Source organism: Oncorhynchus tshawytscha, linkage group LG06, assembly GCF_018296145.1.
Source record: "Oncorhynchus tshawytscha isolate Ot180627B linkage group LG06, Otsh_v2.0, whole genome shotgun sequence".
Classification (NCBI taxonomy): Eukaryota; Metazoa; Chordata; class Actinopteri; order Salmoniformes; family Salmonidae; genus Oncorhynchus; species Oncorhynchus tshawytscha.
This window is the reverse complement of record NC_056434.1, coordinates 19,290,105-19,362,193: the sequence shown is the minus strand read 5'-3', so window position 1 is coordinate 19,362,193 and position 72,089 is coordinate 19,290,105. Positions and strand designations below refer to the sequence as shown.

At 42.1% G+C, this 72,089-nt stretch overlaps 1 protein-coding gene and 1 pseudogene across 1 annotated transcript; one reads left to right on the top strand and one right to left on the bottom strand.

Annotated features, from left to right (window-relative positions):
- The first annotated feature begins 16,865 nt into the window (after nucleotides 1-16,865).
- On the top strand, nucleotides 16,866-58,967 carry LOC112252212 (neurturin). Its single transcript, XM_024423250.2, has 3 exons — nucleotides 16,866-17,979; nucleotides 48,441-48,702; nucleotides 55,203-58,967. The coding sequence occupies exons 2-3, from the start codon at nucleotides 48,462-48,464 to the stop codon at nucleotides 55,619-55,621; spliced, it is 660 nt and encodes a 219-aa protein (XP_024279018.1). The 5' UTR covers nucleotides 16,866-17,979; nucleotides 48,441-48,461; the 3' UTR covers nucleotides 55,622-58,967.
- A 4,495-nt stretch (nucleotides 58,968-63,462) lies between these two features.
- LOC112253276 lies at nucleotides 63,463-67,556 on the bottom strand (annotated as a pseudogene).
- Between the last annotated feature and the right edge of the window lie 4,533 nt (nucleotides 67,557-72,089).

Here is a 72,089-nt window from a genome sequence, read left to right as displayed (position 1 = left end):
ATTTAAGTAAAGGACAGCCATTGTCATCGACAATTTACTAGCAACATAGGTAGATAGCCAGGAGTTGTGGTGGTAGCTAGCTAGCTAACATTTCATAACAAGGCAAAATATGAATCCAGCTAAGGTTGTTTCTTCACTTCTGTGAAGTTGTTATATCTATTGTATGAGTTAGCTAGCTAGATGATTTGTCATGACACACTGGAAAGGTGACACTGACAGCTGTGAGATTTACTCAGATTCCAAATTTGCATTCATTTTGACATGACAAGTTAAATATTAATCCAGTTAAAACTGCTATAGATGCAGCTGTATAAGCTAGCTACTGTGGCAATCGTTTGCTTTGATATCCAGGGGAAAAACTTGTATCTTGTTATAAACATGCCTAACCATAGCTACCAATAATGTATTTGTTTATTCATTAAAATCAGCCAATGATAAAGCCTCACATAGCTAGCAGATATTGCCTAAATTGACTCAATTGCAATGATGCTTGATTAGTCTAATTGCTTGAATACTTACTAATTTCCCAATAACCATTATTTAACCAGTATTTTTGTAGGCTGACTGTATTAGCCTAGTTTACATTAGGTTTGTTATGTATTGCTTATTGTTCTTGACTTTGCCGTGGATGGGAGAGATTAGTATGTCAGGTGAGACTCCAGTCCCTCTCACAGGTGTGTTGTAAGGCAGAAGTAGAAAGTGCATTGTCTTGGATGCTCTCTCTTACCTGTCCTTACCTTTTACCTCTGTAGTACCAGCTAGTCCAAAACAAACATTACCTGCTTAGTGTACACTACAGTCAAGACGGTAGTGGTAAAACACAAAGAGTCAGACACACTTTTATTTGTGTCTTAATTGCAAAAAATGTAACAAAAAATAAAAATCCATTGTTTAAATGTCCGGTTGCTGCAGGATTTGTTTTCCTGCTGTAGCAAACTAGCTCAAATTAAGATCCTGTGCTGTGTCATTGTTGTGTGTGTGTGTTTGTTTCACATTTGTCATTAATAAACATGTTTCTAATATAATCTATATTTCACACAATTCTTTGAATGACTTTTTATTTATTTAACCTTTATTTAACTAGGCAAGTCAGTTAAGAACAAATTCCTATTTACGGCCTACCAAAATGCAAAAGGCCTCCTGCAGGGACCGGGTCTGGGATTAAAAATAAAATAAAAATATAGGGTAAAAGACACATCATGACGAGACAACACAACACTACTTGAAGAGAGACCTTAGACAACAACATAGCAAGGCAGCAAACACATGACAACACAGCATGGTAGCAACATGACAACAACATGGTAGCAACACAACAGGGTAGCAGCACAAGACATGATATAAACATTGTTGGGCACAGACAACAGCACAAATGGCAAGAAGGTAGATACCACTCCATCACGCAAAGCAGCCACAACTGTCAGCAAGAGTGTTCATGATTGAGTCTTTCAATGATAAAATCATTCTTTGAATGAGTGTTTGTTGCAGCTCATTCCAGCCGCTCGCTGCAGCGAACTGAAAAGACGAGCGACCCAGGGATGTGTGTGCTTTGGGGACCTTTAACAGAATGTGACTGGTAGAATGGGTGTTGTATGTGGAGGATGAGGGCTGCAGTAGATATCTCAGATAGGGGGGAGTGAAGCCTAAGAGGGTTTTTATAAGTAAGCATCAACCGGTGGGTCTTGCGACGAGTATACAGAGATGACCAGTTTACAGAGGAGTATAGAGTGCAGTGATGTGTCCTATATGGAGAATTGGTGGCAAATATGATGGCCAAATGGTAAAGAACATCTAGCCGCTCAAGAGCACCCTTACCTGCCGATCTATAAATGATGTCTTCGTAATCTAGCATGGGTAGGATGGTCATCTGAATCAGAGTTAGTTTGGCAGCTGGGGTGAAAGAGGAGCAATTACAATAGAGGATTTAACTTTAGCCTGCAGCTTTGATATGTGCTGAGAGAAGGACAGTGTACCGTCTGGCCATACTGCCAAGTACTTGTATGAGGTGACTACCTCAAGCTCTAAACCCTCAGAGGTAGTAATCACACCTGTGGGGAGAGGGGCATTCTTCTTACCAAACCACATGACCTTTGTTTTGGCAGTGTTCAGAACAAGATTGAGGGTAGAGAAAGCTTGTTAGACACTGAGAAAGCTTTGTTGTAGAGCTTTTAACACAAAATCCAGAGAGGGACAGTTGAGTATAAGATTGTATCATCTCCATATAAATGGATGAGAGAGCCTCCTACTGCCTGAGCAATGTTGTTGATGTAAATTGAGAAGAGCGTGGGGCCTATGGTCGAGCCTTGAGGTACTCCCTTGGTGACAGACAGTGGCTGAGACAGCAGATGTTCTGACTTTATACACTGCACTCTTTGAGAGAGGTAGTTAGCAAACCAGGCCAAAGACCCCTCAGAGACACCAATACTCTTTAGCAGGCCCACAAGAATGGAATCGTCTACCGTATCAAAAGCTTTGGCCAAGTCAATAAAAATAGCAGCACAACATTGCTTAGAATTAAGGGCAATGGTGACATCATTGAGGACCTTTAAAGGGGGAGATCAAGCTGATCCTAACTGTTGTAGGCCTATTTCTATTTTGCCCTGTTTATCAAATGTTTGGAAAAACTTGTCAAGCATCAACTGACTGCCTTTCTTGATGTCTATAGTATTCTCTCTGGTATATAATCTGGTTTCCACTCAGGTTATGGATGTTTCACTGCAACCTTAAATATATGACGAACCGTGGATGCCTTCCAAGCAATGGGAACCTCTCCAGAAAGGAGAGACAGGTTAAAAAGGTCAGAGATATTCTTGAGGTGAAGTAACTCCGCAAGATCATGGTCGACCCAGGGCTGAACCTGTTTTTTAATTCTTGTTTTATTTATGGTTGTGTGTTTGTTAACAATACCACTGAAAATATTTAAAAAAGAAGGTCCAAGCGTCTTCGACAGAGGGGATCAAAGCAGATTCTTTAGCATTTTACAGAGGCCAGTTCATGAAGGAAGGCTTGCTCATTAAAGTTTTTTATCAAGTGTCTATGACAAATCCGGACAGGTCATTTCAAAACTTATTTGTAGGTCAATATTATTTGTAGGTCAATATTTCAATATAAGTTTTACGGTCTCCCAACCAATTGTGCTATTATGTGGGGGTTTTTCGCGATATTTGTAAATGATTTTATACATAATGTTTCTGCAACCGTATCTTACAGAAGAAAATAGTTTCTGGATATCAGGACAATGATCACTCACCTCGGATTAGACAAATATTTCTTCAACAACAACAACAAGTAGGACTCACACGATATTCTCCAAACAGCCCACAGGGCAGACATCCCAATTATTCGCAAAAGGAAGCAACGCAGAGGACGAAGAGCCGGATGCCTCGTCCAGACCCGCAGAAGGCAACTAGGAAAGCTGCCGTTACCGTCAATATTACTCGCCAACGTGCAATCATTGGACAATAAACTGGTACGATCATGAATATCCTACCAACGGGACATCAAAAACTGTAATATCCTATGCTTCACGGAATCGTGGCTGAATGACGACATGGATATTCAGCTAGGGATGATTGAAGGCACCGATACAGCACACTCCAGTGTGGTTGAGATTGCATCGTCTGTGGACCTATTTGGGCGGTAAGCTGCACCGGCACGGTCTGTGCATATTTGTAAACAACAGCTGGTGCACGAAGTCTCTAGATTTTGCAGGCCACACTACTTGCCTGGAGAGTTCTCAGCTATACTTTTCATGGCTGTTTATTTACCACCACAGACAGATGCTGGCACAAAGACCACACTCAGTCAGCTGTATAAGGAAATAAGCAAACAGGAAACCACTCACCCAGAGGCGACGCTCCTAGTGGCCGGAGACTTTAATGCAGGGAAACTTAAATCAGTTCTACCAAATCTCTATCAACATGTTAAATGTGCAACCAGAGGGAAAAAATTCTAGATCACTTGCACTCCACACACAGAGACGCGTACAAAGCTCTCTCTTGCCCTCCATTTGGTAAATCCGACCACAACTCTATCCTCCTGATTCCTGCTTACAAGCCAAAATTAAAGCAAGAAGCACCAGTGACTCGGTCTATAAAAAAACAGTCAGATGAAGCAGATGCTAAACTACAGGACTGCTTTGCTATCACAGACTGGAACATGTTCCGGGATTCTTCCGATGACATTGAGGAATACATCACATCAGTCAATGGCTTTATCAATAAGTGCATCGAGGACATCGTCCCCACAGTGACTGTACGTACATACCCCAAACAGAAGCCATGGATTACAGGCAACATTCGCACTGAGCTAAAGGGTAGTGCTGCCGCTTTCAAGGTGTGTGACTCTAACCCGGGAGGTTACAAGAAATCCCGCTATGCCCTGCGACGAACCATCGAACCATCAGGCAAAGCGTCAATACAGGGCTAAGATTGAATCATACCACACCAGCTCCGACGCTCGTCGGATGTGGCAGGGCTTGCAAACTATTACAGACTACAAAGGGAAGCACAGCCGCGAGCTGCCCAGTGACACGAGTCTACCAGACGAGCTAAATCACTTCTATGCTCGCTTCGAGGCAAGCAACACTGAGGCATGCATGAGAGCATCAGCTGTTCCGGACGACTGTGTGATCACGCTCTCCGTAGCCGACGTGAGTAAGACCTTTAAACAGGTCAACATTCACAAGGCTGCGGGGCCAGACGTACAGTATTACCAGGACGTGTGCTCCGGGCATGTGCTGACCAACTGGCAGGTGTCTTCAATGACATTTTCAACATATCCCTGATTGAGTCTGTAATACCAACATGTTTCAAGCAGAAAACGGTTGACCTCTGTCATTGCCAACAAAGGGTATATAACAGAGTATTGAGATAAACTTTTGTTATTGACCAAATACTTATTTTCCACCATAATTTGCAAATCAATTCATTAAAAATCCTACAATGTGATTTTCTGGATTTTTTTTCTCATTTTGTCTGTCATAGTTGAAGTGTACCTATGATGAAAATTACAGGCCTCTCTCATCTTTTTAAGTGGAGAACTTGCACAATTGGTGGCTGACTAAATACTTTTTTGCCCCACTGTATATGCATAGTCACTTTAACAATACCTACATGTACATACTACCTCAATCAGCCTGACTAACCGGTGTCTGTATATAGCCTTGCTACTCTTTTTCAAATGTCTTTTTACTGTTGTTTTATTTCTTTACTTACAAACACACACACACACACACACACACACACACACACACACACACACACACACACACACACACACACACACACACACACACACACACACACACACACACACACACACACACACACACACACACACACACACACACCCCCCTTTTGTTTTTTTGCACCATTGGTTAGAGCCTGTAAGTAAGCATTTCACTGTAAGGTGAAACACCTGTTGTATTCGGCGCACGTGACAAATAAACTTTGATTTGATTTGATAACAAAAATACATGCCTCTCATAATAGTAAATTGTCAAATATGTGACAAATATGAAACAATAACTGATTCAAGATAATTGTATGAGCAAGGTAACAAGGTAACCTCATCAGAACAACACTTCTATATGTTCTAATTATGCTACCACAATCAACGTATTAACTCAAGTAACCTTAAATTCACCAATGTGAAAAATAACATCACTTTTGGAGACTAAAGATTTTATTTCTGACTGAGGCGGGATTCGATCTTGGGACCCCTGGGTCCACTTTTCCCCTTCCTCAAACACAGGAAGAAAATGTTTTAATTGTTTTTCAGCTGCTCATAAAAATAAATAATTACATATAAACACTTATATTATGAAGAGGAACCCTCCATTTTTCCCTTTTCTTTATTATTTTTCAAAAAAAATATTATTCCCTTATTTCTCTCTTCCCCCCTTAACATACTATTGTTCCCTAGCTTTGGCGCAAATGAAGGAAAAGAGGAAAAAAAGGGAAAAACTGACACAGCCCTAAAGGGCCCACGGTAATGAGTGGGCATTGCAAATGAGTTATTCTGAGTGAATGACACAACTGTATCCAAACATAGGAGAGGATCCACCTGAACAGAGGAAAAAACTCCTAGTTTCAGGAAGAAGATGAACAGGGGTGGAGTAGTGCTATATGGAATCTAGTGACGAGTTGCCACTTATCAAACCAATTAAGTATTTTGCATGGGGTGGAGTTAGCTGGCAGTAGACAGGTACTGGTGGCAGTAGACTTTGGCTCAGGAGGACATGCACTGGATGTGTTCTGGCCCTCCGTTCTTTTAATCAGAGGAAGCTGGAGAGCTCCATATTCATCCGTGTCTCCCTCTGCTCTCTCACGATGTGTCTGAGATGGAGAAAGGGAGAAAGGAGAAGAAAGAGAAAGACAGCGAGAAAGAGAATGTTCAATCTCAACACAAATGTCATTGTAGCTACTACTGGAGAGAGAGAGATGTACTGGTTGGTTACTGCAATAGAGATGAGGGTTGGTTATGGTGTGTTCCACTCACCGTCTGGGGCCGTCTGTTTTGTTATGTGCCTCACGAGGAACCATAGGAGCTGTATATCGTACTGGTCTCAATGGCAAACTCTGTCCTTGTTTTTTTTCATCACCTGAACAACCACAACAGTCACATTAAAACTCACAAGTGGTGAGCAGTATCTATATGCACTGGGATGTTTGGTATATTAGTGGTATGTTGAGGTTTGTATGAGGAGAAGTACCGTACGTGCATAATTTTTTGTATCGGTGGTCCTGGCTACAAGAACGCCAGGATAGTGGGTTCGATTCCCAGGACCACCAATACAAAAAATGTATGCACGCATGAAGTCGCTTTGGATAAAAGCATCTGCTAAATGGCGTATATTATTATATTATATTTTATAACAAAGAGACAAGGCTAACTCTTAACAAGTGTGAGAAGATACACATTCATCATCATGGGTGTCCTTTAAATTGAGTTGTAGTACTGGGAACTTCACTGTAGTACTGGGAACTTCACTTCACTTCACTGAATCTGTTGCAGATTCTCAGTTTAGATCAACATTGAGATAAGCCTTCATTGTATCTAGATGTAGTACCTTTATGATTTGTTTTCCACTAGATGAGCTGTGACAAAGATTACATCTGCTTCATGGTTGAGAGGTTGAAATGCTATGATTTCCTCTGTTTGATAAACCCTAATGGAAGTGTTGTCATGTTAATCTTGACATGTCTAAATGATATGCTACCATCACTAGTCATCAACTGTTGAGATTCTTATCCACTTCAGTGACATTTCCCAGTTCTCATGTGTGTACTGTATTTGGCATATAACAACACTTCCAAATGAATTTAATGAACAAAGAGCAGCCTTTCAAAACCCAGTTTGAAGTTAGAGTTGGATAAAAGCAGAGAAAAAGGGAACCAGCAAGAAAAATTCACCATGGTGTTGTTATAACACATACAGCTGAAGTCGGAAGTTTACATACGCTTAGGTTGGAGTCATTAAAACTTGTTTTTCAGCCACTCCAAAAATGTCTTGTTAACATACTATAGTTTTGGCAAGTCGGTTAGGACATCTACTTTGTGCATACACAAGTAATTTGTCCAACAATTGTTTACAGACAGATTATTTCACACAATTCCAGTGGGTCAGAAGTTTACATACTCTAGGTTGACTGTGCATTTAAACAGCTTGGAAAATTCCAGAAAATGATGTGATGGCTTTAGAAGCTTCTGATAGGCTAATTGACATCATTTGAGTGAATTGGAGGTGTACCTGTGGATTTATTTCAAGGCTTACCTTCAAACTCAGTACCTCTTTGCTTGACATCATGGGAAAATCAAAAGAAATCAGCCAAGACCTCAGAAAACAAATTGTAGACCTCCAAAAGTCTGGTTCATCCTTGGGAGCAATTTCCAAACGTCTGAAGGTACCGCGTTCATCAGTACAAACAAGTACAAGCAGCCATTTTACCGCTCAGGAAGGAGATGCATTCTGTCTCCTAGAGATGAACATACTTTGGTGTGAAAAGTGCAAATCAATCCCAGAACAACAAATCAAAATATACCGTGAAATGCTTCCTTACAAGCCCTTAACCAGCAATGAAGTTCAAGACATAGAGTTAAGAATTTTTTGGTCAAATAAACTAAAGTAAAAAATGTAATACAATAAGATTACATAACAAAAACGAGGCTATATACAGGGGTTACCAGTACCAAGTCAATGTGCGGGGGTATAGCTGAGTCAAGGTCATTTGTACATGTAGGTAGGGATAAAGTGACTATGCATAGATTATGAACTGTGAGTCATCAAATACCTACCAAAGAACAAGAGGATGACCTGTATTTTCTCTGCCTGTCAGGATTTGTGACAGCAGATCAGTAATTCTGCCCAGAGGAACAATCTGAAACATTGCATTTGGTATAACAATGTTCAGGTCTTACTAGAACTAAGGCCAGTGTACTGTAGTATACAGTGTTACTGCACTCCAAGTGTAGAGAACCACATGAGATCAGCCACACAGGAGTCTCCAATAACTGTGGTCACCATCACCACACATGTCAATCTGTCCAATGATCCTCAACAGCTACCAACTATCTGTAAGTTCAATGGCAGATGGGTTCAATCAATGTGCAGCTTGCGCAATGACATACCACCCCAAAATCACTGGCTGACTTTGTTTGAATTTATTTGAGCCATATGTGTATCTGAAAACATTTGCATTCTTTAAATAATTTGAGGTTTTATGTGGTGTACTTTATTGATTTTGTGATAGAAAGGATGTACTGAATGTTGAATGGTGGACCAGGTGATACATTTCTACCAGTTTCCCTTAAGGTGATTGTTTCTAATGAAACTATTTCTGGTTCAAGATACTGTTGGTGAATTTGTGTGGAAACGTCAACGAATGTTGAAAGCTTAATCTTCTGTAACCAGACCTTGATGCCACAGAGTTAACGAGAAGTTATGTTCCCTCATTAGTCTACCACATTAACCACACATGCCCAATTGGACTGGAAATGGGTGTCAGTGTTGGAAAACTCTGGGTAAGGGTTTGGAAAACTCAAGTTATGAAAACAAAATCAGGACATCTCATACAAGTTATTTGTTTTTGGTGTCACATGTGGTGCCACCGTTTGGACATGTTAATAGTTGCCAACCAGATATATATGTTTTCCTTTACTATAATGACTGGTCTAAAACAGTGTGCTTTAAACAATTAAGAGATGTCTGACATTCAAGCCAACACTTTGATTGCAAAAAAACCCCAGACTTCTCCTTTATGGACAGCAGATCCATGTGAAATGAGGCAAAATAAAATAATATAATTATCTTTTTTCCTCAAATAAGTAGTTTCAATGGAAAAGTGTTTTCTTGAATCTTATTTTCTTTGGTCTACTGCTGAGGTGCCAACCACAGTAGCTTTAATATCGGCACTTCTCTCTCTTTATGTAACACATCCCATGTTTTCTAATTCCCACAGCTGCTGGATCCAATTAGGTTATAGCTGCTTCTATAAGTGCCAGCTTGTTTCAACAAGGATTTCCCAGTTACTGGAGACAGAATATGATTGATTTGTACCATTGAAGAAATATGATGGATAGATACTACCAGTACTTTTATCACTACTGTTACACCAATCCCTGTACTACTACAGAAACAGCTTCTATAATAAAAAGACAGACCAACTGCATTTCAAACAGACAGCACTGAAGATTATGTTTCACAAGGGTAAAAGCAGGGCTAAAAGCACACAGGGCATGTCCTCATTTTTATCTCCAATCAGTGTACTCTGCCTGCTCCTGCTGAACAATTTCAAGTGGAGGTTGAGGTGACAATTGATGAGAGGGTGTCAAAGAACCGACACCTTCTACAGAGTCATCCCCATCCAGCAGCCAATCATATCACATACAGAGCCAGTCATCCACAACCATCAGCCAATCATTGTCCACCAACAGACCCTCTTCTGATCACACCCCACTTTATTGGTTCAACAATATGCACATCCACTGTACCCACTCAGCTTGAGTATTCTTCTATCTGGACACATTGTCCTACCTCTGCACCAAGTGAACAAGTGCAGGCATAGGGACTTTTTATTTTTAGTGCATAGCGCCCTACCTACTTTACCCAACTGTTTATTTTAGCTAAGATCAGAGGGAAGAGGGTGCTTACCTGGCGGCTTGTCTGACACTGCCAAATACAATACAAAGTAGAGTTATAAACCTTGGCTGTGAAATAAATTATTAAAACTGAAATGCAGTAGCTAAGGATTCCCTGAGGTGTAATCCTTCCTATTTTCCATCCCATGTGGCATTTTATGGGAAAATTAAACTTACATGTCCAACATACATAACATTGACAAAAGTAGGTGGATACCTGCTCGTTGAACAGCTCATTCCAAAATATAACAGCCTCCACTCTTCTGGGAAGGCTTTCCACTAGATGCTGGAACATTGCTGTGGGATTTGCTTCCATTCAGCCACAAGAGCATTAGTGAGGTCAGTCACAGATGTTTGGCGATTAAGCCAGGCTCTCAGTCGGCGTTCCAATTCATTCCAAAGGTGTTCGATGGGGTTGAGGTCAGGTCTCTGTGCAGGCCAGTCAAATTCTTCCACACCGATCTCAACAAACCATTTCTGGAACACGCTTTGTGCACAGGGGCATTGTCATGCTGAAACAGGAAAGGGCCTTCCCCAAACTGTTGCCACAATGTTGGAAGCAGAACATTGTCTACAATGTCATTGTATGCTGTAGCATTAACATTTCTCTTCACTGGAACTAAAGGGCCTAGACCGAACCATGAAAAACAGCCCCAGACCATTATTCTTCCTCCACCAAACTTTACAATTGGCACTATGCATTAGGGCAGGTAGCGTTCTCCTGGCATCCGCCAAACACAGATTTGTCCCCACACTGCCAGATGGGGAAGTGAGATTCATCACTCCAGAGAATGTGTTTCCACTGCTCCAGTCCGATGAAGGTGAGCATTATACCACTCCAGCATGTGTCTCGGCCACGGAAACCCATTTCATGAAGCTCCCAACGAACAATTATTGTGCTGATGTTGCTTCCAGGGGCAGTTTGGAACTCGGAGGTGAGTGTTGCAAATGAGGACAGACGATTTTTATGCTCTACACGCTTCAACACTTTGTGTTCCCTTTGTGTGAGCTTGTGTGGCCTACCACTTTGCGGCTGAGCCATTGTTGCTCCTAGACACTTCACAATAACACCACTCACAGTTGACTGGGGCAGCTCTAGAATGGCAGAACTTTGACGAACTGACTTGTTAGAAAGGTGGCATCCTATGACGGTGCCACGTTGAAAGTCACTGAGCTCTTATACACAGCCATTCTACTGCCAATATTTGTTAATTGAGATTGCATGGCTGTGTGCTCGACTTTAAATCCCTGTGACCAATGGGCCTTGCTGAAATAGCCAAATACACTAATTTGAAGGGGTGTCCACATACTTGTGGCCATGTAGTGTACTTGGAGACTTGATGTCTTTCATTTATTTATCTACTTATACATTTTTCTATGGGGTTGATCAGCTTTAATACTGCAGATAGATTGTAGCTTCCATCAATTTAATAGCCTGCATCATATCCAATCCCCATCAAAAAATGAAGTCGGAAGTTCACATACACTGGAGTCATTAAAACTCGTTTTTCAACCTCTCCACAAATTTCTTGTGAACAAACTATAGTTTTGGCAAGTTGGTTAGGACATCTACATTGTGCATGACACAAGTCATTTATCCAACAATTCTTTAGTCAGATTATTTCACTTTAATTCACTGTATCACAATTCCAGTGGGTCAGAGGTTGACTGTGCCTCCCCCTTTTTCCTCCAAACATAACAATGGTCATTACTGCCAAACGGTTTTATTTTTGTTTCATCAGACCAGAGGACATTTCTCCAAAAAGTACGATCTTTGTCCCCATGTGCAGTTGCAAACCGTAGTCTGGCTTTTTTATGGCAGTTTTGGAGCAGTGGCCTCTTCCTTGCTGAATGGGCTTTCAGGTTATAAGCTGATATAGGACTTGTTTTACTGTGGATATAGATACTTTTGTACCTGTTTCCTCCATCATCTTCACAAGGTCCTTTGCAGAATGCATCTCCTTCCTGAGCAGTATTACGGCGGCATGGTCCCATTGTGTTTATACTTGTGTACGGATGAACGTGGTACTTTCAGGCGTTTGGAAATTGCTCCCAGGGATGAACAGACTCGTGGAGGTCTACAATTTTTTGGGCTGATTTCTTTTGATTTTCCCATGATGTCATGCAAAGAGGCACTGAGTTTGAAGGTAGGCCTTGAAATATATCCACAGGTACTCCTCCAATTGACTCAAATCATGTAACGATCGTTGTTGGAAGGATTGGACCAAGGTTCATCATATTTATTAAAGTGAACCAGCAACAAAACAAATAAAGAATAACAAAATGAAACGTCCAGCATTGTCGGGCTCAAAAGCAACAATACAAAATCAAGATCCCAGAAACAACAGGTGGGAAAAGGCTGCCTAAATATGATCCTCAATTAGTTACAACGAATGACAACTGCCTCTGATTGGGAACCATACTAGGCCAAACTAGAAAAAAACTAGAATGCCCACCCTAGTCACACCCTGGCCTAACCAAATAGAGAAATAAAAGGATCTCTAAGGTCAGGGCATGACAAATCAGAAGCTTCTAAAGCCATGACATCATTTTCTGGAATTTTCCAAGCTGTTTAAAGGCACAGTCAATTTAGTGTATGTAAACTTCTGACTCACTGGAATTGTGATACAGTGAATTATAAGTGAAATAATCTGTCTGTAAACAATTGTTGAAAAAAGTACTTGTGTCATGCACAAAGTAGATGTCCTAACCGACTTGCCAAAACTATAGTTTGTTAACACTAAATTTATGGAGTGGTTGAAAAACTAGTTTTAATGACTCCAGCCTAAGTGTATGTTAACTTCCGACTTCAACTGTATATTTCACTGGTCATCCCCAAAGCCAACACCCCCTTTGGCCCCCTTTCCTTCCAGTTCTCTGCTGCCAATGACTGGAACGAATTGCAAAAATCACTGAAGTTGGAGACTTATATCTCCCTCACTAACTTTAAGCATCAGCTGTCAGAGAAGCTTACCGATCGCTGCAGCTGTACACAGCCCATCTGTAAATAGCCCATCCAACCAACCTCATCCCATATTTGTTTTTGTTTTTCTGCACACCAGTATTTCTACTTGCACATCCTTATCTGCACGTCTATCACTCCAGTGTTAATTGCTGAATTGTAATTACTTCGCCACTCTGGCCTATTTATTGTCTTACCCCCTTACTTAATTTGCACACACTGTGTACAGATTTTTCTATTGTGTTATTGACTGTACGCTTGTTTATCCCTTGTGTATCTCTGTGTTGTTGTTTGTCGCACTGCTTTGCTTTATCTTGGCCAGGTCGCAGTTGTAAGTTAGAACTTGTTCTCAACTGGCCTACCTGGTTAAATAAATTGTAATAATTATAATAATAAAACAATTATGATAATTTGTAAACTGTCATGGTCAAAACATATTGATGCAGTAGCAGCTAAGATGGGGAATACCTGACTCTATAGTGGAGGACTGGGGACCGTCGCCGGAAGCTCTGGACTGGGGACCGTCGCTATATAACTGTGAACCATCGGTATATAACAAAGGTATGAGAAACTTTTGTTATTGACCAAATACTTATTTTCCACCATAATTTGCAAATAAATTCATTAAAAATCTTACAATGTGATTTTCTGAATTTTTTTTCTTATTTTGTCTGTCATAGTTGAAGTGTACCTATGATGAAAATTACAAGCCTCTCTCATCTTTTTAAGTGGGAGAACTTGCACAATTGGTGGCTGACTAAGTACTTTTTTGCCCCACTGTATGTGGTAGTGGTGGAGTAGGGGCCTGATGGCACACAGTGTGTTGTGAAGTCTGTGAATGTATTGTAATGTTTAAAAATGGTATAAACTGCCTTAATTTTGCTGGACCCCAGGAAGAGTAGCTGCTGCCAAAGCAGCAAAGCAAATGGGGATCCATGACAAATACAAATACAAGTACAAATGCATCCGACGAGCATCGGAGCTGGCGTAGCACGATTCGATCTTAGTCCTGTTTTGGCGCTTTGCCTGTTTGATTGTTCGTCGGAAGGCATAGCGGGATTCCTAATAAGCTTCCGGGTTAGAGTCCCACTCCTTGAAAGTGGCAACTCTAGCCTTTAGCTCAGTGCAGATGTTGCCTGTAATCCATGGCTTCTGGTTGGGGCATGTATTTACGGTCACTGTGGGGACAACGTCGTCGATGCACTTATTGATAAAGCCAGTGACTGATGTGGTGTACTCCTCAATGCCGTCGGAAGAATCCCGGAACATATTCCAGTCTGTGATAGCAAAACAGTCCTGTAGTTTAGCATCTGCTTCATCTGACCACTTTTTTACAGACCGAGTCACTTGTGCTTCCTGCTTTCGGCAGGATGACGATGATAGAATTATTATTATGATAGAATTATGGTCAGATTTGCCAAATAGAGGGCGAGGGAGAGCTTTGTACGCGTCTCTGTGTGTGGAGTAAAGGTGGTCTAGAGTTTTTTTCCCCTCTGGTTGAACATTTAACTTGCTGATAGAAATTTGGTAAAATAGATTTAAGTTTCCCTGCATTAAAGTCCCCGGCCACTAGGAGTGCCGCCTCTGGATAAGCATTTTCCTGTTTGCTATTGACATAATACAGCTCAAAGAGTGCGGTCTTAGTGCCAGCATCAGTCTGTGGTGGTATGTAGACTGCTAAGAAAAATAGAGATGAAAACTCTCTAGGTAGATAGTGTGGTCTACAGCTTATCATGAGATACTCTACATCAGGCGAGCAAAACCTAGAGACTTCCTTAGACATTGTGCACCAGCTGTTGTTTACAAATATACATAAATGCTGCATTCCTCCAACAATTTTTGGACCAGCCACCAAAAACAAGCTACAGTACATACGGAAAGTATCAAAACAAATGATCGAATGAGCCGTTCTCTTTGAAGAAATAGCTTTTCAACTGTATACTTGAATATTTTTGTCATCAATCATTTGGTATAAGGAAAAGCTTGGAATAATCATCTTTGTTGGTTTTCAATGCTAGATGGGCTGTTTTTGACATTTGCTCTTACAACACGTTTACTTCCACATCCTTCCCAGCCAGGTGTCCATCATGCAGTGTACTACTTAGTATGCGAACACAATTGAAATCTAACTTTATGTGGGCCAAAGTGTCTTTAATACTGAAAGGTGCTTCTCAGAATAGTCTTACAGAGAAAGCATTTTTAGATACATTGTACATATAACAATATACAACATTGCCATTGCTGTTCATTGAAATGAGACCTATTCAGAATATTTTGATACCTCAATGCCTTTTCAGTGGACAATATGACCTACCCTAGAATCCATACAGTTGCCCCAGGTATGCACTGATTATATAAAAGCAGTTGTCATGAAGCAGCTATATGGGTGTACACACCGGACAGGAAACCACATGAATAGCACTCCTTCTCTCACATTCACTTTTCAGTTCCTGCCCTCACTGAAAACATTATTTACCAAGAGGAGAGTTGTTTTAGCAAACAAAGTGATCACTACTGCTGTCCATTCTTTTAGACCACACCCACCACCCTTCCTAAACATATCGTTGTATCTATTGGAAACCAAAAAGGAAAACAGTGCTTTGATTTTTCCCTTTAAGCGCTGTAATCCCAAACAAGTAGAGGTATTGTGAAAGTCATTGAACTCGTGCCAAAAGCTGCACCTAGAAATTTACCAAATGTCTCCCATTGGAGGGAAGCTTTCGACAAAACCTATCATTGATTGTTTTCAAATCCACATGTCCATAAACTAAGAAAATTTCTCTCCGCGGCAGGAATGTGTTTATGTAAATACTGCTGAAGGTCAAATATGATGTTTGTCAACATGGTCTCAACTGGGTATTGATGTGTTAATGTGTGATTAAACTAGAGTTATGGGTCGTTAGGGGTTGGGCTTAAAATGGCCATTAAATGTATATAAATGAATAGAGTATCACTGAAACAACACTCCTATCCTATAGGTGGGGCCTGCATACATAGGCTTATTGGCTCTTTGTTTTGTACTGGACTTTTTGGGCTGGTCAAAAGCAGGTAGAAGGTAAACGGGGTTAAGGTAATCAGATCCCTAAACCTCTGTAGGTATTTGTCAGATCTTGCTATGTGTATGTATGTGTTTATGTATGTTAACCACCCCACCCTGGAAGCATTAGAAATGTGCCTCCCAAAACCAACTCCTCTTGCTCTGTTCTTGTCAGGATATTTGCGTTCAGCATAATGGACTTTTTGCCCACCTGATGTTGAGTAACAGATTGGACCTTCGGTAACTAGGCTGAAAAACGTAGGCAAATTGTATAACCTATAGATGAAAAGACTGATGGATCATTTTTTAAATTAATAAATCATCAGACCAGCCCTCAGCACACAGGATATAAAGGATTTTATTATGTCACTTACTCTTTTGGCTCTGCTAATGTAAATGTACATACATAATGCATCTTTATCCTTTGTGCAGAGGTCAGTGCAGACTGTGACACGAGCATACGCACACGCACATGAATCAACTGCAGTCCCGAGATATTCTAAGCCAGCCTCCTTTGATTAGACTTGAGTCTGCCAATGGTGTGTGTGAATGTGTCTGAGTGCGTGTGCGTGCGTGCGTGTGTGTATTTGAATGTATTTATGTCTTAAAGGGGAGGGGAGGAAACGAGGAGGCGGAGAAAGGGGGCGAAAGAGTGATGAAGCTATTCAATCCCTCACCCCCTTCTTCCACTTAGCTCCCCCCTCTGTCCATCCTGTGCTCCCATCCCTCCATACCTTAGCAGTGTAAAGCTGGGCTCTCTGACACAAGCAGGCTTACGAAAAGCAGAATAGTCTACTACACTACACTGTACACCAACAGAAGAGGTTACTTTGAATTTGCAGAAGGAACATTATTTCAGTGTCTGCCTGTTTCTCTTTCTCTGTGGATGACAGGTAGCAGCTGCCGTGCTTACAATCAGCGGCGCGCCTACTTAGTCGGGACACTCAGTATCTCTGAAACTTCCATCGCTGCAGCACCGGGATTCGCAAATTATTGTGTAATTTAGATTAAGGCTGGAGTCACTCTCTCTCTCTTACTCTGTGAGGACAGAGCTGTAATTAACTCACATTGAAGGAATCTGTGGGGTGAATAGCTCCATCTTGGAACGTCTCATCTTGTTCAGAGAGTGTTGTGTTCTAAACGCAGGGAAATGGACAGACTGATCGAACTCATCTGGATCTTGGAGTTTAAAAAGTATTCTCATGAGATTTTAAAATATTTCAGTACTGCGTAAATAACATTCCATTTACTCAACACACTGCAGGAGATTTCTAGACAATTTATGTTGATTTACAAATTGTTAAGCTGTGGGCTGATTGTTTATTGCCATAAGAGTTGCTGGATTTCTAGGGCAGATTCTCTCTCTGAAAGTCTGGCAGGTCTCCTTCAGCATACCTGGCAGTCTGGCTGTGTGTGAAGGAGGTAGAATCATCTGGAGGAAACAACTCTACACTACTAACAGACGTTGTGTTTCATACCCTTACTAAAAAAGCTCTGTATCTGCCCTAACACCTAGGCTTTGATAAGTCACTGAACACCTGAAGTTAAGACTATGGGGACTATGGGCATCTTCCTCCACCAGCGGAACCTCTGGACGTGTGACAATGGTCTTCAGCAGATGCACAAACGCAGCAGCCTGGTAGTCCTGAAGGCTAACACCGCTACTTTCTGACTGCTTTATTACTGGACTGAAGGGAGAGCTGATACACCTCTCTCCTCTACTCTGCCTCGCCTGAGCGGAAGACGGAGGAGTATTGGCCATATTGATCCCATGCAGTTCTCACCTGGAAGTCAAGCGAAAAGTTAGACACACAGACGAGTCTGGATAAGCCGGGCAAACGGTAAGGACACGTGGTATCCTCTTTTGTCAGTGTAAACTGGGGGCTTATGTGGGAGGATGGTAATCACTGTTAGTGTCTTAAATGAAACATGAGCGGACCAACGGCACAATGTAAGGTGCTAAGAATCTATGTCAAAATCACTGTCCCAGAGGCTATTGCGCTACAGTTCAATTTGGTTTGGTAGTGTCATGCTTAGCAGACCTGTATAAGTCTGACTATATCATACACTATAATAGGGTGAATCCCCAAACAACACTGACTGTATTCTCTTTCCCAGAGCACAATTTGAAAGGGAAACACTTATAAACACTAAATTAAACCCCAGAAAGATACTTTAACTTTTTACTGGGTCAAGGTCACACAGAGTGATTATTGGTAATCTTATACAAATCTACTTTCAAACAAAAATATACACCTCACACACGTCTATGGGCTTAAAAAAATATTAAACCTGTACCATATCAGATATAGAGTTTAAATGTATTACATCCTAATATTACACTTTATATACATCTCAGAAGACAGAAATATAACAAAACTGTTTGACATAGAAAAACTGTATTTATTTACTTTCCTCCCATGACGCCAAAGAGGTTGCTTTTGGTCATTGACTACAGCAAAGGGCTATGCCAACATTGTAAAATTCAACATGCAAGGAACTGAAATCTCACTTGAATTAGTAGCTCCCTATGGAGAGAGTCTGAGGCATGGGAAGCTAAACCAGTTGTCTCTGAGCTGTTCAACTGCCATAACCTGTGTAACAATCCGGCTTATAGCGCAGGCTGCTAACTATCTGGAAAACCAGTGATTTACCTTAACTGCACTCTCCGGCGTTAGAAAGGGTCACAGCCCTCTACTCTGTGTGGACAACATGGTCGGACCAATGACGATGGCTCTATGATTGACACATGACTCTAAAGCTGAATGTGTTATGACACATTTCGATTTTCATGTGACGTAACAGGGAGGCATGTTTTTAGTTCATGTCTAGGTAGAACCACTTAAATCTGGTCATATTGGAATTACCCAATAATAAGTAAATGGGAAACCGCTAGTGCCCCCCATTGTCCGGAACACATGTTGCAACACTATGTTGAGAGAAGAGGAAGAGTTTAGGATGTGTGCTAACATATCTGAAATCCACCCATGCCAAACCGACAGGGAATATTCAAGCTCATGCTTACCAGATTACACAAAAGACATTGGCAACATTATATTCTACGTACGTTTTTCGGCAGTCAACTTTACTTAAAGTTTGGTAGCATCTTGGGTCATTCATGTTTAAGACCCGTGGTTCTTATAGATTTATTGATTAGTTTGTTGGAGATGGAGCAGATTTAAGCTTGTTCACTTGCGTCTCTTTGAATGTATCTTCCAGCTGTGATAATTTACAGAGAAAATAAACATTTTTCCATCTTTTCCACTTCTGTAGCGAATGTGGAAGCTCATGCAATAGGTGATCACTGTTTTTACGCACACGAAAACAAGGGACATCTTACTACATCTTCCCCTCTCCGATGAACAAGAATTCAACATGCATAATCACTGAAGCATAACTGAAATGCAGTTTTGAAACAAGTATTATTTTCTTTAACATGCTACTTCCCATTCTGAAACACCATGAAAGCATGAAATTACACAGTCTGAACTATGCATTAACTTAGGTCAAATCTTTATTTTTGCTGGGTATGGTCCCCTGGGTATGGTATTCTATTCACATAACATAGTCTTTCAGCCACTCTGGTGGCTTCACATCACTTTTTGGGCGAGCTTGTTAACCTGAGCCGGTGAGACAGGCAATGGGGAGCGTAGCCTTCTGTCCATGATGCAGTGGTGTGACTCTGTAAGCAAACAGAGCCCTATACAGATCCTTGTTCTTTTTCAGCAGTCCCTTGACTGTTTTCACAGCCCTCTCTGCCTTGACACTTCTCTGTGTATGGTAGGGGCTACTGGTCACATGTGCGAAGTCATATTATACAGAAAAAGCAACCAGGACCTCAGCTACCACTTGCCTGGAAAAATGACTTTAATCCATTGATAACACCAGCTGATGTGGTTATGGGTGTCTTTGCTATTTCAATGTATCTTGAATAGTAATCTAATCCAAGAGAACATACCTGCCCCTACCTTTTGCCATGGCCGTTTTGGCAGCTCAGTTGCCATCATTGGTTCAGGATGATAAGGTTGACATTTTGCACACACCTCACACTGGGCCACCAGCTTGGCAATCTGAGTACTTAGACCAAGCCACCACACCAACTGTAGACACCTCAGTCTGCATTTGGATATCCTCATGTATCCTCATAAACTCAGTTTAGCATTTCTGGTTGTAGAGTCTCTGGGATAACTATCCATTGACTGTTCATGAGTAGGTCTCCATTATGGTGGAAGTCACTTTGGTGCACCCAATAGGGCTTCAGAAGCTGAGGCAGAGCCTACTGCCTAGGCCTTAGGCCATTCTTTTTTGAACTCCTGTACTCTCTGTCGGCAGATGGTCTCGCTGTTGCTCCTCTGCAATCTGCTGCAGTTTGTTCTGAGACACAGGTATGCTGTCTCTTACTCCATTAACAGACACCTGTACCTCGCCCTCTAGACATGGCTTCTCCTCTGTTAATGGATGTTTAATTGGGGCCCTGGAGAGTGTCTGCTGTGTTCAGTGCCTTCCCTGGCACATATACCATCTTGTAGGTGAACCTCAGCAATCTGAGGCGGAAGCGCAGAACACTGGGAGGCAAGTCGTCCAGTGCTTTTGTCCCTAACAGAGCCAACAGTGGTTTGTGGTCAGTCTCTGCTGTAAGCTGAAGGCCAATTAACTATTGCCTGAGCATTTCACATGCCCATGTGATAGCCAACGCCTTCTTCTCCACTTGTGCATGCCTTTGCTCTGTGTCAGATAAGCTTTGTGAGATGTATGTTATTGGACACCACTCCATGATGTCCTGCATCTGTGTGAGGACCGCCCCTAGCCCAAAGGATGGTGCCTCTGCTGACACATTTGTCTTAGCATGGGGGCGGTACTGGGCCAGCACTCTCTGTGAGGCCAGGTGTCCTCTGATTTTGTCAAATGCTGCCTGTTGCATGTCATTCTCTTTTGAGTCATTCTGAGTCATTCTCTTTGGCTAGTCAGTCTCTCAGGGGTTTGGTTGTGTCTGAAAGTTACTCACATATGTGGCCATGCCTAAGAAGGTCCTGACTCCAGCCACGTTCTGGGGGATGGGCATGTCTGTGATAGTGCTGATCTTCTCCGGGTCAAAAATGCAAAGGGGCATTTTTCATTGAGTGTCAGGCCAGTCATTCATTATGTTCTGCTCTGTCCCGTCTGCACATGAGCACGAAGTCCACGTGGACTATGATGCCCCTCAGCCCATCCAACAGCTGGGACATGGGTCTTTGGAAATGCTCAGGGCCGGGAGCGATTCCAAATGGCAAAATGTTGAAACCGTAAAATGTTGAAGCCAAACGGTGGGAGCGCCCTACTCTCTGGTGACAGGGGTATCTGCCAGAAGCCTGAGCGGGCATCCAGCTTTGTGAAGACCTGTGAACCATCCAACTAAGCCAGTGACTTCTCCACTGATGGTAAGATGTGTCTCTCTCTGCAGTGCCTCATTCAAGTTAGTAATGTCCCCATTGGCTTTTGGGACCACCACCATCCCTGCACACCAATCAGTGGGACTCTCTATTTTAGACGCATACCCAATTTCTTCCATCCTTCCAAAGGGATAGGCACACAGCAGGGGGTGATAAGGGCATAGGGGACTGCATCCTCCTTCAGGTGGATTTTGTAGTCACCTTCTAGCCTTCCTAGGCCAGAAATCACTTTTGGGAATTTATTTTTGAAAACCTCCCCTGGGGCGTCCAGTTCACTCACTCTCTCAATGAGTTGCAAATGCTTCAATTGCTGGCAGCCCCGGCAGCGGTCTGGCCAGAGAGTCAATGACGAATACAGGCTGGATGGCACTTCTCTTTACTCTCCAGTTTACACACAATCTGCCCTACCACTGGTAATATCTTATTACTGGGCCTGTACAGTTTTTTGTTTGTAGCAAGCCATCTCTACTGTAGCTATACAGCCTAGTGGGGATTGATGTCACTGCTACACCTGTGTCTGGTTGAAATGACTACAGTTTAATGTCGGAGTGCCAGCCAGCATCCCCCCCTACTTCCCCCAGAATTAGCTGACCTACTGTAACTGCTGTTCCTCCTCTGAGACCTCATGCATTTGCTTTGATTGACAGACTGATGAAAAGGCAATCTTTCTAGCTGTGGAAAGGGGATTTCCCACATTTGCGACAAATGCTTGAACTGGCTACTGGGACTGTCTGTGATTGTTTTCTCCACATCTGTCTCTGTTCCCCTCAGTTGTTTTAGCACGGTATGAAAACGCATGTATTTCCTCCCTCTCTTCACTCTACATAGAGCTGCTACTGCACAGCATCGCCTGCTGTTTTTTTACTGTCTCACTCTGCCTAACCTGGTTTACAGCTTTGGACAAGATAAGCTGTGAATCCAACTGTAACTGTTCAGAAACTGTTCACTAAATTAAATCAATTTTATTTGTCACATGCAGATGTTATTGCAAATCTAGTGAAATGCTTATGCTTCTAGATCTGACAGTGCAGCAGTATCTAACAGGTAATATCTAACAATTCCACAACAAAACCTAATGCACACTATCTAGTAAAGTACTGGGATGAAAATATATAAGTATAAAATATATGGATGAGCAGTGACAGAGGTAGGTAGATAGCCAATCTGTAAACATTCCATCTATGTACAGATGCAGTGATCTGTGAGCTGCTCTGACAGCTGGTGCTTAAAGATAGTGAGGGAGACATGAGTCTTCATCTTCAGACATTTTTTCAGTTCGTTCCAGTCATTGGCAGCAGAGAACTGGAAGGAAAGACGACCAAAGGAGGAATAGGCTTTGGGGGTGACCATATACCTGTTGGAGCGCGTGCAACGAGTGGGTGCTGCCATGGTGACCAGTGGGCTGAGATAAGGCGGGGCTTTACCTAGCAGAGAGTTGTAGATAACCTGTAGCCAGTGGGTTTGGTGACGAGTATGAAGCGAGGGCCAACCAATGAGATCGTACAGGTCGCAATGGTGGGTAGTGTATGGGGCTTTGGTGACAAAACGGATGGCACTGTGATAGACTGCATCCAGTTTGTTGAGTAGAGTGTTGGAGGCTATTTTATAGATGACATCACCGAAGTCGAGGATTGGTAGGATGGTCAGTTTTTCAAGGGTGTGTTTGGCAGCATGAGTGAAGGATGCTTTGTTGCGAGAAAGATTTAATTTTGGATTGGAGATGCTTAATGTAAGTCTGGAAGGAGAGTTTAGTCTAACCAGGCACCTAGGTATTTGTAGTTGTCCACGTATTCTAAGTCAGAGCCGTCCAGAGTAGAGATGCTGGACGGGCGAGCAGGTGCGGGCAGGGATCGGTAGAATAGCATGTATTTAGTTTTCCCTGCATTTAAGAGCAGTTGGAGGCCACGGAAGGAGAGTTGTATGGAGAGTAGAATAGATAGTGACGGATACAGTATATACATATGAGATGAGTAATGCGTGATATGTAAACATGATTAAAGTGACTAGTGTTCCATTTATTAAAGTGGCCAATGAAATCAAGTCTGTAGGTAGGCAGCCGCCTCTCTATGCTAGTGGTGGCTGTTTAATAATCTGATGGCCTCGATGTTTTTCAAACTCTCTGTCCCAGCTTTGATGCACCTATACTGACCTCGCCTTCTGGATGGTAGCGGGGTGAACAGGCAGTGGCTCGGGCGGTTATTGTCCTTGATGATCCTTTTTGCCTTCCTGTGACATCGGGTGGTGTAGGTGTCCTGGAGGGCAGGTAGTTTGCCCCCGGTGATGTGCAGACCACACCACCCTCTGGAGAGCTTTGCGGTTGTGGGCGGTACAGTTGCCGTACCAGGCGGTAATACAGTCCGACAGGATGCGCTCAATTGTGCACCTGTAAAAGTTAGTGAGGGTTTCCAGTGACAAGCCACATTTTTTCAGCCTCCTGAGGTTGAAGAGGCGCTGTTGTGCCTTCTTCACCACACTATCTGTGTGCATGGACCATTTTAGTTTGTCGGTGATATGTACACCGAGGAACTTTCCACCTTCTCCATTGCTGTCCCGTCAATGTAAATGGGGGTGAACAGGTAGTCCACGATCATTTCTTTTGTTTTGCTGACATTGAGTGAGAGGTTATTTTCCTGACTCCAGACTTCGTTTCAGTGTTGAGGATCAGCGGAGTGGAGACGTTGTTTCTTACCTTCACCACCTGGGAGCGGACCGTCAAGAAGTCCAGGACCCGGTTGTACAGGGTGGGGTCGAGACCCAGGGTCTCGAGCTTAATGATGAGTTTGGAGGGTACTATGGTGTTGAATGCCGAGCTGTAGTCAATGAACAGCATTCTTTCATGGGTATTTCTGTTGTCCAGATGGGATAGGGCAGTGTGCAGTTTGATGGCGATTGCATTGTCTGTGGACCTATTGGGGCGGTAAGAAAATTGGAGTAGGTCTAGGAGTTTGTCTAGAAGTGAGTGCTACGGGGCAATAGTCATTTAGTTCAGTTACCTTAGCTTTCTTGGGAACAGGAACAATGGTTGCCATCTTGAAGCATGTTGGGACGGCAGACTGGGATAGGGTTTGATTGAATATGTCCTTAAACACACCAGCCAGCTGGTTTGCGCATGCTCTGAGGCTAGGGATGCCGTCTGGGCCGGCAGCCTTGCGAGGGTTAACAGGTTTAAATGTTTTACTCATGTCGGCCACGGGGAAGGAGAGCCCATCAGTCTTTAGTAGTGGGCCGTGTCGGTGGAACTATATTGTCTTCAAAGCACTCAAAGGAGCTATTTAAATTGTCTGGGAGCAAGACGTCGTTATCTGCGACGGGGCTGGTTTTCTTTTTGTAATCCGTGATTGTCTGTAGACCCCGCCACATATGTCTCGTGTTTCAGCCGTTGAATTGAGACTCCACTTTGTCTCTATACTGATGCTTTGCTTGTTTGATTGCTTTACGGAGGGAATAACTACACTGTTTGTTTTCGGCCATGTTTCCAGTTGCCTTGCCATGATTAAATGCGGTGGTACGTGCTTTCAGTTTTGTGCGAATGTTGCCATTAATCCACGGTTTCTGGTAGGGGAAGGTTTTATTAGTCACAGTGGGTACAACATCTCCTATACACTTCCTTATAAACTCGCTCACCGAGTCAGCGCATACGTCAATGTTGTTGTCTGAGGCTACCCGGAACTTATCCCAGTCCACGTGATTGAAGCAATCTTGAAGCGTGAAATCCGATTGGTCAGACCGGGGTTAGATAGACCGGGCGCTTCCTGTTTTAGTTTCTGCCTATAGGAGAAAATCCCGTTGGCTGTACAGACTCCGACAGCATGTCCCCAGCTAGCCATGTCTCTGTGAAACAGAATATGTTACAATCCCGGATCTCTCTTTGGAAAGCTACTCTTTCCCTAATTTCATTGACTTTGTTAACTAGGGACTGGACATCAGCAAGTAATATACTCAGAAGCGGTGGGTGGTGTGCGCGCATCTGAAGCCTCACTAGAAGACCGCTCCAGCACCCTCTCCTCCGACAGTGTTGTTTTGGGTTGACCTCTGGAATCAGTTCAAATGCCTTCGGAGGTGCAGACAAAGGATCCACTTTGGGAAAGTCATATTCCTGGTCGTAGTGCTGGTTGTGCTGTTAAGTTGTGCTGGTATGTTGACGTCTCTCTGATATACAATCCGATCTCGGATCAGTTCTTCCCTGAGTGCGTCAAACTGACTATGTTCTGCTAGCTTCTGAACAGCTGTGATAAATCTGCCAGCGGTTTCACCCTGCTTCTGCACACATTAAACCTACCTGTCTTAAACATAATGTTGTGTCTCCCTACGAAATGCGTTTCATAAGTCTTTACTTGCACTGTAGCTAAGTTTCTCTTCCTCAGTCAACAATTAAACATTTAATATATTCCCAGTTTCATCACCTATAGAGTAAATCAGTGTATTAACTTGAAATGCCAGATTTGCCATGTTTAAGTCTGAAACTTCTCAAAGCGCCTGATCCATTTTGGCCAGTTTTGAATGAACATACAATCAAAATTCTCATGGGGCTAATGCGAAATCCGTCAGCACTAGCGACTGGCCTGTTCATGTTCGTGAGAGTGTCCATTGAACTTGGAGTTGACAACGCTGAAATCCTGACAGTTTCTTCCTCTTGTAAGATGTTGCTAGCAGTAACCTAATCCTCACTCGTTAGCTAAGACCAATGATGATCTGCGCTGTTTATATCCAAAAATGTGCCCTCCTTGCTATGAAAGAGTCTGTCGGCATGGATTTATGATTTACATGGTAAGTCCTTCACGTTTTTGTCATTATTAAAACCACTCTGACACCATGTAGTATTATCTAAAATAAGGAGGCACGACAAGGCCCTAGTGTCAGGATGTTTACTAGCCCAGTCTGCGCATGTCATACACAGCGCATTCGGAAAGTATACAGACCCCTTGATTTTTTTCCACATTGTTACATTACAGCATTATTCTAACATGTATTAAATAGTTTTTTCCCTCATCAAATCTACACACAATATCAAATTGATTTCAAATCAAAAACTAAAATATCACATTTACATACTCAGTACTTTGTTGAAACACCTTTGGCAGCAATTACAGCCTTGAGTCCTCTTGGGTATCACGTTACAAGCATTCTTCTCTGCAGATCCTCTCAAGCTCTGTCAGTTTGGATGGGGAGCGTCGCTGCACAGCTATTTTCAGGTCTATCCAGAGAGGTTCAATTGGGTTGGCAGCATTCGTGTGAAACTGAAGGCACGAACCACTGCTTTTAATCAGGGCAAGGTGTCTGGTAACATGACTGAATACAAACAGTGCAGCTATTCCCTCCGCAAGGCTATCAAACAAGCTAAGCGCCAGTACAGAGACAAAGTAGAATCTCAATTCAACGGCTCAGACACAAGAGGTATGTGGCAGGGTCTACAGTCAATCACGGACTACAGGAAGAAACCCAGCCCAGTCACGGACCAGGATGTCTTGCTCCCAGGCAGACTAAATAACTTTTTGCCCGCTTTGAGGACAATACAGTGCCACTGACACGGCCTGCAACGGAATCATGCGGTCTCTCCTTCACTGCAGCCGAAGTGAGTAAGACATTTAAACGTGTTAACCCTCGCAAGGCTGCAGGCCCAGACGGCATCCCCAGCCGCGCCCTCAGAGCATGCGCAGACCAGCTGGCCGGTGTGTTTACGGACATATTCAACCAATCCCTATACCAGTCTGCTGTTCCCACATGCTTCAAGAGGGCCACCATTGTTCCTGTTCCCAAGAAAGCTAAGGTAACTGAGCTAAACGACTACCGCCCCGTAGCACTCACATCCGTCATCATGAAGTGCTTTGAGAGACTAGTCAAGGACCATATCACCTCCACCCTACCTGACACCCTTGACCCACTCCAATTTGCTTACCGCCCAAATAGGTCCACAGACGATGCAATCTCAACCACACTGCACACTGCCCTAACCCATCTGGACAAGAGGAATACCTATGTGAGAATGCTGTTCATCGACTACAGCTCGGCATTCAACACCATAGTACCCTCCAAGCTCGTCATCAAGCTCGAGACCCTGGGTCTCGACCCCGCCCTGTGCAACTGGGTACTGGACTTCCTGACGGGCCGCCCCCAGGTGGTGAGGGTAGGCAACAACATCTCCTCCCCGCTGATCCTCAACACTGGGGCCCCACAAGGGTGCGTTCTGAGCCCCTCCTGTACTCCCTGTTCACCCACGACTGCGTGGCCATGCACGCCTCCAACTCAATCATCAAGTTTGCGGACGACACAACAGTGGTAGGCTTGATTACCAACAACGACGAGACGGCCTACAGGGAGGAGGTGAGGGCCCTCGGAGTGTGGTGTCAGGAAAATAACCTCACACTCAACGTCAACAAAACTAAGGAGATGATTGTGGACTTCAGGAAACAGCAGAGGGAACACCCCCCATCCACATCGATGGAACAGTAGTGGAGAGGGTAGCAAGTTTTAAGTTCCTCGGCATACACATCACAGACAAACTGAATTGGTCCACTCACACAGACAGCATCGTGAGGAAGGCGCAGCAGCGCCTCTTCAACCTCAGGAGGCTGAAGAAATTCGGCTTGTCACCAAAAGCACTCACAAACTTCTACAGATGCACAATCGAGAGCATCCTGGCGGGCTGTATCACCGCCTGGTATGGCAACTGCACCGCCCTCAACCGTAAGGCTCTCCAGAGGGTAGTGAGGTCTGCACAACGCATCACCGGGGCAAACTACCTGCCCTCCAGGACACCTACACCACCCGATGCTACAGGAAGGCCATAAAGATCATCAAGGACATCAACCACCCGAGCCACTGCCTGTTCACCCCGCTGTCATCCAGAAGGCGAGGTCAGTACAGGTGCATCAAAGCTGGGACCGAGAGACTGAAAAACAGCTTCTATCTCAAGGCCATCAGACTGTTAAACAGACACCACTAACATTGAGTGGCTACTGCCAACACACTGTCAATGACACTGACTCTACTCCAGCCACTTTAATCATGGGAATTGATGGGAAATTATGTAAATATATCACTAGCCACTTTAAACAATGCTAACTTATATAATGTTACTTACCCTACATTGTTCATCTCATATGCATACGTTGATACTGTACTCTATATCATCGACTGCATCCTTATGTAATACATGTATCACTAGCCACTTTAACTATGCCACTTGGTTTACATACTTATCTCATATGTATATACTGTACTCGATATCATCTACTGTATCTTGCCTATGCTGCTCTGTACCATCACTCATTCATATATCCTTATGTACATATTCTTTATCCCCTTACACTGTGTATAAGACAGTAGTTTTTTTTTTTTGGAATTGTTAGTTAGATTACTTGTTGGTTATTACTGCATTGTCGGAACTAGAAGCACAAGCATTTCGCTACACTCGCATTAACATCTGCTAACCATGTGTATGTGACAAATAAAATTTGATTTGATTTGATTTGATTTGATTTGATTTGGGTTCAAGTCCAAGCTCTGGCTGGGCCACTCAATGACATTCAGAGACTGTCCCGAAGCCACTTCTGCATTGGGGTCTGTATGCTTTTCGAATGCACTGTATAGGTACAGATTCCCACAAGGGACATCCTAGAACACTTTCCATAGAAGGTTCTACATGGACCCCAAAAGGGTTCTACCTAGAACCTAAAGGGTTCTCCTATGTAGACAGACAAAGAACCCTTTTGGAACCTTTTTTTCTACGAGTGTAGTGGGTCGTTCAATGTCATTTCAGCAAGCCATGACACCCACCATCTCCGACTGCTTTGAAATTGTTTCTGTAGTTAGAAATGGGTAAGATTAGCATTCCTGCAACAATATTTTGTTGAAATATAATTTGATCTCTGAGAAATTAAGCTAATTGAAGCTAATACAGCTCGGAATATTGTTTCTTCATCCTATGTAATACATTCTCAGTGAATTTGCTATTATTTTCCCTCCTGTTCAGACAATTAGTCAGAAGTTGTAGGTTTATGTCCCTTCCTACATTCTGATATTACCAGGTCCTGACGACTAGACGGTGATGTTCTTGCTATTAGGTGTTAAAAAATGTAATTCCCCCCCCCCCCTCAATGTTAAAGGGATAGTTCAACCGAATTCCAAAATTATATATTGGTTTCCTTACCTTGTAGCAGTCTATGAACAAGGTATAACAGCAACCCATGCTTTGGTTCAGTTTACCTGGCCACTGTTTCAAATTCTAACTTTTTAGCATTGGTCTCACAAATCCAATGCAAGTCAATATTAGCATTCATATCCAAATCATCTCAAGTAAAATAATTTAGTAATTCAATCCATTTTGAGATGGTTTGAACATGTAGAGTGATTCACAGGAAAACTATCTGAGAACATCTATCTCATTCACAACACTGGGCTTTATAGGTGTTTTGTCTTTTGTAGCCTTTTGGTTGCTCCTCATTGCTATTGTTCTTTATTTTTAAATTTAGTCATTTCTATCTGCAACTTCTGAATGTCATTTTTGGACTCAAACAGTACCATTTTTGTAAATATTACCACTTGCACTATAACCACCACAGTCTCAAAGAAAACCATTAGTAACACACTACGCCGTCATGGATTCAAATCCTGCAGCGCACGCAAGGTCCCCCTGCTCAAGCCAGCGCATGTCCAGGCCCGTCTGAAGTTTGCCAATGACCATCTGGATGATCCAGAGGAGGAATGGCAGAAGGTCATGTGGTCTGATGAGACAAAAATAGAGCTTTTTGGTCTAAACTCCACTCGCCATGTTTGGAGGAAGAAAGATGAGTACAACCCCAAGAACACCATCCCAACCGTGAAGCATGGAGGTGGAAACATCATTCTTTGGGGATGCTTTTCTGCAAAGGGGACAGGACGACTGCACAGTATGTATGTATCGCGAGATCTTGGCCAACAACCTCCTTCCCTCAGTAAGAGCATTGAAGATGGGTCGTGGCTGGGTCTTCCAGCATGACAACGACCCGAAACACACAGCCAGGGCAACTAAGGAGTGGCTCCGTAAGAAGCATCTCAAGGTCCTGGAGTGGCCTAGCCAGTCTCCAGACCTGAACCCAATAGAAAATCTTTGGAGGGAGCTGAAAGTCCGTATTGCCCAGCGACAGCCCCGAAACCTGAAGGATCTGGAGAAGGTCTGTATGGAGGAGTGGGCCAAAATCCCTGCTGCAGTATGTGCAAACCTGGTCAAGAACTACAGGAAACGTATGATCTCTGTAATTGCAAACAAAGGTTTCCGTACCAAATATTAAGTTCTGCTTTTCTGATGTATCAAATAATTATGTCATACAATAAAATGCAAATTAATTGCTTAAAAATCATACAATGTGATTTTCTGGATTTTTGTTTTAGATTCTGTCTCTCACAGTTGAAGTGTACCTATGATTAAAAAAATTACAGACCTCTACATGCTTTGTAAGTAGGGAACCTGCAAAATCAGCAGTGTTATCAAATACTTGTTCTCCCCACTGTGTACCTCAATACTCCAGTATCCCTGCACATTGTAAATTTGGTTCTGGCACTGACCCTGTATCTAGCTTCCTCTCTTATTTCTTATTAGTCATGTTTTTTATTGAATTCTTATTTTGTAATTAGTTATACTTTTTGATATTGAATACTGCACTGCTGGGTAGGGCTTGCAAGTTAAGCATTTCACTGTACTTTTGCATGTGAAAAATAAACTTGAACATGAGTCACCCTACAAGACAAAGTTGACTTCTGGGATGAGGAATACCATCCTTGGGAGCCTACTGGTATTTCCCCTGACCTGCACCAAATATAATGGGAGCTGTGGTCAACGCCCTCCATCTAGTCCTCTTTCAAAATGCCTCAAATCTCTAATATTGACAAAGTACATTTACCCCTCTCTCTGGCTGAGACATCATGTGGTGAATGAATTGCATTAATAGTAGGCTACATAATGGAAACCAGTTATCCTTACCTATATCAAAGCTATGATGTGGTTAACAGATTACCCCCCCACTTCCATCCCCACACCTCCAGGTGGTGATTCCCTCCAGCCACGCTGGGTAAATTGCAGCCCACGTGATGGAAATAAACTGGGAGGTATTAGCAGTTGTAATCCAGGCCTGATCTTGGGAGCCATGCTCCGCTCTATATGCTGCTCCCCTGTTGCCCTGCCATTAGGCCTTGAAGACAACTGACCGTACAATAACATGAACTATTAAGAATTCAGCCCAAGCCTTCTCCTCTTCTTGGGAAGAGAAAATGTAGGTACCGAATCACTTTTCCTGCTGTGATGTTCTCGGTGTAGTGTGTCGAGTTTGAGTCTTTTTGGCTTGAGTTTCGCTGAGTAACAGAGGTGACCTCGCTCACCTTTGATCTAAATGATCGTGCTTCTGTAGAGGCGTGCAGCCATTCACATTACTGTAGCAATTGAACCTTGTGTGTCAAGTGATTGACTGCATCTGGGGTCCCCTTATGCATGCTTCTCCACCTCCTCCAAACATTTAACCCTGAAAGGACCAAAGCTTGTGGACATCACTGTACATGTACATTTGATTATCTTGTTGCACTTGGAATCTTCCTACTCTTTAGAGGTTTTCTTATGATATTGCAATTGATCCATGGAATAGACCCTAGTAGCCAGCCCAAACATTGTGCACCATTCACAGTGATACACCTCAACATAATTAATCCCAATTTGTAAAGCACTAAACAGCAGATTGTGTGACAAAAGCTCAATGCTTATGTGGTTTATCTCTACCAAGAGCAAGGCATGTGCACATCGATGTCCTAGAATTCAAATATGGGGTAATCCTTATTCTGAATAGTTTTTTTGTGTGAGACCTACTTTTGCTTTCATGTCATTGAATTGCAATACTTGAATTTACTGTATGTCAGGGGCTTGCACTGCACATGAGCAGATCATTGTAGAGTTGAGTTGATGATGTAAGGTTGCATGTATGGACAACTCCCATAGTGATTTACTTCCCCTTCGTACACTTGTTTATTAGTTACTGAAAGACCCCACTTCATCACGTCTCCATGTATTTTTACTCAAGTGATTACAGCACGTAAATTACACAAACGGACACTATATGAGACAGACAGATGGGCTGAATTAGTCTCTATTGTTGTTGAGGCCTGTGAATGTCTATAGAGGAAGAGTGGCCTTGGAACATTGTGGATCTGTACCAAATGTGAATCACCTACTTGACTATAGGAGTAAGAACAATTTGGTTTATTTTAGTTTGTTTGGAATTATTCTATAAATACTCATAAAGTTGATTGATTTTGTTTCCTTTGGGTTGGGAATAGAAATGTATAAAGCCTGACATTTAAAGTTACAGCTTATTTTCCAAAACTTCCTTTGTGAATTGAATTGTCTCCTTGTGAGGGGACAGGGTGTAGTGTCCTTGGATACGTGGTCTATGAATAATAACCCTAGTTGTTTTCCTGTCTCACTGTAGTCTGCTCATTTGATATACAAAAGGTCGCCATGAGAAAATAATGCCTTCTCCTTGATATCAGTGGAGTAGTTGATGAAGAACTCAGCTTAAAAAATACATTATAGAAGAATGCACTTTAAAAATGAAATACGAGTGGCTCGACGAGCTGTTTCTCTCTCTTTCTCACACACACACACACACACACACACACACACACACACACACACACACACACACACACACACACACACACACACACACACACACACACACACACACACACACACACACACACACACTTTTTCTTGAGAGGATGGTCAGGGGGCCAGAACATAACTACAAATAATTTGTAGACTGCAAATTTACCTCAAGAAGACTAAACATATCATATTTGAATAAAACATCATTTCAAACTTTGCTTACATTTGTATAAGATCACAATATCTCTCTATTGTGGAAATACTTTGGAACAGATTTCCAAAATTAAAATCACTTGGAGCTGAGGCTGCACTACTTTTGTGACAAAAAAATGTACCCCGCACTGCAGACGGCTATATCGATCCACTAATACATGCAATTTCTCATTAAGCAGCATTAGGCAACCGCCTATAGTGGCAGACTGAAAAGGGTAGCATTTTCTGAGAAACTGACCAAGGCTTACCTCCAACAACATAAAAATTCACATAATTCTGTGCCAAAACAATGACAATTTCTCTCAACCAGTGGCATATGAGATTTTTAGGTGAGTGCTGATGCCGCCCTGTGATAAGCAGTGCCTACTTTATCAAAGGCGGGCACAAAATATTTAGCTTGTCCATTCCCAGTGCATCTCTCCAGGGTACTGTTGGAGAGCTCCATCGCTGCCTCACTCCACCAACTTTCCGTCAAAATAATTATCTAACATAAATAATGTAGCAGATGTATGTTGCCTTTTTTCTGTAGCCTACAGGCTGGAGATAAAATGTATAACAATGTAATGAGACAGACACTTTTTACATCATGCAGGTTTCTCCCATCAAATAGCCTCACCTAAATGGTGCCCAATCAAAATGAATGTGCTGACATCTTAACAGTAACATATCCTTAAAACAGGAGAAGTCAAAGTAAAATGGACAATATGGAATGGATGATGTCTGGACAACTGCTGTCCATAGTTTCACCCCGTGGGTTAAATCTAAACAAATACATGTATTTAACCCTTATTTTACCATGATCAGTGGGTTCAAGTTTGTATCCATACATTTTTGAGGAGCTGATCATTGTGAAAAAATAAAATACTTGTGCATTTCCCGACATGTAAACACATTGCAAATAGGCTCAGGATAACTCCAAAACTCTGACTCTCTGAGGTCATTTAAGATCCCATGGCACTTATTGTAAGAGTAGGGGTGTTAAGCCAGGACACCGGGGTTAAATTCCCAATCTGGCCCTCCAAACCATCATGGTCACCTAATAATCCCTAGTTTACAATTGGCTCATTCACCCCCTCCTCTCCCCTGTAATTCCCCAGGTCGTTGCTGCGAATGAGAACGTGTTCTCAGTCAACTTACCTGGTAAAATAATGGATAAATAAATACAAATTTCAACGTCCACGGACATAGATTTTTGGTTATGTCCGGACCAAATCTGAACCAATAACAGGTGTCTATGTTTGGTTCAGATTGATTTATTTTGGGGCCAGGAGTAGTAAAGGCCCAGTGCACTAATTTTGTGAGAAGAAAATTTCCTGATCTGCAGACGGCTATATCGGTCCGCTAATACGGGAGTTGTAAAAGCCCAGTGGACTACTTTTGTAAAAAACTTGAATAAAATAAATACAAATAATTTGCCCTGCTCTGAAGCACCTCACTCACATTGCTCTCTTAGATATCTAAATTCTTATTAGCCAATGCCCGTCACGTGATCGGGTTCTCAAAGGCATGCAAGCTCCGAAGTAGGCTACTAGTGTAGACAGACAGACACATCTGGGATGCAATGGCGCATGTCTTTCTTATAGAATTGAGGCGCATATTGAAGATGTTAGAACTGACCACATTTACTTTTCATCAGCTATATTACAAAGGTTTACCTATTCTATTGGTCAGTATAAGGGCAAAAGGCAAGACCCAAATGCAGACACAGGAGGCAGGTGGTAGAGCTCCAATATTTATTATAAAGGGAGTAGGCAAAGGCAGGTCGGGGACAGGCGAGAGTTCATAAATCAGGTCAAACAGTACCAGACGATAGGCAGTCTCACGGTCAGGCCAGGCAGGGGTCAGAAACCAGATCCGAGTTCAAAACACTACAAGGGGATAGGCAGGCTGGTAGTCAGAACAGGTAGTGGTCAGGCAGGCGGGTTCGGAGTCAGGATAGGCAAGGGTCAAAATCAGGAGGACTAGAAACAAACAGAGACTGGGGAAAAAGGAGCAAGAAAAACCACTGGTTGACTTGGCAAACAAGATGAACTGGCACAGAGAGACAGGAAACACAGGAATATATACACCTGGGATAATAAGCGACACCTGAAGGGGGTTGAGACAATCACAAGGACAGGTGAACCAGATCAGGGTGTGACAGTCAGCTTGTCTTTCTGTGCAATAAATACATTTTCCCAAACAGACTCTGGGACAGTTGTGGGAGGATGGATCACAAATTATTACAACCACTCTACACCAAAACATTTTTTTAAAGCAATGAGGCTGATGCAACAGATAAGAACATTTAGCTTAACATGTTGATAAACTATTAGGCTATTTATTCACATTACAAGTGCATCAATGCTATATGCTATAAGCGCGAATGTTCCAAAATGCAATTAGCAGGAAAACACTTCTCCAAAGCTCACTGCATGGGTTGTTAATATGACTAGGATGGTGTCTTTGGCTACTAGACAACAAAATAATGTTGAGAACATGAGAAAATTAGCTTACTGATTTCAATGGCATATGAGGAAGTGTTTATAAAATAATCCCCTTAAAATGCTTATGGTCAGAACATGGTAAGACATTACGTTTATGGGTAAATAGTTTCAAAACATTCAATGCCTCCGCTCAGATTGCAAGGTGGGTGATGTTGTCTACCCACACCAGAAGCGATCAGGACATGCAGATTGAAATATCAAAACAAACTCTGAACCAACTATATTCATTTGGGGACAGTTCAAAAAGCATTACACTTTTATGGAAATTTATCTAGCTAGTTGCTGTTGCTAGCTAATTTGTCCTGGGATATAAACATTGGGTTGTTATTTTACCTGAAATGCACATGTTTCTCTACTCTGACAATTAATACACAGATAAAAGGGTAAATGTTTGTTTTCTAGTAATGTCTCCTGCTTCAGGCTTCTTCCTCTTCTTTGGACTTTATTTGGCAGTTGGCAACCAACTTTACGGTCCATTACCACTACCGACTGTACTGGAGTGTGGAGCTCAGTTCAACTTTCAATCATCGATGTGGGTATATGCTCCTAAAAACCAATGAGGAATTGGCACATGGGTATATGCCCGTAAAAACCAATGAGGAGATCGGAGAGGCAGGACTTGCAACGTGTTGAGCGTCACAAATAGAACCAAGTTCTATTTTAACACCTGGCTATGCAGATGCTCGTAATGTGTGTACATTTATTTTGCGACGCACACATGCTGACCAAACCGCATGGGTGCGCCATTGCGCACAAGTTGATTTTGTTCACCCACACCAGACACGATCAGGAGACACGACATGCAGGTTGAAATATCAAAACAAACTCTGAACCAATTATATTAATTTGGGGACTGGTCAAAAATAATTAAACATTTATGACAATTAGCTAGCTAGCTTGCTGTTGCTAGCTAATTTGTCCTGGTATATAAACTTTGGGTTGTTATTTTACCTGAAATGCACAAGGTCCTCTACAATTAATCCACAGATAAAACGGTCAACAGAATTCCTTTCTCATCGTCTCTCCTCCTCCTTTCAGGCTTCTTTTTCTTCTTTGGACTTTATATGGCAGTTGGCAACGACAAAGATGAACTGAGTGTGGACCTCAGTTAATTTTCCAATCACCCACGTAGGTATATGCTCCTAAAAACAAATTAGGAGTTGGCACATGGGTATATGCTCCTAAAAAAACAATGGAGATGGGAGAAGCAGGACTTGCAGTGCGTTGAGTGCCACAAATAGAACCAACTTCTATTTTAGCGCCTGGACATGCAGAACCTCGTTGGCGCGCGCAATGATTAACTAACATGTATGTGTATATTTACTTTGCAACGCTCACGCACGCGACGTGAGCAATGTTGTCAGCATGTCAGGCTAAAGCCCAAATCAAACAAAATGGGGTGTAACGTATGTGAACGACCGTGTACATGCTGGATTTAGAATGCATGGTAGTGAATGACATAAAACAGACGGGCTGCAAGCTTCAATGCAGTAAAAAGCATCAGGCACTTCAAATTACAAGAAGACCCATTCAGTGTCTCAGATTTAGGCAAGTACACCATTGGCTCTCTTCCTAACTACTAGCACCACACAGAATAGCCGACACCACTGCACTTATGCTGCACAAAAGCTGATGTGATTCAGTATCTGGATTTATACCCTTTCTCCCACTGAGACCTGTAGGTCATGCCCAATATGGAGGTTATGACTCTATTGTGCCGTTATAACAGAGGATATGACTAGTTTAGCCCGGGTACCAGTCTTTTTAGCTAACATTCCACTCCTGGCCACTCCTTGCTAATGCCAAAGTCAAGGCAATGGCAAATTGACATTTGTCAATGACAAGGAGTGGCAAGTGGAATGTTAGCTAAAGAGACTGGTACTCTGGCTATGATGTCTAGCTAGCTTTACCACACCATTTCCTGTGTGTCAGTGCTGTACAGAGACACAAAACCATGAGCAACTTCAAAAGAAAGCTGAGGCTATAATGTAATGTAATAACAAAATAATACCATCGCAATGAATCACGTTTCTGCTGGAAATTGACATGCCTACTGCTCAAATAGGGAGATCAGACCATGGCATTGTGAATATAGTAGGCCTACAATATAATAGTGTGGTATGGATGAAAATGAATAGGAACACGTTATGTTGTTTGAATGCCTGTTTTCTATGAGCGCACACCTTTCCCTATGTGCCAGTTACAATGCATGCAGCATTGCCAAGTGCTTTACATATTAGTGAGTAATCCTTTAGAGCGTGCTGTGTAAGTCCTCAGGAGATGATCTATGGGACTGTTAGTATCTGACTACCAAAAAAACACTCCAAAACAGGATGCTTCTATTTACAAGACAGTAAACTATTAAATCAAATCAAATGTTATTTGTCACATAAACATGGTTAGCAGATGTTAATGTGAGTGTAGCGAAATGCTTGTGCTTCTAGTTCTGGCCATGCAGTAATATCTAACAAGTAATCTAACCTAACAATTTCACAACAACTACCTTATACACACAAGTGTAAAGGAATGAATAAGAATATGTACATAAAAATATGAGCGAGTGATGGCCGAATTTCTTCAGCCTCCTGAGGTCTAAGACGCGCTGTTGCGTCTTCTTCACCACGCTGTCTATGTGGGTGGACCATTTCAGTTTGTCTGCCGAGGAACTTAACTTTCCACCCTCTCCACTACTGGCCCGTCGATGTGGATAGGGAGATGCTCCCTCTGCTGTTTCCTGAAGTCCACGATCATCTCCTTTGTTTTGTTGACATTGAGTGTGAGGTTATTTTCCTGACACCACACTCCGAGTGCCCTCACCTCCTCCCTGTAGGCCGTCTCGTCGTTGTTGGTAATCAAGCCTACCACTGTAGTGTCATCTGCAAACTTGATGATTGAGTTGGAGGCGTGCATGGCCACGCAGTCATGGGTGAACAGGGAGTACAGGAGAGGGCTGAGAAGGGACCCGTGTGGGGCCCCAGTGTTGAGGATCAGCGGGGTGGAGATGTTGTTACCTACCCTCTCCACCTGGGGGCGGCCCGTCAGGAAGTCCAGCGGCCAGTTGCACAGGGCAGGGTCGAGACCGGGTCTCGAGCTTTAATGACGAGTTTGGAGGGTACTATGGTGTTAAATGCTGAGCTGTAGTCAATGAACAGCATTCTTACATACAGTGCCTTGCGAAAATATTCGCCCCCCCTTGAACTTTGCGACCTTTTGCCACATTTCAGGCTTCAAACATAAAGATATAAAACTGTATTTTTTTGTGAAGAATCAACAACAAGTGGGACACAATCATGAAGTGGAACGACATTTATTGGATATTTCAAACTTTTTTAACAAATCAAAAACGGAAAAATTGGGCGTGCAAATTATTCAGCCCCCTTAAGTTAATAGTTTGTAGCGCCACCTTTTGCTGCGATTACAGCTGTAAGTCGCTTGGGGTATGTCTCTATCAGTTTTGCACATCGAGAGACTGAATTTTTTTCCCATTCCTCCTTGCAAAACAGCTCGAGCTGAGTGAGGTTGGATGGAGAGCATTTGTGAACAGCAGTTTTCAGTTCTTTCCACAGATTCTCGATTGGATTCAGGTCTGGACTTTGACTTGGCCATTCTAACACCTGGATATGTTTATTTTTGAACCATTCCATTGTAGATTTTGCTTTATGTTTTGGATCATTGTCTTGTTGGAAGACAAATCTCCGTCCCAGTCTCAGGTCTTTTGCAGACTCCATCAGGTTTTCTTCCAGAATGGTCCTGTATTTGGCTCCATCCATCTTCCCATCAATTTTAACCATCTTCCCTGTCCCTGCTGAAGAAAAGCAGGCCCAAACCATGATGCTGCCACCACCATGTTTGACAGTGGGGATGGTGTGTTCAGGGTGATGAGCTGTGTTGCTTTTACGCCAAACATAACATTTTGCATTGTTGCCAAAAAGTTCAATTTTGGTTTCATCTGACCAGAGCACCTTCTTCCACATGTTTGGTGTGTCTCCCAGGTGGCTTGTGGCAAACTTTAAACAACACTTTTTATGGATATCTTTAAGAAATGGCTTTCTTCTTGCCACTCTTCCATAAAGGCCAGATTTGTGCAATATACGACTGATTGTTGTCCTATGGACAGAGTCTCCCACCTCAGCTGTAGATCTCTGCAGTTCATCCAGAGTGATCATGGGCCTCTTGGCTGCATCTCTGATCAGTCTTCTCCTTGTATAAGCTGAAAGTTTAGACGGACGGCCAGGTCTTGGTAGATTTGCAGTGGTCTGATACTCCTTCCATTTCAATATTATCGCTTGCACAGTGCTCCTTGGGATGTTTAAAGCTTGGGAAATCTTTTTGTATCCAAATCCGGCTTTAACCTTCTTCACAGCAGTATCTCGGACCTGCCTGGTGTGTTCCTTGTTCTTCATGATGCTCTCTGCGCTTTTAACGGACCTCTGAGACTATCACAGTGCAGGTGCATTTATACGGAGACTTGATTACACACAGGTGGATTGTATTTATCATCATTAGTCATTTAGGTCAACATTGGATCATTCAGAGATCCTCACTGAACTTCTGGAGAGAGTTTGCTGCACTGAGAGTAAAGGGGCTGAATAATTTTGCACACCCAATTTTTCAGCTTTTGATTTGTTAAAAAAGTTTGAAATATCCAATAAATGTTGTTCCACTTCATGATCGTGTCCCACTTGTTGTTGATTCTTCACAAAAAAATACAGTTTTATATCTTTATGTTTGAAGCCTGAAATGTGGCAAAAGGTCGCAAAGTTCAAGGGGGCCGAATACTTTCGCAAGGCACTGTAGGTATTCCTCTTGTCCAGATGGGTTAGGGCAGTGTGCAGTGTGATTGCGTCGTCTGTGAACCTATTGGGGCGGTAAGAAAATTGGAGTGGGTCTAGGGTGTCAGGTACGGTGGAAGGGATATGGTCCTTGACTAGTCTCTCAAAGCACTTCATGATGACGGAAGTGAGTGCTATGGGGCGGTAGTCATTTAACTCAGTTACCTTAGCTTTCTTGGGAACAGGAACAATGGTGGCCCTCTTGAAGCATGTGGCAACAGCAGACTGGGATAGGGATTAATTTAATACTTCAGTAAACACACCAGCCAGCTGGTCAGCGCATGCTCTGAGGACGCAGCTGGGGATGCCGTCTGGGCCTGCAGCCTTGCAAGGGTTAACACGTTTAAATGTTTTACTCACGTTGGCTGCAGTGAAGGAGAGCTCGCAGGTTTTGGTAGCGGGCCGTGTCAGTGGCCTGTATTGTCCTCAAAGCGAGCAAAGAAGTTGTTTAGTTTGTCTGGGAGCAAGACGTCGTGGCCCGCGACGGGGCTGGTTTTTCTTTTGTAGTCCGGGATTGACTGTAGACCCTACTAAATACCTCTCGTGTCTGAGCCGTTGAATTGCGACTCTACTTTGTCTCTATACTGACGCTTAGTTTATTTGATTGTGTAACGGGGTGCGTAATTGGTGGCAGAGAAGTCAGGTGCAGGAGAGCAGAACTGGGTAATAACCAGAGATTTATTAAGCAAAACCAAGGCATCCAGAACAACAAGATAAATAGGCACAAAATAACCCGTTGTGCGCTCACGGCGAACATGCACAGCATTACAATAAACAGTCTCACACAAAGACATGGGGGGAACAGAGGGTTAAATACACAACAAGTAAATAAGGGAATTGAAACCAGGTGTGTGGAAAAACAAGACAAAACAAATGGAAAATTAAAAGTGGCTCGACGATGGCTAGAAGACCAGCGACACCGAGCGCTGCCCAAACAAGGAGAGGACCCGATTTCGGAGGAAGTCATGACAGATTGCCTTGCGGAGGGAATAGCTACACTGTTTGTATTCGGTCATGTTTCCGTTCACCTTACCCTGATTAAAAGCAGTGGTTCGCGCTTTCAGTTTTGGGTGAATGCTGCCATCAATCCACGGTTTCTGGTTGGGGAATGTTTTAATAGTGACATTAGTGACTATTAGTGACTTTTCAAAGACGTTTGTCGATGCCAGTCGATAGTGTCTCTGAGTAAAAGGCAAACAACCGGTGAGTATTGCCAGAAACTGTAAAGCAGATCTTTTCACTTCCAACCATGTTTTCCCTCCTAGTCGGCCAATCTACAGAGAGGGACAGAAACACAGGCTCTGATGAAGGCCCTACAGAGGCCAACACACTCACCCCCAGTCTGGCAAAGCACTTTGACAGAGCTGATCTGGATATGTCCTCAGCCACTGTCAGTTTACCATTTCCTGATCTGGAGAAATGTTTTGCACCCCACCATCTTCCCCGCCCCGCACAAACAAAAACAGATTTCAAACATAGGAGGGATCTGAATCAACTGATACTGTTAATGGTAAAGTGTGGGAATGAACGTGGAAAGTAAAATGTGGTACAATAACATACATGTATTTGCATGGGAAAACAATTACAAACACCGGTGCGTGAGCAGACAAACATAAAGTAGTGAAAAGGTCAAGGGTCTTTGGTGTCTGGAACAGGATTGTTCTGCTTAGCTTCACGTCTACTGTCCACAAGAGGAGGCTGGTGGGAAGAACTATAGGAAGACGGGCTCATTGTAATGGCTGGAATGGAATAAATGGAACGGTACCAAACACATAAAAAATATGGAAAACGCATGTTTGACTCAATTCCATTTATTCTATTCCAGTCATTACAATGAACCCATCCTTTTACAGCTCCTCCCACCAGCCTCCTCTGCTGTCCACACTGACAATTAGATAGAGTCCAAATCCAGGTATGAAAATTAGTGCTGAGATTCATGGCCATGTGATTAGCAGTAGGCCTATGGTGAAATATCTGCCTTGCTGAACAGTAGTGGTGTTTTCAAATGCTTTCTGTTGTGCACATATTGGCTTATGCTATTTGGCTAAAGCCGAACAGGTTATAATTCAAGACAGACACATCACAGTATGGTGGCATGCAACACAACACCAAACACTTAAAGGCCCAATGCAGCCGTTTTTATCTCAATATCAAATCATTAATTGGTAACAATTAAGTATGTTACTGTGATTGTTTTCAATTAATGCTGCAATATGTAACTTTTTGGGCAACATGACCAAATTCGCATAGAAATGTGAGTTATAGATATGTAATTCTCAATGAAAATAAGTCTCAGAAGTGGTAATCTGAAAACAAGACTCCCTAAATTTTATCAGCATATCGATTGCGCAACCAGGGGTGGAAAGACCTTGGATCATTGTTACTCTAACTTCCGCAACGCATATAAGGCCCTGCCCCGCCCCCCTTTCGGAAAAGCTGACCACGACTCCATTTTGTTGATCCCTGCCTACAGACAGAAACTAAAACAAGAAGCTCCCACGCTGAGGTCTGTCCAACACTGGTCCGACCAAGCTGACTCCACACTCCAAGACTGCTTCCATCACGTGGACTGGGAGATGTTTCGTATTGCGTCAGACAACAACATTGACGAATACGCTGATACGGTGTGCGAGTTCATTAGAACGTGCGTTGAAGATGTCGTTCCCATAGCAACGATTAAAACATTCCCTAACCAGAAACCGTGGATTGATGGCAGCATTCGTGTGAAACTGAAGGCACGAACCACTGCTTTTAATCAGGGCAAGGTGTCTGGTAACATGACTGAATACAAACAGTGCAGCTATTCCCTCCGCAAGGCTATCAAACAAGCTAAGCGCCAGTACAGAGACAAAGTAGAATCTCAATTCAACGGCTCAGACACAAGAGGTATGTGGCAGGGTCTACAGTCAATCACGGACTACAGGAAGAAACCCAGCCCAGTCACGGACCAGGATGTCTTGCTCCCAGGCAGACTAAATAACTTTTTGCCCGCTTTGAGGACAATACAGTGCCACTGACACGGCCTGCAACGGAAACATGCGGTCTCTCCTTCACTGCAGCCGAAGTGAGTAAGACATTTAAACGTGTTAACCCTCGCAAGGCTGCAGGCCCAGACGGCATCCCCAGCCGCGCCCTCAGAGCATGCGCAGACCAGCTGGCCGGTGTGTTTACGGACATATTCAATCAATCCCTATACCAGTCTGCTGTTCCCACATGCTTCAAGAGGGCCACCATTGTTCCTGTTCCCAAGAAAGCTAAGGTAACTGAGCTAAACGACTACCGTCCCGTAGCACTCACATCCGTCATCATGAAGTGCTTTGAGAGACTAGTCAAGGACCATATCACCTCCACCCTACCTGACACCCTTGACCCACTCCAATTTGCTTACCGCCCAAATAGGTCCACAGACGATGCAATCTCAACCACACTGCACACTGCCCTAACCCATCTGGACAAGAGGAATACCTATGTGAGAATGCTGTTCATCGACTACAGCTCGGCATTCAACACCATAGTACCCTCCAAGCTCGTCATCAAGCTCGAGACCCTGGGTCTCGACCCCGCCCTGTGCAACTGGGTACTGGACTTCCTGACGGGCCGCCCCCAGGTGGTGAGGGTAGGCAACAACATCTCCTCCCCGCTGATCCTCAACACTGGGGCCCCACAAGGGTGCGTTCTGAGCCCTCTCCTGTACTCCCTGTTCACCCACGACTGCGTGGCCATGCACGCCTCCAACTCAATCATCAAGTTTGCGGACGACACAACAGTGGTAGGCTTGATTACCAACAACGACGAGACGGCCTACAGGGAGGAGGTGAGGGCCCTCGGAGTGTGGTGTCAGGAAAATAACCTCACACTCAACGTCAACAAAACTAAGGAGATGATTGTGGACTTCAGGAAACAGCAGAGGGAACACCCCCATCCACATCGATGGAACAGTAGTGGAGAGGGTAGCAAGTTTTAAGTTCCTCGGCATACACATCACAGACAAACTGAATTGGTCCACTCACACAGACAGCATCGTGAGGAAGGCGCAGCAGCGCCTCTTCAACCTCAGGAGGCTGAAGAAATTCGGCTTGTCACCAAAAGCACTCACAAACTTCTACAGATGCACAATCGAGAGCAGCCTGGCGGGCTGTATCACCGCCTGGTATGGCAACTGCACCGCCCTCAACCGTAAGGCTCTCCAGAGGGTAGTGAGGTCTGCACAACGCATCACCAGGGGCAAACTACCTGCCCTCCAGGACACCTACACCACCCGATGCTACAGGAAGGCCATAAAGATCATCAAGGACATCAACCACCCGAGCCACTGCCTGTTCACCCCGCTGCCATCCAGAAGGCGAGGTCAGTACAGGTGCATCAAAGCTGGGACCGAGAGACTGAAAAACAGCTTCTATCTCAAGGCCATCAGACTGTTAAACAGCCACCACTAACATTGAGTGGCTACTGCCAACACACTGTCAATGACACTGACTCTACTCCAGCCACTTTAATCATGGGAATTGATGGGAAATGATGTAAATGTATCGCTAGCCACTTTAAACAATGCTACCTTATATAATGTTACTTACCCTACATTGTTCATCTCATATGCATACGTTGATACTGTACTCTATATCATCGACTGCATCCTTATGTAATACATGTATCACTAGCCACTTTAACTATGCCACTTGGTTTACATACTTATCTCATATGTATATACTGTACTCGATATCATCTACTGTATCTTGCCTATGCTGCTCTGTACCATCACTCATTCATATATCCTTATGTACATATTCTTTATCCCCTTACACTGTGTATGACAGTAGTTTTTTTTGGAATTGTTAGTTAGATTACTTGCTCGTTATTACTGCATTGTCGGAACTAGAAGCACAAGCATTTCGCTACACTCGCATTAACCATCTGCTAACCATGTGTATGTGACAAATAAAATTTGATTTGATTTGATTTGGTAGATCTGTTCTATGTGCGTTAATTCTATGTGTCCCGTTTTTAAGTTTCATTTTTGCGTATTTTACTTTTGGTTCTGTACACTAGCTACAAACTTCTGAAAATGCAATCGTTTTGATTATTGAAAAGATATTTCATAGAGGTTAGATGGTACAATGACTCTACACCAGGGGTGTCAAATTCATTCCATGGGCCTAGTGTCTGCTGGTTTTTGTTTTTTCCTCTCACTTAAGACCTAGACAACGAGGTGAGGGGAGTTCCTTACTAATCAGTGACCTTAATTCATTAATCAAGAACAAGCAAGGAGCGAAAACCACTCGACGCTCGACCCTCCGTGGAATGAGTTTGACATGTGCTCTACACCAATGGAGGCTGCTGAGGGGAGGATGGAATGTAATAATGTCTGGAATGGAGTGTAAAGGCTGAAATGGAGTGAATGGAATGGTATGAAACATATGAAAGCCACACGTTTGATACCATTCCATCCACTCCATTCCAGTCATTACTATGAGCCATCCTTCTTTCAGCATCCTCTACATTGCTTGTTTTGTGACATAAACTGAAATAAGGAAAACTATTCAAATTTTAGGTTTGGAATTCTCGTCCCGTCTATTAACAGTGATGTCACCAGGCGGGCCAAAAGTCCAACCCGCCCGAAACAGGCAGACATTTCTAGAGGTCTTTTCAAACCGACCATACACTGAAAGGGCATTATCATATTTTTTTTTACAATTTCTCAGTATTATTCCAGCATCATAGTGTAGAAATATACTGTCACCTCTTCACTGTTGACGTTGAGACTGGTATTTTGCGGGTACTATTTAAGCTCTCAGTTGAGGACATGTGAGGCATCTGTTTCTCAAACTAGACACTCTAATGTACTTGTCCTCTTGCTCAGTTGTGCACCGGAACCTCCCACTCCTCTTTCTACTCTGGTTAGAGCCAGTTTGCGCTGTTCTGTGAAGGGAGTAGTACAGTGTTGTATGAGATTTTCAGTTTCTTGGCAATGTCTCGCATGGAATAGCCTTAATCTCTCAGAACAGGAATAGACTGACGAGTTTCAGAAGAAAGATCTTTGTTCCTGGTTTTGAGCCTGTAATCGAACCCACAAATGCTGACGCTCTAGATACTCAACTAGTCTAATGAAGGCCAGTTTTATTGCTTCATTAATCAGCACAACTGTTTTCAGCTGTGCTAACATCATTGCAAAATGGTTTTCTCATGATCAGTCAGTCTTTTAAAATGATCAACTTGGATTAGCTAACACATCGTTCCATTGGATCACAGGAGTGAAGGATGCTGATAATGGTCCTCTGTACGCCTATGTAGATTTTCCATAAGAAATCAGCCTTTTCCAGCTACAATAGTAATTTACAATATTAACAATGTCTACACTGTATTTCGGATAATTTTGATGTTATTTTAATAGACAAAAATGTTGATTTTCTTTCAGAAACAAGAACATTTTCTAAGTGACCCCAAACTTTTGAACGGTAGTGTTTATAAAACACAGGGAAATCATGTTTTTGACTGCACTGGGCCTTTAAAAGAGACTTCAGAAACAATATCGCAGAACATAATAAGTACTATGGTGAGAGTCCACAGTAGGCTGCTGAGGGGAGAACTGCTCATAACAATGGAGCAAATGGAATGGCATCAAATAACTGGAAACCATGTGTTTTTACACCATTCTGCTCCAGTCATTACTACGAGCCTGTTATCCTCACCTCCTGTGGGTGAGACAATATTGATTACACACAGAAGCATCACTGAGAGATCCCACAACAATGGGAGCCTAAATCAAGCTGTGAAGCCGATAAAACACTATTGGGTAGATAAGTAATAAAACAGAGTCTCTTGCTGCATAGTTCATTTTAAACCATTACTATGTAGTCAATCCCTCAAGCAAAGCAAACTAGAAGATTGTGGAAAATTATTATCGCTCAGATCTTTTAAGGAACAATTTCAAGATAGTTTCAAGATGACAGATTTTAGGTGTTTCTTGTGACTCTCAACACTGCGCGATGAGTATCTTCTGTAAACTAAAGCATGGCAGGCTTACGTGAGAACCACTGTAAATTCAAAGCTGTCTCTTCAAACACAGACATACCTGACAAGTCTCTGTACTGCAAATGGGAGATTGATCTCGTTCCAGTTGTAATCTTGTGGTGGAATGAGAGACCTCTGATGGCTACCATGCTAGTAATTGACTTTTCATCTGGGGCTTGACACTATGCCAGAGGAGAATCCCATCCATGCTCACAATAAGGGCAAGCTCTGTGAGGGAGTTTACACAAGCTGTACGCTGACTGCTATTCTCTGCTCACTTTTGATATACTGAAACACAAAAACAATAAATAAATGCGTTCAGAGACTTCATGCATGGGTTGCCGGAATTGAGTAACACAGGTGTGTTGACATAGAGTATCTGGGCAAATCCACACTTAGCACATCTGACAATCCACCCCTGTGAAACAGTCATTGCAGAATGGCCTGAGCAGAGGGACAAAGTATTTTGTTGATGGTAATAAGACTTGTGATAACATTTTGAGAATGAGATCTGTTGAAATGGAGGCGCCTGTGCCAACGAGGCCATTCCCACTGTACATGTGTGATACTATGGAACTAAGCAGCTGTATTTGCCATTTAGTGCATGAAGTATTTGTCCCGTCACTCCTGTGCTTTCATCATTGTGGGTGTTCCAGTAAAAACAGTCCCCCCTAACCTCTTCCCTTGTGTTTCCTTGTCTTTCAGAGTGTCAATGCTCATTCTAAGATGAAGTTATGGAAGTGTGCCACCATCGCCTTGACTCTTTGTGGCACAGCACTGTCCTTCTTCCTCACTAGAATCATGGTTCCCACACCGCCGCATCACTTCCTCTCCTGGGACTGGTCTTCGCCGCGGACATCAGACTCCGCCTCCGCCTCCATCTCCTCCTCCAACTCTTCTTCCTCCCTGATCGGACCTCATCGCAAAGCGCGGTCGACAGATGGCATCAGCAACATTTTGACAGAATGTAAGCAAAACCATAATCTTCAGTCACCAACCATTCTGGTCCAGATGTTCTGATTGGTTTAGATGTTCTGATTGACCCTTGCTAAAGCTCTGATGTGATTGCATATTTCAATGGTCACTAAAGAAAACGTTATGGTGGAGAGCGGTCAAGGGAATGTACACTTTTTATGTGTTAAAATGTGTCTACAGTAAATTAGAACATTATCAACCAGTCTTTGTTTGGGGGCCATTATTAGTTTACCTGTACAGATAAAGCTAATTAACTACATAATCTCCATGACCATGGACCACAGAAGGTATTTGCACTGGTGACAGACAATGCTGCCGAACATGAAGGCTGCTTGGTCTAAAGTGGAGGAGTCCTACCCTCACATCACACCCATTGGCTCCGCAAGGACATAATGGCACTGAAAACAATGGATACACTCTACAAGAGAGCCATGGAAATGGTTAGGTATGTAAAGGGTCATCAAGTTATAGCTGCAATCTACCTCACCCAGCAAAGTGAGAAGAATAAGAGCACCACATTGAAGCTTCCCAGCAACACCCGTTGGGGTGGTGTTGTCATCAAGTTTGACAGTCTCCTGGAGGGGAAGGAGTCTCTCCAAGAAATGGCCATATCACAGTCTGCCAATATGAACAGCCCCCATCAAGAGGATCCTCCTGGATTATGTATTTTGGGAGAGAGTGGTAAGCAGCCTGAAACTCCTGAAACCTATAGCAGTAGCCGTTGCACGATTGAGGGAGTCAATGCCATCCTGTCTGATGTTCAGTCTCTGCTTGCAGATGTAAGAGAAGAAATCAGTACTGCCCTGCCCACTTCACTGTTGCTCCAAGCAGAGGAAACTACAGTTCTGAAATACATCAAAAAGCGTGAAGACTTCGACCTGAAACCCATACCCTTTCCCCTGTTGCCTCCATCCTCCAAATCACACCAACATAAACCACCTCAGAGCGCAACTGGTCCTTGTTAGAGAACACACACACCAAAGCACGCAACAAGCTGACCAATACAAGGGTTGAAAAACGAGTGGCCGTCAGGGCAAATGTGAGTCTTTTTGAACCTGACAACGAGCCATCATCAACAAGGTTGGAAAGTGACAATGAAGTTGAGGCTTCGGAGTCTGATGTTCAAGAGGTGGACAATGAGAAGGTCCAGGGAGAAGACATGGAAGCCTGAGAGGAAGACAACCAAATCTTTAGTTTCTGGAATATCATTTTACAGACGCATGTTGAAAACGGTTTTGGGAGATGCGATGGGTCATTGGGATCACTCAATATTCCCTTTCTTTTGTTGTTCAATGAAATCATCCCATGTGTCACGCCCTGACCTTAGAGACAATTTATTTCTCTATTTGGTTAGGTCAGGGTTTGATATGGGTGGGCATTCTATGTTTTCTATTTCTTTGTTTTTGGCCAAGTGTGGTTCCCAATCAGAGGCAGCTGTCTATCTTTGTCTCTGATTGGGAATCATACTTAGGCAGCCTTTTTTCCCACCTAATGCTGTGTGTGTTTGTGTGTGCCACGGTTGCGTCACATTTGGTTTCTGTTTAAGTGTGTTTTTTGTGAAAGTTTAACTTGATTAAAAGATGTGGAATTACATGCACGCTGCGCCTTGGCTCGTCTATGACAGGGGGTTTGAAGACAGTGAATGTGCCACCATGTGAAGAGTCAACTCATTTAATTAAAGTTCAAATTTTTAAAAAGTTTTTTTTATTTCTATTGGAAGGATTTAATCATTTGCAATTATATCTACGTATGATAAGGTTAAAGGTGTATGTTTCTGTCTCTACGATATGGTAAATACAGTTGAAGTTGGAAGTTTACATACACTTAGGTTGGAGTAATTAAAAATCATTTTTCGACTACTCCACAAATTTCTTGTTAAGGCTAACAAACTTTAGTTTTGGCAAGTCGGTTAGGACATCTTCTTTGGGCATGACACAAGTCATTTTTCCAACAGTTGTTTACAGACAGATTATTTCACTTATAATTCACTGTATCACAATTCCAGTGGATCAGAAGTTTACATACACATACAAGTTGACTGTGCCTTTAAACAGCTTTGAACATTCGAGAAAATGATGCCATGGCTTTAGAAGCTTCTGATAGGCTAATTGCCAACATTTGAGTCAATTGGAGGTGTACCTGTGGATGTATTTCAAGGCCTACCTTCAACCTCAGTGCCTCTTTGCTTGACATAATTGGAAAATCAAAAGAAATCATCCAAAACATCAGAAAAAAACTGTAGCCCTCCACAAGTCTGGTTCATCCTTAGGAGAAATTTCCAAACACCTGAAGGTACCATGTTCATCTGTACAAACAATAGTACGCAAGTATAAACACCATGGGACCATGCCACCGTCATACCACTCAGGAAGGAGAGGCGTTCTATCTCCTAGAGATTAACGTATTTGGTGCGAAATGTGCAAATCAATCCCAGAACAACAGCAAAGGACCTTGTGAAGATGCTGGAGGAAACAGGTACAAAAGTATCTATATCCACAGTAAAACTAGTCCTATATCGACATAACCTGAAAGGCCGTTCAGCAAGGAAGAAGGCACTGCTCAAAAACCGCCATAAAAAAGCCAGACTACAGTTTGCAACTGCACATGGGACAAAGTTTGTACTTTTTGGAGAAATTTCCTCTGGTCTGGTGAAACAAAAATAGAACTGTTTGGCTCTAATGACCATCGTTATGTTTGGAGGAAAAAGGGGGATGCTTGCAAGTAGAAGAACACCATCCCAACCGTGAAACATGGGGGTAGCGGCATCATGTTGTGGGGGTGCTTTGCTGCAGGAGGGACTGGTACACTTCACAAAATAAATGGCATCATGAGGAAGGGAAATTATGTGGAAATATTGAAGCAACATCTCAATTCCATATGGATAATGACCCGAAGCATACTTCCAAAGTTGTGACAAAAAATTGCTTAAGGACAACAAATTCAAGGTATTGGAGTGGCCATCACAAAGCCGTGACCTCAATTTGTGGGCAGAACTGAAAAGCATGTGCGAGCACGGAGGCCTACAAACCTGACTCGGTTACACCAGCTCTATCAGGAGGAATGGGCCAGAATTCACCCAACTTATTGTGGGAAGCTTGTAGAAGGCTACCTTAGACGTTTGACCCAAGTTAAACAATTGAAAGGCAATGCTACCAAATACTAATTGAGTGTTTGTAAACTTCTGACCCACTGGGAATGTGATGAAATAAAAGCTGAAATAAATCATTCTCTCTACTATTATTCTAACATTTCACATTTTTAAAATAAAGTGGTGATCCTAACTGACCTAAGAGAGGGAAAAACTGAGTTTAAATGTATTTGGATAAGGTGTATGTAAACTTCCGACTTCAACTGTATATCCAATGCAAAAATTCACATATATTCCCGTTAATTCCCACAGAAAGTTTCCACCTCTGAATATTCCCCAAAATGTGCAACCCCAGTTGCTACCATGCTGTGTTGTCATGTGTTGCTGCCATGCTATGTTGTTGTCTTAGGTCTCTCTTGTCATGATATGTGTTTTGTCTTATATTTTTATTTATTTGTATTTCTAATCCCATCCCCCGTTCCTGAAGGCTTTTTACCTTTTGGTAGGCCGTCATTGTAAATATGAATTTGTTCTTAACCGACATGCCTAGTTAAATAAATTCAAAATAAATAAGAGCCACCTGGCCTTGTGTTAAGACACTGTCCTTACACACTGTCCCTTTGGCTTTGGACTGCGCATTACTGAGGGTTCTTGTTATCTCTCATCCGCTGATGGGCATTCTATTTTCAAACTACCACAAAGTAGGTTGCAAACAGAGCTTGACTGAGGGGAATTTCTCCAAAGTCATTTTTACTAGACCGAAATGTCTATCTGGTGTCCTTTTTCTGGCCCGGACTCAGAGTATGACTCTCAGACCATTATTCAGATCATCCAATAGAGATTTTCTAGGCGAGGTCAAGAGTAAGATCTGCTAGCCTAATCACCTAGCCTAATCACATAATCTTTCATGCTACTGCCAGGCCATGGAGAGATCTTCACACAATACAAACAACTGAATCGCAAACCATTTTGGAAAAAATCACTTTGGGAAGGGCTTTTTCAGTTTAATTTGTGAATGCAAAGAACAACGAAGTGTTGTTGCTTCAAGACCACCATTGATTACAGTATCAGTCAGTGCAGCAAGCGAAAGCAGGGCTATTACAGTGTCTGAGTTGGTAGGGTTTAGTGTTTAACAAGCTCCCTGGTGTTTCAAAAGCCTTTTAAGTAAAGGTTGTGTCCTGGAGGGGATAGAATGAACTGTTAATTACAGCTCTATCTATCTTTAGAACAGACCCTAAGGGGCATAGTAGAACAGAATTGTCAGACAGATGAGCATAATTTTTTATTACCTTGTGAAGTAAATACCTGAAAACGTAATTAAAGGGGTAACCTGCGATTGATTCATCAATTTTTAGACTTTTAAATTAATTATATATACCCATTGATTCTTGAAGAATATAACTTATAAATGCCTCATCAACTTAGTTCAACTGTCGTATCGCATCAACCCCAAATATACAAATATTTTACTCCATTGTTTGTAAAAACAAAAGAAAGATTTTTAAACAAACACTGTATAGCCTCAAAACATGGTTAAATCTAATCTTGATCTCATGGGTGGTCAGTCCTTCCATCCATAGTTATGTCTATGAATTTGAGAATGGTTACATTTCTCCTGCCCAATCCCTCAGCTCTTAACCAAAATAGAGGAGAGGTGACTGTTTTTTGTTTAAACTGTAGATGCTCCTTTAATTGATATGCATATGCCTTTGTTTGCATAAACCTTGAGTATGACAATGTGAATGGAATCCCTTTCAATTAATAAAAAGGTGTTATTTGTCTATACCGTTGATGCTGTCAACGCATAAACATGATGTGATCTCTACAGGCCCATTGACCACAAAAGTAAATTCTCAGTGTTCTATAAAGTTTTACCTCATATTTTGACAGAATTGATTTGGTATTTGGTAATCCCTATGGCATGAGGTTCTGGATCAGATGTTCAAATGCATTGGGCATGGGAAAGAAGTTCATTGACTCCTAATGGAGCAGGTTGAGAGCTTCAAGTTCTTTGGTGTCCTCATCACCAACAAACTAACATGGTCCAAACAGACCAAAACAGTTGTGAAGAGGGCACGATAAAACCTATTCCCCCTCAGGAGACTAAAAAGATTTGGCATGGGTCCCCAGATCCTCAAAAGGTTCTACAGCTGCACCATCGAGAGCATCCTGACTGGTTACATCACTGGCTGGTATGGCAACTGCTCGGCCTCCGACCGCAAGGTACTATAGACGGTAGTGCTTACAGCCCAGTACATCACTGGAGCTAAGCTTCCTGCCATCCAGGACCTCTATACCAGGCGGTGTCAGAGGACGGCCCTAAAAATTGTCAAAGACTCCAGCCACCCGTCAGAGACTGTTCTCTCTGCTACCGCATAGCAAGCGGTACCAGAGCACCAAGTCTAGGTCCAAAAGGTTTCTAAACAGCTTCTACCCCCAAGCCACAAGACACCTGAACATCTAATCAAAAGGCTACCTATACTACTTGCATTGCCCCCCTCTCTTTTACACCGCTGCCACTCTATGTTATTATCTATGCCTAGTCACTTTAGTAACTCTACCTACATGTACACATTACCTCAATTACCTCGACTAACCGGTGGTGTCCCCGCACATTGACTCTTTACCGGTTCCCCCTGTATATAGTCTTGCCATTCCTGCTCTTTAACTACTTGTTACTTTTTGTAACCAAATTGTTGGTTTGGGGTTTATAAGTAAGCATTTCATTGTCAGGTCTACACCTGTTGTATTCGGCGCATGTGACTAATAAAATTTGATTTAATGTGTAAATGTGCTGATGTTTAACATGTTGAACAATATTTACAAAGTTGCTCTACCTCGTTTACACAAATACTCAGCCACAGGTGTACCAGACAAATTGACATGATCTGAAAGGAGACATTCTATTTCTATAGACTCAGCAGAAAATATTTTCTACTTTCTCTGCCAAGTACATAGCTAGCAGCTGGACTGGCGATAAACCCAAGCTCAATGATGATTATTGTTCACCAAGCCACCAATAACTTATTCTTCACCAAGCCAATGATCCATGCAGGTCTAATCAAGGATTCAAATGTTTCAATTGTTTGCAATGAATCTCTACAAAATGGGTCAAGGAAAGTCTAAAGCTAGCATTACACTGTATGTTCCAGTAAATTTCACAGGTATATGTGATGTAGCTGTTAGCTTGTCACATTCCTATCATTTGAAAACCTGTACCAACAACCGAATGTCTTTTATATTTTTATTTTCCAAACTGACATGTTTGAGACTGTGGTTTCACAGACATTCAAAGGTCTTCATTGTACCACAAGCCATGCTATAGCTACAACAGATGTATTGTACGGTTCTTATGGTTGAATATTCTTTTGGCATATCACCATCTCTTCATCTCTTCTCTGCAGTCATGCACATGTTCCAGAGCTTTACAGAGGGGGAGCTGAAGAAGGTGATCGGGACTCTGGTGGAGAAGAAGGCACAGCAGGAGGCCAGGCAGGAGGCTCGGCAGAGCAAAAGGACTAAACGAGCTAAGAAAGCATCGAAGCCATGTTCCCTGCGGGAGGTGGAAGTGACTGTCAGTGAGCTGGGTCTGGGCTACTACAGCGACGAAACGCTGCTCTTCAGGTACTGCAGTGGGAACTGTAATGCTAGCCGCCGCAACTACGACCTCATACTGGAAAAATGGATGAGGAAAGGCATCTCAAAGAGGGAGAGGAGCCCCTGTTGCCGGCCCAAGGAGTACGATGACATTTCCTTCTTGGACAACAGTAACAGATACCAGACGCTCCATGAGTTTTCTGCTCTAGCGTGCGGTTGTGTATAACACCTAGATGGTGACCATTTTGGCTTTCCAGATACTGTATCGAACATGGGAAATGCAACAACTACTGCTACAAAAAAAACAGGAGTACACAAGAATAGATTCCTACAGTATGACGCCAGGGAATACGGACATTTGAAACTACCATCTATTCTACCATCTGTTCATTAATTTTGTTTGTTTAGCTTTCTTTGCCTTTCATGGGATATTTCTCTGTTGGTTTATACATTGTATGTCCTAGGATTATACATTTGTCATCATGGGGCAATCACAGTTAAAGTAACGATTTGTTGCTTGATTGTGGACTATGTAGCAATGCTCCACTACCAATACAAAAGACCAGCTAAGGTATAACTAGTGCATTGTACACTGCAAGTCTGTTCTTATACTACACTTGTAAGAGGCCTGGTTTATTTTTTCAGGAATTAGTGTGTAGAAGTGTGTACATGGAAAATAGTAGAATAATATAGGGAATGCCAAGGATGACATGTACAGTATACAAAAGGATGAAACCAACATGAAGCTACCACAGTGTGCTTCTCCACAACTTCTTGATCTGCACCATTGATAACGCATGAGGTATCACGAAGGCAAGTCCAATGGAGCAGCAACAGCAGTACTAGGAAAGACTAGAGGCTTGAAGAAACATGTATAGCAGGCTTCACTTCATATTATGTGTATAGGCACTCCTTCATATCACAGGTAATGAACTGAATCATGACATTTCTAGCCTTCATCAGGAACTTTGAAAATCTACCTCATTCATGTTGAACAATAATGGACAACATCCGATGTAAAACCACACGAACATGTTCTTCAACAGCTTCCTCTGTATTCATCACTAGGACCAGACTAAAATGAGATATTTTAGTAATAAATAATGGCCTATATTGGCATATGAAGCTGTAGGGTAAAACAAAAAAGAGCTAGCCCACAGCCTGTTCTATGCATGCTAAATAGAGACGGTATGGGTGATTTAGGCTTAATGACAACAGCTTGTTAATCAAATGGAATGGCCATAGCTGTATAAAGAAGCCAGTTCCCAGAAAGAACAATACAGCAGAAAAACAATGTGCTATCAAAAATCCCTATCCTTCTACAGCAAGATCACTATGAGCTCCTGAAATATAACTTCAATGGTAATACAGCAATGCAGTCTGGTTTGATCATCTAGACAGAGTAGTGCATTAAATGGGTGACTGCTGCATTGTAAATGTGACTGCGAGGGATTGTGCTTTAGTTTTACCATGAATTAGCCTCTGCAAATCCATACCATTTGCGCAAAACCCGCAATAGACTACCTTAATCCACTTACCTCCTTTGTAACTGACTTGGCCAAAAGCACTGAGAAAGAGATAGAAATACAAGCCACCATGCAGCATTACTATTTTTTTGTCACTAGAACACTGGAGATGTAAAGGAGTAGCCATTGGTTTTAACCACACATGTAATATAAATGTTACCAGAACAGGTTTGAGCAGCAATACGTGTTAATATGTGTTGCATCAAACAGAGTTATTTTCTGAAAACCAAATGGAAATCATTCATTAGATTAATTGTGGCCAAATATATTTATAATAAGATTAAAATAACACACCTTCGAAAAGTTCAAGAGCAATTCCAAAAAATGTACTCGAATGACATGAGTTCAGAAAATATCTCTCAATCTTGAAAACTGTAAACAAATAATTATAGACTGAGTGCTGTATCGAAATGATAGATTTTACCTGAGCATCTACAGTGTAGTGTGAGGTACAGTTAGGTTTAAATGGAATAGTCTGAAGCCAGTGGGAGTATCTCTTCAAGAGCCACTGAACACGCTGATTGGCAAGTGTGTTTTTCTGTTGCTCAATGAGATTTCAGTCTGTGTTTTCTCGGTGTTCAGTGGTGAATCGGTGTTTTCTGACCGATTCTGCATTTGTTTAATGATGTTTGTCCCCCATGAGAGACTGTAGACAGGAACGCCTATTTTACTTCTTCAAATCCCCAGAATGTATCTAAGATAACTCAAGGAATCTGTCATTAATTTTGACGTTTTTGTCGAGGATATTTTAGTTGTGCAATTTAACTAAGTGTGTTTGGTGTAGTATTTCTCAAGTTAAAAAGATGTGTGACGTGTTGTCTTATGTAAACACAGTCGGAGCTGCTGGGCAGGTCTGTCTCACTGTCTATTATATTGGATAGAAAGCAATCACCACAGCTGTTCACCCCATGTTAGTGGGCAAATGGACATCGTCAAATCAAAATTCAACCTTCATTTACCCGTTTTAGACGAGACTGACTTCATGACCAAAATTACCCTATTTACACTTTGCAGTCAATTTGGCAGTAGAATAACTGTTTCTGACTCATATCGATGCAACATAGGCCATTTTAAAAGGGATTCATTGCTTTTGAAAGGCAGTCGCTCTTTAAGTTAAGACCAATCAAATAATTAGAGCAGACAGGTAATTAAAGGCCCATGCTGGCGTTAAGCCAAGAAAACAGGCCTCCCCAGCCAGGGACCAATATAGCCTCAAGACTAAATGTGCTTAAAAACCAAAGGATTCCACACTCTCTGAACAATCAGTACACAGACAGTCACTATGCAGGTTAGCTGTAGCTGCTGCTAGTGAGAGGATAATTATGCCTAGAGCTCTTCAAGCTTGAGGTGACATGATGCTATATAGTGAGAACCATTACTAGGTTTGTGCACTAAAATGAACGGGCTTTTAATGCCACCTTACATGTATAGAAATGAGCATATCTCTGGCATGTTACAAATGCTCTACGTTGTTGAGGACATCTCAATCAAATAATGCATTTTTTAAGGACTAATAAAGACATGCAATTTAGTTTTGCCTATTCAAATGTTTGACAATTTAAGAGAAAGGAGCAACTAGAAAACAAATTGTTGTCTTAATGTTGATGATATGTATTTGTCATTACATATTTTCATAACCCCTATATTTGCCATCACAATTTACTAAGACTACACAGCGTTAAAATATATCTATGGGTTGAAATTCCCTAAGGATTCCTTTGTTTCCTCTCTTGGCCTACCTAGAATGCTCTCTCAAAATAAGAAGAGAATGTTTGGGAAATGACAAACGACAACCTACAGCTCTGGCATTGTTGGACTACGTTGACCAACTGCAGTAAAGTTGATGCAATGCATCTGTATTATAGATCATGTATATTTATTGGAGCTTAAGTTATGGTTTATTTATTTAGATAGAATCATAAAAAAAGAGGAACATGTTTATTTATTGAACTATTGGTGCCAATACTCTAAATATTCTAATTGTTGAATAAACTTAATCTGCTTAAAAATATAACATTGTATGTTCTTCTCTTTGAAAAACTCCCATGTACAATGGCACACACATCCCTTAAAGTGATGTTACAGACATTTTGTATAATTTCATCCAGTAGTTTTGAAAGTAGCGCTCATGAGCTAAAACGGTTCCCTGAAACTTGTGCACAATTCTGTAAAGAGTAAACTACTTTGTATGATATGTTACATCCTACAATTGGTTTTTTTTAACATTTAAGAAAAGATAAAAGCAGTCATACAATATCCTACAAACGTGTAAGTGCTTAAGATCCTGTTCAATCTCTTTAACACATACAATATCCTACAAACGTGTAAGTGCTTGAGATGCTGTTCAATCTCTTTAACACATACAATATCCTACAAACGTGTAAGTGCTTGAGATCCTGTTCAATCTCTTTAACACATACAATATCCTACAAACGTGTAAGTGCTTAAGAAGATCCTGTTCAATCTCTTTAACACATACAATATCCTACAAACGTGTAAGTGCTTGAGATCCTGTTCAATCTCTTTAACACATACAATATCCTACAAACGTGTAAGTGCTTGAGATCCTGTTCAATCTCTTTAACACATACAATATCCTACAAACGTGTAAGTGCTTAAGATCCTGTTCAATCTCTTTAACACATACAATATCCTACAAACGTGTAAGTGCTTAAGATCCTGTTCAATCTCTTTAACACATACAATATCCTACAAACGTGTAAGTGCTTAAGATCCTGTTCAATCTCTTTAACACATACAATATCCTACAAACGTGTAAGTGCTTAAGATCCTGTTCAATCTCTTTAACACATACAATATCCTACAAACGTGTAAGTGCTTGAGATGCTGTTCAATCTCTTTAACACATACAATATCCTACAAACGTGTAAGTGCTTAAGATCCTGTTCAATCTCTTTAAGGAGTCGATTTTCAGACCTCTCTTCAATGTGATTGAGGTGAAGGAAATTACATAACAATTGCCAATGACCATCATGAATCTTCTAATACGTCTGTATAATTGATTTTTTTTAAATAATTGATTTAAAAAAAAAAACATAAATAAATTACATATAAATATAGGACATAGCACACATCACGACACGAGAGCCAACACTACATAAAGAGAGACCTAAGACAACAACCTAGCAAGGCAGCAACACATGAGAACACAGCATGGTAGCAACACAACATGACAACAACATGGTAGCAACACAACATGGAAGCAGCACAAAATATGGCACAAACATTATTGGGCACAGACAGCAGCACAAAGGGCAAGAAGGTAGAGACAACAATACATCATGCAAAGCAGCCACAACTGTCAGTAAGAGTGTCCATGATTGAGTCTTTGAATGAAGAGATTGAGACAAAACTGTCCAGTTTGAGTGTTTGTTGCAGCTCGTTCCAGTCGCTAGCTGCAGCGAACTGAAAAGACGAGTGACCCAGGGATGTGTGTGCTTTGGGGACCTTTAACAGAATGTGACTGGCAGAATGGGTGTTGTATGTGGAGGATGAGGGCTGCAGTAGATATCTCAGATAGGGGGGAGTGAGGCCTAAGAGGGTTTTATAAACAAGCATCAACCCGTCTTGCGACGGGTACACAGAGATGACCAGTTTACAGAGGAGTATAGAGTGCAGTGATGTGTCCTATATGGAGCATTGTTGCAAATCTGATGGCAAAAAATGGTAAAGAACATCTAGCCACTCGAGAGCACCCTTACTTGCTGATCTATAAATTATGTCTCTGTAATCTAGCACGGGTAGGATGGTCATCTGAATCAGGGTTAGTTTGGCAGCTGGGGTGAAAGAGGAGCGATTACGATAGAGGAAACCAAGTCTAGATTTAACTTTAGCCTGCAGCTTTGATATGTGCTGAGAGAAGGACAGTGTACTGTCTAGCCATACTCCGAAGTACTTGTATGAGGTGACTACCTTAAGCTCTAAACCCTCAGAGGTAGTAATCACACCTGTGGGGAGAGGGGAATTCTTCTTACCAAACCACATGACCTTTGGAGGTGTTGAGAACAAGGTTAACTTTTTATGGCTGCAGGGGCAGTATTGAGTAGCTTGGATGAAAAGGTGCCCATTGTAAACGGCCAGCTCCTCAGTCTCAGTTGCTAATATATGCATATTAGTATTAGTATTGGATAGAAAACACTGAAGTTTCTAAAACTGTTTGAATTATGTCATTTATTGTGGACCTGGGATTCCTAGGACTGCATTCTGATGAAGTTCATCAAAGGTAAGGAAACATTTATCATGTATTTTCTGGTTTCTGTTGACTCCAACATGGCAGCTAATTTGGCTTCAGTACTGAGCTCTGTCTCAGATTATTGCAGGGGTTGCTTTTTCCATAAACTTTTTTAAAAATCTGACACCGGTTGCATTAAGGAGAGGTATATCTATAATTACATGTGTATAACTTGTATTATCATCTACATTTATGATGAGTATTTCTGTTGAAACGATGTGGCTATGCAAAATCACTTGATGTTTTTGGAACTAGTGAATCTAATAAGCCAGTGTAAACTCTGATTTTTTTATATAAATATGAACTTTATCAAACAAAACATGCATGTATTGTGTAACATGAAGTCCTATGAGTGTCATCTGATGAAGATAATTCAAGGTTAGTGATTAATTTTATCTCTATTTCTGCTTTTTGTGAATGCTATATTTCGCTGGAAAATGGCTGTGCTTATTGTGGTTTGGTGGAGACCTAACATAATCGATGGTAGTGCTTTTGCTGAAAAGCATATTTGAAATCGGACACTTTGGTGGGATTAACAACGAGAATAGCTTTAAAATGGTATGAGACACATGTATGTTTGAGGAATGTTAATTATGAGATGTTTGATGTTTTCAAAATGGCGCCCTGGCTGTTGACAACTGGCTGTTGTCAAATCGCTCCCGTTAACGGGATTGCAGCCATAGGAAGTTAAGGGTAAAGAAAGCTTGTTGGACACAAAGAAAGCTTTGTTGTAGAGCATTTAACACAAACTCCGGGGAGGGGCCAGCTGTGTATAAGACTGTATCATCTGCATATAAATGGATGAGAGAGCCTCCTACTGCCTGAGCTATGTTGTTGATGTAAATTGAGAAGAGCGTGGGGAATGGAATGGAATGGTCTACCATATCAAAAGCTTTGGCCAAGTCAATAAAAATAGCAGCACAACATTGCTTAGAATCAAGGGCAATGGTGACATCATTGAGGACCTTTAAGGTTGCAGTGACACATCCATAACCTGAGCGCAAACCAGATTGCATAGCAGAGAGAATACTATAGACATCAAGAAAGCCAGTCAGTTGATTATTTAAGTTTTTCCAACACTTTTGACAAACAGTGCAAAATAGAAATAGGCCTGTAACAGTTAGGATCAGCTTGATCTCTCCCTTTAAATAAAGGACAAACCATGGCTGCCTTCCAAGCACTGGGAACCTCCCCAGAATGGAGAGACAGGTTAAAAAGGTCAGAGATAGGCTTGGCAATGATAGGGGCAGCAACCTTAAAGAAGAAAGGGTCTAACATCTGACCCAGATGTTTTTTTGCGGTCAAATTTCAGGAGCTCCTCTAGCACCTTGGAGTCAGTGACTGTCTGCAGGGAGAAACTCTGTAGCGGGGCAGGGAAAAAAGAGGGAGAAGCATGGGAGACAGTCGCATTAAAAGGGGTGGGAGATGAGGAAATGTTGGACGGGCAATGAGTCATGGTTGAGACAAATAGGAATCCTGACTTAATGAAGTGGTGATTAAAGAGCTCAGCCATGTGCTTCTTGTCAGTAACAACCACATCATCAACTTTAAGGGACATGGACAGCTGTGAGTAGGAGGGTTTATTCTCCAGGTCTTTAACCATTTTCCAGAACTTCTTGAGGTTAGACCCACAGAGAGAGAGCGAGAGAACTGCTCCTTAAAGTAACTAACTTTGGCCTTCCGGATAGCCTGAGTGCACTTATTTCTCATTTTCCTGAACGATAGCCAGTCAGCCTGAGTATGCGTGTGCCGAGCCTTTCGCCAAATGCAATTCTTGAGGTGGAGTAACTCTGCAAGATCACGTTCGAACCAGGGGTTGAACCTGTTTTAATGCTCATTTTCTTTATGGGGTGTTTGTTAACAATACCACTGAAAATATTAAAAAAGAAGGTCCAAGCGTCTTCGACAGAGGGGATGAAGTTGATTCTATACCATTTTACAGAGGCCAGTTCATGAAGGAAGGCTTGCTCATTAAAGTTTTTTACCAAGCGTCTATGACAAGTTGTTTCACTGACCAGCAATTAAGAACACAGGCTGTAAAGCAGTGATCACTAAGGTCATTACAGAAAACACCAGACTGATACCTATCAGGATTATTTGTGAGGATAACATCAAGAAGAGTAGCCTTTTCTGGGGGTTTGGAGTCATACCTTGTGGGATTGGGAATAATCTGAGAAAGATGTAGGGAGTCCCATTGCGTTAGGACTTGGCCAGGTGGTTTAAGTATGTCCCAGTTTAGGTCACAAAGCAGGACAAATTCAGACTTGGTGTAAGGGGCCAGGAAAGAGCTTAGGGCAGATAGGGTACAGGCCGGTGCTGATGGAGGACGATAGCACCCAGCAACAGTCAACAAAGAGCTATTTGAAAGTTTAATCCTTAAAACCAGCAAATCAAATTGTTTGGGGACAGACTTGATGGAGACAACCGAGCACTGAAGGTGATCCTTGGTAAAGATTGCCACTACCCCACCTTTGGAGGATCTGTCTTGCCAAAAAAGGTTATAACCAGAAAGGTTAACATCAGTATTCAAAACATTCTTCCTTAACCACGTCTCAGTAATGACCAACACATCTGCATTGGAGCTCTGAACCCACACTTCCAATTGATCCATTTAGGTAATAAGCTTCTAGTGTTAACATGCAGAAAACCCAGGCTTTTACGGGAGCAGAAAACAATGAAGCAGAAATCATAGCATTAAGTCAGAATTGGGGCTAGCAACGGTAGATGGGCCAGGGTGTACATGCACATTTCCAGATATCATCAACAGTAATACAATCAAGGCACGGCATAGTACAGGGAGAGCTGTGCAGTGCTGATTTATGACATGTGAATGTGCATCAGATGGCAGCAAGATCATATTGTACAGCAATTTCATCAGGTAACATGAACAGATCTAATTGTCTGCATTTCAAGTTAAATTATACTAAATGTTATTTGTAGTAGAGGTAAGCTACAGACCTTGCCTCAGACTATCAAATTAAGAGGTCACGATGAGAGCCTTAACCTCAGTCCAGAATCATGCATGCCATGGCACAATGCAATGAAAACATTGTCTCATTTGGCATGAAAGGCTTGTATTCTTGCAGCTTTGGAATAACTATTCTGCCCCTTGCAATATGTTAATACTGCCGGAGATAAAATAAACAAAGGAAATCCATGGTCATGAAAAAAAAAATCCTCATTATCAAAAATGAAATAACAACCACAACTAGAGTCTAGGGAGGATATTTGATATTAAACTCCACCACAATTGTATGGTTTTACTAATTGCTGTATTTTCTTGCATCATTATGTCAAGGCATTCCCAAAGGGAAAAAAGTATATTTTAATACATTAAAGTATACTGAAGTATACTTAAATATACAAAAAAATGCAAATAATATACTTCAAATATGAGATGTACTTTCTAGTATATCTTAACGTGTACTATAAATATACTATCTTTACACTTCAAAACACTTATTAAATGTATACTTTAAATTAATAGTTCAGTCTAAGTTTACCTTATGTCCACTATCATTAAACTTAAACACACTCATGAAAACTGTCCATCAATTTCAAAAGCTACACTTGGAGTGATTTTAAAGTTGAATAAATTAGATTTTTTTTATGAAACTCTGTGAGTGTCCAAGTACACTATAAGTATCCAGTGCCTTGTAAAAGTATTCTAACCCCCTGGATTTCTTCAAATTTTATTGTGTTACAAAGTGGGGTTAAATTTGATGTAATTGTAATTTTTTTCTACAATTTACTCAAAATACTATAATGTCTCTAGTATACAACTTGTTTTTGTATTAGTACAATTACATAACTAAAATATAGTAATTGCATACGTTTTCAGCCCATTTGGTTAGGCAACCCTAAATTAGAAGTACAATTTGGCTTAACAAATCACATAATATGTTAAATGCTCACTGTGTGAAATAGTTGGGGTTGGCATGATTTTAAATGGCTAACCCTTCCTCTGTTCCACATGCAATCAACATCTGTAAGGTCCCTCAGTCAAATATAGAATTTCAAGCACTGATTCAACTACAAAGACCAGGGAGTGTTTAAAAAAGCCTAAAAAAGAAGGGCATTGATTGTTGGTTGGGTAACAATATCAAATCAGACATTGAATATCTCTTTAAGTATGGTCAAGTTAATATTTATGCTGTCGATTATGTATACACTACCTTCTGAACTGAGCTGCAGAAAAGGAATGAAACTGCTCAGGGATGTTACCATGAGGCCATTGGTGACAGTGGCTGTGATGGAAGAAAACTGAGGATGGATCAACAACATTGTAGTGACTTAAATTACAGAGTGAAAAGAAAAATACAAATATACAAAATAAAAATATTCCAAAACATGCATCTTGTATGCAACAATGCACTAAAATAATTCTGCAACAACAAAAAACATTGCAAAGGAATACACTTTTTGACCTAAATTCAAAGCTTTCTGTTTCGGACAAATCCAACACAGCACATCACAGATTAACTGCCTCCTTATTTTCAAACATGGTGGTGGCTGCATCAGGGTATGGGTATGCTTAACATCGGAAAATATTGGGGAGTTTTTCAGGATAAAAAGAAACAGGATGGAGCTAAGCACAGGCAAAATAAGAACAGTTTGAATTGAGGTGTGTTCCGCCTCCTCATTCATTCACATAAAAGTAGTCCTATTTTACTTTTGTGGACAATTCATTTTTTTACACATTTCTGACCTGGACAAAATTCCCCAAGCACTTCCCAATTGTTTGTGCAGTTCAAGTCTGCAGACATTTTCGCATCTCCCATCAGAACAGTATCTGCACACATATGTTCACATTTTCCGTCTGTTGCCCCCATCGCAGTCATTGTGGTTTTCATTAACAATAATAACTTTGGAAATGCATGCGTTTCTATCAAAGTAAGTGCCTTATTACGTTAAAATAGTTTCTGTATGTCGTGTTATGTCGTTTCTACTGTAGCTCACTGTATGTATGGAGCATTATATTTGTCTATATTCCTTATAACCGCGGACACGCGAGGTAATGTTACTCATTTTCTAAACCTTTATGGTGTTATATTCAATGCTTAGGTAGCTAGCTACATTCCTCTATTAGCTCTGTACAACAATGCTACTTTTGTCAGAGAAGTATTAGCTTGTGTTGTATTTTGAAGCTACCCTGGCCTTACGACTCCCAAATGGCGCAGAGGTCTAAGACACTGCATCTCAGTGCTAGTGGTGTCCCTACAGAGCCCCTGGTTCAAATCCAGGCTGCATTTCTATCAAAGTAAGTACGTTATAATAGTTTCGGTATGTGAACTGTATGTCCAGTTACAAAAAATACCTTGTTCAGTAATTAGTTGGCGGTGAACTATGTGGCCATTGAAGGCAGCAGTGTTGATCAGATGGAAAAATATATTCTTATACCACTTGGTCGTTTTCTGAGTGCATTCCACAAAGCTGTTTATTATGTCCGCCTTATCCACTGCCCCCCATTATGAGGTTATAGTCAAGCACGCAGTCTGGTTTGATTTCTCTCTCTCCCGTCAGGTGGTCCACCTTCCCTGTGACGGACATGGTTGCTGTATGGACAGTGGAGAGGACATGGACGTCTCGTTTGTCATGCCACTTTACTGCCAGCTGTTGACCGTTCTCCTTGAACTCCACGTCCCCTCTCTGCATCTTCCTGCATCCGAATGCTGGCATCCCCTTCCTGTTCGACCTGACTGTGCCACAGGCCACTGTGATGTTGGAGAGCAGATGCTGGAAGAGTGTGGAACTGCTTTAACAATTGTCCACATACAAAGTGTGTCCCTTGCCGAGATGAGGAGACAGCATGGTCATCACCACGGACCCGGACACCCCAAGCCCCTCATAATGTTGGATGTCAGTGATGGACTCTGTGTAAACTATAATGTTCTGGACAAATCCTGTCTTCACGTCACACATGACAAAGAACTTGACCCCAAACCTGTGTCATTTGGAGGGAATATATTGACGTAACGCCAGCCTACCTTTCCATAACATCAGGGACTCATCAATGCATAGGTCCTTGTATGACACAAAGACCCGACCAAATGCTGATGTCAGGCAGGTAAGAATATTTCTTATTTTGTATAACAGGTCATTTAGGATGGCAGTAGCATTGTTGACGAAATGCAGGCATTGCAGCAGAACTAGGAAGCGGTCTTGGGAAAAGAGGGTGGAAAAGAAGGGAGTTGCAAACATAGGATCTGTGCTCCAGTCTTCTCTTAGGGAGTTCTTATTTACTATCCCATGAGAAGGACTGTCACCAGGACGGTATACATTTCACTAATTGTGGTTGTCACCCATTTAGAGAGTTTCCCCCTAACTCTTGGCTCTCTCTTCTGCTGTAGCTCCAAGGCATAGCGATTGGTCTCCTCTACCATGTCTCCCACCAGCTCCTCTGTAAGAAACAACTTGAAGCACTCTGCCTCAGATGGAAATGGTAAGGGCGTTGCACTCCAGACTGGGACTCATTAAAGCAAACAGCAGGGCCAGGAGGGGTGAAATGGCTGGTGGCCTTCCAGCTACCACAGAACTCCTGTACTTCATCCAGTCAGTCTGCCTCCATCACCACCAGCATCTTCAAAGGGACCTGGGACTTCGTTAGCGGACAAGGAGTCCTCAAATTCAATGGCTGCAAGGTTGGGGGCAGCTCCTCACTATCAGAATCCGATTCCTGACTTTCGTACTCAGACTCATTGTCAGAATTTTAAAAATCTCCAGAATTTCCACATTTGTGAGCTGACTCCTTTTGGAAGACATTGCTAATGCTAATTGCTAATACATAAACAACAACACCAAATGGCTCAGAGTGGGAGTGAGAGGTTACGTGATTGACTGCTTGCACGAGCAACTTGTATCAATAAATCACTATCAGAAAATGTTTTGTGTGGTAATAATTTATATACTTACTGTTTTATTCACATGTTCAAGTACTATTGACAAATCATGCATTCCAATTCTTGAGTAGATTGTAATGGGCACAAATTATGTATGTAAAATATTTATTTGAAGGTTGTACTGATTATGATGAGCTAAGCTAATTCCAGCTATGTGTGGAGCCATGTTTGTTGACATACAATGCATTCTGGGTGTCACGTAATCGTCTGTCGGACCAAAGATGCTATGAGGTGAGTAAGGGTTCACTCAACTTCCGGAAGTGAATGGTGGGATGTGAACGATGGTAGACGACACACCCCCTTCAACATGCATACTACAAACAGACCAAACTCATCTTGTCTTCTCTTATTATCTTTGGTTTTTGTGAGAGAAAAAAGCATGGCGGTGCGCAGAACCTACCCATCGTCGAATCACTTTAAATTTCTAGAAAGTGTTTTACTCAATTATTTCGTTAAATGGTGAGCTCACCTGTGATGTGATTAATTATAATAGTAATTGCTATTAGCTAATTCATATTGTAGTTTATGTCAGCCGAGAGTTATAAAAATATGACCTTGTGTTACCTCAATCTTTTCTCAGTTAGCGCTAGGACAAATGTAGCCTACATAAACTAAAAAAAATTTTTTTTTCAAACTTCCTCTCACTGTCAACTGCATTAATTGTCAGCAAACTTAACATTTTTTATGAAGATAACAAGATTCAACAACTGAGACATAAACTGAACAAGTTCCACAGACATGTGACTAACAGAAATGGAATAATGTCTCCCTGAACAAATGGAGGGGGGTATTTTCATTTAAAGTTAAAGTGTACTGTTCGCTAGCTAGCTAACGTTAGCTGGCTGGCTCGCTAGCTAACGTTACGTGTATAATCTTATTATTAATATCTCAGAGCCATTTGCTTTGCTTGTTATAGGCTAATGTTAGCTAGTTAACATAGAACCTGGTTGGTTAGCTTCCTGTAGATTCATGCAGGGTAGTAACGTCATGAGTTGTGATTATGGTTAATTGTTTAGCAATTAGCTAGCTACATGTCTTAACAAATGACTCCACGATGCAAGTGTCCATTTTAATAGAATGTCACTGCGACAAATGTTAGCCAGTTAGCTTGGGTGCTTGACTGCTGTTGTTAGCACAGAATGCTCCGATCAACCCTTTAAGATGTTGGTGGAGCTAAAGCTTAAGGGGTGTGAGCGATGTTGAATGGGTGTAGACAAAGCAGAGCTCTCCAGTAGATACCAAAACATTCACTGGCCATTTTCTCAAAATTGAGGTTACAATTTTTCAACTTTTGAAGCAGAATTACTTTCCAATTGTTCCTCAAATGCAGTGTATAATATACAATTTTGTAGCTCTGTGTCTCTGCTTTTATCCAACGTAAAAACATCACTTCAAATGTTGCTACATAAGACCGAATCAAGGCAGTCAGTCACATATTTAGTATAGTTTTATCTAAAAAGGATAACTTTTCAAATATTTCACTAATTCTATTTTTCTGAAATTCACTGAGAAAGACGGTCCACCCCTTCCTCCTCTGAGGAGGCTCCACTGCTATACATCCACATAGGGAATGCAAGCAGACATGTTTACCTGTTAACGTAGATATGCTTTTACAAATATCTCAATATTTTTTTTTTATGAAAGTGTAATAGGTTTCACATTCTCCACGCATTCAACCTGTCCAGCTTTGCATCAACATTGATCTCTATTTGAGTTGTTTTGTCTTTTCTGTCTTGCCCCTTATCAATGTGTGTGTGGTTTTCACTGGAAGAGGCTGATAGAGAGATGGTATCTACAACCAATGCCAGAGCCTTTACTTGGCAGTCAATTCTCTGGAAACCGCAGTAGTAGTGTGGATAAAATCACTTGGGAAGCCAAGCCAGAAAAACAAGCCATATAACAACCTATGTGTTGTGATAATTGAGTTGTTTGCTCTTTAAGACTGGGTGCTAGGCACTAGAGGGGCAATGGGTTACACCCAACTATTGTAGCACTTGCTGGAAGACCTTTGACATGAAATTCAAACCTTGGTCCAACTGCACTACCTGCAGAAGTCCAAATGTTGAAAATAATTTCACCAGGGCCTTAACAATACTGGAAGCCATGATTTTCCTCAGTGGAATGGCATCAGGGAAACTAGTGGCAGCACACATAATGGTCAAGAGATACTAGTTACAACTCTTGGCTTTGGGCAAACGACCAACACAGCCCACCAGAGCCCTGCTGAAAGGTTCATCAAAAGCAGGAATAGGCTGCAAAGGTGCAGCCGGTACAGCTTGGTTCGGTGTCCCCTAGCAAAAAGCGACAGGATTTACAGTAAGACACAACATCCTGTTTCAAACTAGGCAAGAAGAATTTACGGAAGATATGGTCATATGTCTTGTTGACCCCAATATGGCCTGCCATACTATCATCGTGAGCCAACCTCAGTATATAATGTCAAAGTGTAACTGGAATGACACTTTGAGATACACTGGGATGCCATTTCCTCATTAGAACATGTCTGTCAAAGTAACCCACACAAACCTCATCAAATTCCTCCTCTGGATGTATCACAGCAAAAAGAGGGGAGAGGGAAACACCTTTACTCTGTTCCGCAATCAGCTACTTCCTAGACATCGAAGTGTCAAAAGTAGGGACCCTCTTCCTTCAGCGATCCTACAAACTCGCTCACCTTTGTGGTTTTCAAAGGAGAGGTCAACTCAGAAGGTTTAGCGAAATCAGGATCACCCATAAATGTCTCGGATAGACGAACCATGGTGGGATCTCTGATGTTCTCCTCAACACGAGACTTGCCTCCGGCGACTTTCTTAGATATAGCACGTGTAACGGCACACGCTGGGAACACACTAGGGTACTTTTCTGATAACCCATCAGGTTCCTCTACTCTGGGTTCCTTACAAACGACAGTATTTGGGACAACCTTCCCTCCAGCCAAATCGTTTCCCAAAATGAATGAGACCCCCATCACCGATAGTCTAGTCCTCACTCCAATGACAACAGAGCCAGAAATGAGATCAGACTTGAGTTCCACATTATGCAAAGGAACTTCCATGCAACCCATCTCCATGCCTTGTACTAACACAATGTAAAACATTTCTGAAGTGTCAGACACAGGTAAAACACCCTCCAAAATGAAGGGCTGCCCCAGTGTCTCGCAGTATCTTCACTGGCTGCTTAACAGCATCGCCACTCTGCAGAGACACGAACCCATCTAAAGGGTTCATACACATCTGATCCGACATTTTGTTTATTACACTAGTCCCAACCAGAGACTTAATGGGCTCGAATTCTCCCACAAGAAAAAACAGCTTTTTCTCTCTCTCATTTTTCTGAGAGACAATGTAATGACAAACTGGTGGATACGAAGAACCAGTTTTCTGCCGATCTTTATCTTTGGACTCTGTAGAAATGGACTGAAACCTCACAGTAGTATATGACTTCTCTGGATTTCTCTGGATGGTAGTTTTATGTGTCAACACAAACTCATCTGCCAGAACTGCAGCTTTCTCAAGAGTGAGATCCTTGTGCTCATAAATGTAAGTAGCAACCCTTTCGTGCAGGCAATTCTTGAACTGCTCGAGAGGTATGAGTGTCTTTAAATCCTCAAGATCCTTGACCTCTTGAAAACCACACCACCGATCAAAAGGACATGCTTGTTCCTTTGTGAACTCAACATGACTTTGTGATTCTGTCTTTTGGAATTTACAGAACTGTGTTCTGTAAGCCTTTGGGACCAACTTGTAAGCCCGAAGGATAGCAGCTTTAACAGTGTCATAATCTGAACTCTGGTTAACAAATAAAGTGGCGTACACTTTCTGAGCTTTTCCCACAAGAACACTTTGGTAGGAGCAGCAATGATTGGTCTCACAGCCATTTTAGAGATGTGTCAATCTGCTCAAACAGAGTAAAATATACATCCTCCTCCTTTTCGTTGAAAGGTGGTACAAGTCGGCTGTACCGGCAAAGATCAAACTCTGTTGAGGCTGCAGGATGGCCTGACTGGAGTGCTTCAAG

Coding starts and splice junctions, on each gene's coding strand:
- LOC112252212 (XM_024423250.2), top strand. CDS start 48,462: ATGAAGTTATGGAAGTGTGCCACCATCGCCTTGACTCTTTGTGGCACA. Junction 48,703..55,202: donor CAGCAACATTTTGACAGAAT/GTAAGCAAAACC, acceptor TCTTCTCTGCAG/TCATGCACATGTTCCAGAGC.